This window comes from Delphinus delphis, chromosome X, assembly GCF_949987515.2.
Source record: "Delphinus delphis chromosome X, mDelDel1.2, whole genome shotgun sequence".
NCBI lineage: Eukaryota > Metazoa > Chordata > Mammalia > Artiodactyla > Delphinidae > Delphinus > Delphinus delphis.
Window position 1 is genome coordinate 83,215,313 of NC_082704.1, and position 72,089 is coordinate 83,287,401.

At 39.4% G+C, this 72,089-nt stretch overlaps 1 protein-coding gene and 1 long non-coding RNA gene across 3 annotated transcripts in view; one reads left to right on the forward strand and one right to left on the reverse strand.

The window, feature by feature from the left end:
* Positions 1-18,761: 18,761 nt before the first annotated feature.
* On the reverse strand, positions 18,762-57,255 carry LOC132418553 (uncharacterized). Its single transcript, XR_009518017.1, has 3 exons — positions 57,178-57,255; positions 30,599-30,645; positions 18,762-19,223 (listed from the first exon to the last, which is right to left on the reverse strand). It is a non-coding gene; the product is annotated as an uncharacterized lncRNA (long non-coding RNA).
* Positions 57,256-68,643: 11,388 nt separating this feature from the next.
* The window catches only part of LOC132418945 (diphosphoinositol polyphosphate phosphohydrolase 3-beta), a 6,374-nt gene continuing 2,928 nt past the window's right edge, over positions 68,644-72,089 (forward strand). Inside the window, exon 1 of one of the 2 annotated variants that reach the window (XM_060003034.1) lies at positions 68,644-69,164. In XM_060003034.1, coding sequence (XP_059859017.1) covers positions 68,671-69,164 — 494 coding nt within the window. In that variant the 5' untranslated portion in view covers positions 68,644-68,670. Of the gene's footprint in view, positions 69,166-72,089 lie in introns of those variants that run through there. The other variant, XM_069540384.1, reaches the window with a different exon arrangement.

The following is a 72,089-nucleotide window of genomic DNA, read 5'->3' on the forward strand; positions in this document are numbered from 1 at the left end:
TCTGGTTGTCTATGGTTACAGTGCTAATTCCAAAGAGCAAGGTACAGAACAGTGTGTACAATGTGCTACACTTAGGTAAAAATGGATGGAGAATCTATTGATCAATACACTTAATTCCCTTGGAAAATTACTAAATTCTTTACCAAGTGAATATTATAAACTATTTGTGAAAATCCATAAAAATTCAAATGAAGAGTCATTTATTCCCACATGAGCATAGTAAAACAGAAATAACCTATAATGCCAGTTACACAGAGAAGCCCATCCCCTTCAACCCTCCCACCCTCCTCTGCCTCCCAAAGTTCCTGCCTGCCACCCAAAGAATAAAAAAAAAACAAAACAGGGTCTCCAACCTGTCCCTTTGCTGTAACTCCATGTCCAGTACCCTGTAACCTCCTGTACTTTTTCTTCACGAATCACCTGTCATCACAAATCACCACCCCGGGAGTGGCAGCCCTCTACTGTGCAGACACTGTCCAGTGCTAAGGGACCTAGTATTTTTGGAATCCAAAGAAGTAGTGATGTATTTTGTGTGGGGTAGAAACAATTAAGCCCTCACACAGAGATGCCCACCTTCCCTTTATGTCTGCCCCCCACGCTCTACCCTCCATCCCTGCTCCTTTATCCATCCCTGCCTTAAGAATGAATTTAGGATCCATTTTCCCTAATACACCCTTTGCAGGTTATCTGACAACCAAGACATTTTGTTTTCAGGAGAAACTGCTATAGTCAATCACTTCCACTTTCTGGAGAGCCTCCAAGGGCTACAGCTCCTTTAACATGCCAAAAGGACTCTTTGTCTCTGGTATTAACCGTGTCTCTCCCAGAGTATCCATTTATTTTGAGGTTGTAGTCAAAGAATGTCAAAGGAGCACTTGAATTTAGAAGTGTGCAATATCACATAGCATGGATTTGATGGACTGTGGCAGCAAAGGGGAGGGAAAGAGAATGGTTTAATAAGAGAAAGTGTTATGTTCTTACTATGTCTGTATTTCTGTATTAAAATGTCTTTCAGTTTCTTCTTTTCACAAATAAGAAGGAAATAGTGTCCTGTAGTAAGGCTAAGATTGTGGATATGGGGACCAGACTAGTGCTTGGATTCATATCTCAGCACCACCATTTGCTGGCTGTGTAAATTGACTAAGGTCCCCCATGTACCCATGTGTGATATTTAAAAAGTAATAGTGCCCACATTGAAGTACGGATTAAGTCAGTCCCTGAACATGAAGTACTTAAAGCAGTGCTGGCACATCCTAAGTAGTCAATAAGTATTAGTATCAATATTTCTGTGAAAATCAGTTCAGAGGTAATTGGTTTAAAATCAGTGTTCAGAGGTTTCCAACATCCCTGTTTGCTTAACACAGCATCTTCCATAAACAAACATTCCCAACGTAGAATTTATATGAGATTCTTTTGCTGTAATGCACATGCGTGTGTGTGTGTCCATCCATGCTGTCTGGAATGAATGAACAGACAATGTTAAATTTTTAAAAATTATTTCTGTGCCTCCGGCCCAAGTCTGTCCTGGAGCTACACATTTTGTCAGTAAAATTTCTATGCTCCAGCATAATATTTAGGAAAAATAGTGGAACCTTGGATTCCAAGTTTGGTGAAGTGAAATGGATACTGGGAAACAGAACTATATTGTTCTTTAAAAGTATATTTTATGCTTAGCCACTGATTTCCATTTGCATCTTGCCCTTGGATACAAGAGATTATTTTGTTTAAAAAGAAAGTTTTGATGACTAACTGTAGATAGCGTGTTCCAGAAAGAGAGAAAAAGATAAAGATTTTAAATTACAATATATCCAAAAGTAGTGACCATCAGGATTATTCTCAAAGAGGCTATTGTAGAGAGTGCGGGTGGGGGAGAGGTTACATAGTTTAAATTCTAGCTCAAGGACTTAGGCATGAGGAGGAGATATCTGCTGTAGACTCATGTAAGGGGATATTTTTCCAAATTAGCTTTTAATATTGAGGAAATTAAAAATATATATTTAGTTATTTAAAAATGGAAACAGATTTTATTATACTGCTAGATACAATTTTTTTGTCATGCAGTTAAGAACCTGAGTGTAATGGACCATTTTCCATTTCACAGCATGTAGATAAACATTCAGTTTTGGATGATAAAAGCAATTCAGTTATATTAGAATTGCTGAGATACAGATGTCTTTGTTCCTAAGATAGTCATCCATTTCCAATACTATTTTTCCTGAAAAATATAGGCACCTCACAGGGCATAGCATCCCTATAAAGTATTCTTGACCAAAACTAAAAGGCTCTTCTGTGAAACCAACAAGATTGGGTTCTATCTTTCTAAATTTCCACTGGTGAAGATGGAGCATGTGACCTAAACAACAAAAGTAAAAGACAGTACAAGATGGATGGGTACCTTACAGAGTTTAAAGGACTTGGGAAACAGAGCCACTTCTTCTGTTCTGCCCTTCAAATAGGGTCCATTCTTCAAAGACAGCAGCTTCTCAATAACAGCTGTTATCTGGGAAAGAAGAGGTCATGTCTTACCTGAAAGCCCTGTGCCACTCACAGCTAAAGAGAATTGTCATCCACAGAATTCCCCTGTGGTGGCATGGGTAATTAAAAACCCAAGAGAACCTCTATCTTTCTGGACAGAAGATTAGTTACAGGGGTCTTTGGAAGCCATAGAATATGGAGAGGGGAATCTTGGAGAGGACAGTGTGCAAGAAGGGAATATCCTAATTCTGTGAATGAAATTTCTATACATTTCAGGCTTATTGTTAAGTTGCACATGCACAGCATAGACCCAAAGCAGCATAGTAAGATACTTTGAACTTAACTATGCCATAAACCACCACTCAAGTCTCAGACTAAATCCTGAGAGGTGCATGTGTGAGACAGTCAAAACAGCATAGCAATTTCTTTGCAAATTGAACTTAAAATGGAATAATCATCCAAAGGTGAGATAGGATTTTTACTTTAAACCTAACCAGGGTGATTTCTAGCTAAACCAACCAACCAAACAAAAAAGTATTCTCCAGAGGATATTAATAGGACCCAAAGTCAAACAATATAATATTCAGAATACAATACAACTATACAGTCAAGAATACAATCCAAAAATATACTACATATCAAGAACAAGGAAAGTTTGAAAAGAAGTGTAAGGGAAAATTCAACATGTGCCAACCTCAAGGTGACCCAGATATTGGAGTTGTCAGACAAAGATTTTAAAGAAGGTATTACAACCATCTTCCATGGGTGAAGGTGAAGTGAAGGTAGATGCTGTTGAAATGAAAGGAAAGACAGATGTTTTAAGCAGAGAAATATAAATTATTTTAAAGACCAAATGGAAATTTCATAAATCAAAAATACAATATCAGATATTTAAAAGTTCACTAGATGGGCTCAGTAGAAGAACAGAAATGATAAAGACAGACTGAGTAACATCCAACCACATAAGCAAAGAGAAAAAAAGATGGAAATAAAATAAGCAGAGACTCATAAATTGTGGTATTCATTGGACTCTAAAAAGGAGAGGGAAAAGATACTAGTGCAGAACATACATTTCAAGAAATAATTTCTGAAAATTCCCCAAATAAGTGAAATACATAAATATACAGATTCAGGAAGCTCAGTGAACCACAAAGATTATAAACTCAAAGAAAATCATGCCCAGAACAATCAAAATCAAACTTCTAAAAACCAAAGATTAAAAAAATAAAAACCTTGAAAATGGCCAATAAAAAATAATGCAACAGATATAAGGGGATAATGATTCACATAACAGTGCACTGCTCCTAGGAAACCATTGGGTCCAGAATAGAATGTAGCAATACCTTGAAAATTCTGAAAGAAAATAATTGTCAACCTGGAATTCTACATTCAGCAAAAAATACCCTTAAACGAATGACATTTAAATAATGACCTTCTCAGATAAAGAGAACACTAATAGAGTTTGCTGCTAGAAAAACAAGTCTAAAGTAAATGCTAATAAAGTTTTTAGACTGAAAGAAAATGATAGGGGTAGAAAACTTTGAACTTCAGAATGAATAAAAATAGAAATGGTAAATTTCTGGATGAATATAGTAGACTATTTTTCTCTTCTTAAATTTTTCAAAATATGTATGGCTATAAAAAGCAAAAACATGTAACATTAACTGGTGGGGTTACCACAGTATGTAGATGTAAGACTTACAACAACTATAAAGGGGAGGTGATTTTACCTGAAATGGTAAAACATTAACTGAAGTAGATTTTTTAAAGTAAGGTATATACATTTGAATCCCTAGAACAACCACTAAAAATCTTAATATAAGGAGATAGTTAAAAAAAACAAAAGATAAATAAAATGTCATATGAAAACTATTCAAATAACATAAAATAAGGGAGGAAATGAACAGAAAAGTTTAAAACGCAGGGGAAAATCAACAACAAAAATACAATAAAATAGTAGAGCTAAATCCAATATAACAATAATTATATTAAATATATATGTTCAAAACAAATTAATTACAAATAGATGTCAGATTAGGTAAAGGAAAAAATATTAAACTATATGCCTTTTATAAGAAACACTCCTTAAATAAAATTACATGGGTGGCTAAAAGTAAAAGATAGAAAAAAGATGCCATGCAAAGTCTAATCAAAAGAGGGCTTCCCTGGTGGCACAGTGGTTGAGAGTCCGCCTGCCGATGCAGGGGACACGGGTTCGTGCCCCGGTCCGGGAAGACCCACATGCCCCGGAGCGGCTGGGCCTGTGAGCCATGGCCACTGAGCCTGCGCGTCCGGAGCCTGTGCTCCACAACGGGAGAGGCCACAACAGTGAGAGGCCCGCATACCGCAAAAAAAAAAAAAAAGTCTAATCAAAAGAGAGCTGGAAGAGTTAAAATAATATCAGTGAAAGCGAATTTCAGAACAAGAAAAAGTATCAGACATAAAGAGGAACAGTAGCTAATGATAAAAGGGTTAATTCACAAAGAAGGAATGACAATCTTAAATATGTGTGCACTAAGAACAAAATTTCAAAGTGCATGAAGCAAAATCTGATAGAACATGAAGCAGAACTACAGAAATTCATAATTAAACTTTCAGTATTGGCACTCTTCTCTCAGCAATCAATAAAACAAGTGGTTTGAAAATCAGCAAGACTGTAAAAGACCCAAACAATATCACTGACCAACTTGGCCTAATTGATATTTGTAGAACGCTCCACCTAATAACAGTATAATAAACAGTCTTTTTAGGTACACATTGAACATTTAAAGAAGATAGGCCTTCATCTGAGCCATAAAAGAGAAAAGCTTAACAAATTTAAAAGAATAGAAAGAATATAAGATATATTCCTCAACCACAGCACAATTAAACCAGAAATTAATAACAGAAAGGTATCTGGGAAAATCTCTAACTATATTCAAACAAAAGCACACATTTATAAATGACCCATGAGTCAAAGAGGAAGTTTAAAGACAAATTTTAAAATATCTGGAACTGAATAAAAATGAAAATATAATGTTTTCAAAATTTGTGATATATGCAAGATGGAGCAGCCCCACTGCTTTAAGGTTCTCCTTCTTATAAGTAAAAATATCTAGACATAACACTGTGAATATGAAAACACCTGAAAGGTGGAAAAAAATCAGGCTGCCTAGGGACATTGAGACTCAAGGAACAACACAGGTAGTGATTTCCCGAGTTTCCTTATTGCCTCCATTATATTCCAGACAGACGGAGCTCTGCAGAAGCCTCCAACCCAGAACTGCTAACAGGCATAGACAAAAAGCTTCAAGAAAAAAGCTGTTCCTCTTATCCAAAGGACCAGAAAAGTGTGCCCTAACAATAGAAAACCTTTTTGGCAATATCGGCACTACTCCAGCCAAGCATCAAAGAAAAAACTGCACCCACCTCCCCCTACAATGACAGTCCTGTAATTCTCTAACCCAGCGGTATTGGTGAAGCTGAGCAGAGAGCTAATGTTACATTTCCCACCTGGAAGAAGCAGGTAGTGCTCTTATTGCCCCACTGAATAGTTTCAGTGTGCCAAGAAGTAAAATGATCCTCCACTTCTATTTGAAGGGAGCAGGCTGTGATGCTCTAATGATTCCCATGCAGGGCTTGTACTTCTGGATGGTGTGAAGGGGAGCTGATCTGCCACCCCTCACTTGGTGGAAGGAGGCAATGCAGACTCTCCTTCCAGGATGTTCTCAGTGGGGTCCAGTAGTGAGCTGGATGTCCAACCACATACAGAAGCAAAGAGACTTACCAAGGGAGTTCAAGGTAGAGCTAGTCACCACTATGCTTCACCTGCCATTCCTGCCAGTGTCAGCAGGGCTGGCTGAGGAGCTGAAGCCTCCACCTCCCCACCCAGCATCAATGAGACAGAATGATATTGTGATGTGAAGGTAGTTGGCACTCCACTTTCCTGCTACCCATAACATTGTGTCAAAAAGGCCAAACTGGGATCTGGGTTTACACCAGCACTCAGAGGAAACAGATACAGTGAAAGTTGGTACCCTATTACCATCATGAAGAAGTTAGTGGGATCAAAGGAGGAAGCTGAATTTCCACTCCAGCAGTTTGCAATGAGGCAGTGTTAGTGAGTACTTACTTTTGCCAGGGTATTATAAGTAGGGCCCAGCAGGAGCTGAACATACACACTCACCTGGCCCTTGTGCTATACCTTGACAGAAGCTACACTAGGTTTAAAAGGAGGAGGATTAAATAAATAAGATCTAGTGCCTCACAATATAATATCTAATATGTTCCGTATACAATAGAAAATCAAATGTCATACCAAGAGCCAGAAAAATCACAACACAAATAAGAAAAGACAATCAACAGACAACAAGACTGAGATGAGCCAGATTTTGTAACTTTCTAATAAGAATTTTAAATCAGCCATCACAAAGATGCTTCAACAACAAAAAAATAAATTCTCTTAAAACAAATGAAAAAATAGAAAATCTCAGCAAAAAAATAGAATCTATGAAAAGGAAATAAATAGAAATTATAGAAATGAAAGACACAATAAACAAATTTTTAAAAAACCTCTCACATTCAGTGAGTCCCTCCAGGGCTCAAAATTAGAGTGGAGATGACAGAAGATAGAATTAGTGAAATTGAAAACAGATCAATAGAATTTACCCAAACTGAACAACAGAGAGACATTGGGCTGACAAAATGGAGAGTTTCAGTGGCCTATGAGACAATAAAACAAGAGCTAGCATTTGTATCATCAGAGTCCCAAAAGGAGAGGAGAGAGAGAGAGGGACTGGAAAGTATTCAAAGAAATAATGGCTGAAAACTCCCCAAATTTGGCAAAAGATATAGAGATTCAATAAGCTTAGTGAACCCAGAATAGGATAAACCTAAGTGCATATGAAACATTCTCCAGAATATACAATATGTTAGATCAAAAAACAAGTCTGAATTAATTTTAAAAGGTTGAAATCATACAAAGTACTCTCTCTGACCATAATGGAATGAAATGAGAAACTAATACAAGAAAAATTGGAAAATATATAAATATCTGAAAATGAAACAACACACTTTAAATAGCGAGTGAGTAAAAGGAAAAAATCACAAGTGAAATTTTAAAATACTTTGAAATGTATGAAAATGAAAACACAACATACCAAAAATTATAGTGATGCAGTGGATGCAGTGCTCGGAGAGGAAACTTATTGCTGTAACTACCTATACTAGAAAATAATAAAGATCTCAAGTCAATAGCATAACTTTCCACCTTAAGTAATTAGAAAAAGAAGAGAAAACTAAACTCAAAGCTAGCAGAAGTTAGGAAATGATAAAGATTGACTAGCCATAAACAAAAGAGAAAACAGGAAAGCAAAGGAGAATCAATGAAATCAAAACCGGTTCTTTGAAAAGATAAACAACCTTGAAAAACTTACATTGACTAAGATAAAAAAGAAAGACTTAGATATGAAACTAGAAATCAACTACAGAAAGAAAAATGGGAAATGAGCAAACACATTGAGACCAAACAACATGTTACTAAAAAAACAATGGGTCAATGATGAAATCAAAGGGGAAATCAGAAAACACCTTGAGACAAATGAAAATGGAAATACAACTTTGCAAAATCTATGGGATGCAGCAAAAGCAGTTTTAAGGGTGAAGTTTAGAGTGACACAGGCCTTCCTCAAGAAACAAGAAAAATCTCAAATAAACAACCTACCCTATCACCTAAAAGAAGAACAAGCAAAGCCCAAAGTCAGCAGAAGAAAGGAAATAATAAAGATCAGAAAGGAAATAAATAAAGCTAAAAAACAATAGAAAAGATCAATAAAACCAAGAAGTGGTTTTTTGAAAAGATAAATAAAATTTATAAACCTTTAGTCAGGCTTATCAAGAGAGGACCTAAATAAACAAAATAAGAAATGAAAAAGGAGAAATAACAACTGATACCACAGAGATACAAAAAAATCATAAGAGAATACTATGAATAGTTATATGCCGACAAACTTCACAACCTAGAAGAAATGAACAAATTTCTAGAAACATACTATCTGACAAGACTGAATCAAGAAGAAACAGACAACTTGAACATACCAATTACTAGAATTGAAATTGAATTTGTAATTTTAAAATGCCCAGCAAACACAAGTCCAGGACGAGGTGGCTTCACAGGGGAATTTTACCAAACTTATAAAGAAGTACTAATATCTATCCTTCTCAAACTATTCCAAAAAATTGAAGAGGAGGGAACACTCCCAACTTCATTCTACTAGGCCACCATTACCCTGACACAAAAATTCAAGTAGCCCTTTTTACAGAAAATGGCAATCTGATTCAAAATACAGAAAACAAGAGATCTAAAATTGGCAAAACGATACTGAAAAAAAAGAAAAAAGTTGGAGGATTTATATCACTCAGTTTAAAAGGTTTTTATAAATCTACAGTCATCAAACACTTTTACTGGCATAAAGACATATAGTTCAATGGAATAATTTTGAAAGTTCAGAAATAATCTCTTACATTTATAATTAATTTTTAACAAAGATGCTAAAGCAATTCAACGGGGAAAGGATAGTTTTCTCAACAAATGGTGCTGGGAAGAGTGACATCAGCAAAATGCCCGAATAAGATGTCCCTTGCTCATATCCCCCCCTCAATAACAACAATTTGGCATCCACCCACAGACAAGAGTGCTTCTGTGGGAGCTGTAGAATCCAACACCATACACCACGGGACCTGAGAGTGTATTTGCCCATTTGTGCATTTGGGTAATAGGCATATAGACCTTGGTCCTGATTGTGGACCCTACAGTGGCCCATGAACTGGCACAAGTCCCTCTCAGCCATAGTTTATAGGCCCTTGGAATACACTGTGTTAGACAATCAGGCATAGAAAGGGAGCCTTCATGGAAGTCCATGAGTGCAGGAGTCCAGCAGAGAAGTTCCAACACACTGTTAGAGAAATATATATATATATATATATATATATATATATATGAGTTTGGATGCACTGGAGAGATTAAGAGGAACAGTTTGACTTTAACTGTGTCCCTTCTCTCCTAAGGCAGCACAATTTAGTGCCAAGAGAGACTTTCTCAGCTTGTGATTTCTCCCATGGGGGAATGTGAGACCATGTGAGTAACTGTCCAGCTTCTCCAGCTGTGTTGGATGCTGCCAAAGAGGCCCATTTCTCTCTTGCTGCATCCAGAGCACTGAGATGTTAATTTGATGACTGCAGGGGAGTGGGAAGGAGGAAGCTGGGAGAGCAGCAGATAGGACTCTCAGAGGGCATTAAACAGGAACAGATTCTACTAACTACATTACAGACTCCATTAAGAAGTCTGGGTATGAAACACTGGTGAAACCTCACTTGCTGATCTCCCCCCATGAAACACAGGCACCTCCAGCACTCCACACGCCTCACGTACACAATCCCCCACCCTGTGGCCAGCTCCCTGTGTGCACGCCTGAATGTGGCAAGAGCAAGCCTGGCAGATGGCTAGTGAACACATACAGAAAGATGGCCCAAATGTGTGAACCAGGGAGAGACCACAAACTTCAGATTTAGCACTGCCCTTGAGAAAGCAAAGGGAGGATGTCAGCACTCAGCCTGGTATGTTGCAGAATTAAAAGAAAGCATATATGCTCAATATTCTGTGACAGAGGGAGCAAGAAGTGTGGAGCAGGCATATCCATAGAAGGTCTGAGAAAAATTCACAATCACTAGCAGAGCAGATGGAAGGTATTTCTCTCCCAAAGACAGTCAGAAAGACTGGAGGAGGTGACAGCTACTTCCTATGTGAAGACAGAAATGCAAGACTTCAAGGAGCATGAAAAATAAAGGTAACAAGACACCACCAAAGGATCACAATTATCTTCCAGTAACTGACATAAAAGACATGGAGATTTGTGATTTATTTGATAAAGAATTCAAAATAGCTGCTTTATGAGCTACAAGAAAACACAGAGAGACATTTCAATGAAATCAGGAAAACAAAATGAACAAAATGAGAAGTTTAACAGAGATAGAAATAATAAAACAGAACCAAACAGAAATTCTCGAGCTGAATAGTACAATGAATGAAATGAAAAATGCAATAAAGAGAATCAACAGCAGAATGGATCAAATAAGAAAGAATCTGTAAGTTGGAAGACAGGACCTTTGAAATTATCCAGTCAGAGAATAAAGAAAAAACAATGGAAAGAGTAAAGAAACACTATGTGATTGATACAAAATCATTTTTAAAAATCTGTGTATTATTGGAGTCATGGGAGAAAAGAGGGAGAATGGAGTAGAAAGCTTATTTAAAGAAATAACAGCTGAAAACTTCCCAAATCTGGGGAGAGATGTGAACATCCAACTTCATGAAGTTCAACTGTCCCCAAATAAACTCAACTGAAAGAGATCTTCTCCAAGACGTATTATAATAAAACAGTCAAAAATCAAAGACAAAGAGATAATCTTAAAAGCATCAAGAGAAAATAAGCTTGTAACTTACAAGAAAACCTTCATCAGCCTATCAGAGGATTTCTCAGTAGAACCATACAGGCCAGGAGAGAGTGGAATGATATACTCAAAGGGCTCAGAGGGAAAAAAAAAAAACTGCCAACCACGAATACTCTATCTGGCAAAGTTGTCCTTCCGAAAGGAAGGAGAGTTAAAAGATTTTCCCAGACAAACAAAAGCTGAGGGAATTCATCACCACTAGACCTGCCTTACAAAAAGTGGTGAAAGGAGTTCTTCAAACTGAAATTAAAGGACAATAATCAGTAACATGAAAACATATGCAAATACACAACACAGTGGTAAAGGTAAGTATATGCTCAAATTCAGATACCTTAATGTTTTAATATGACAGTGTGTTAACCACTTAACTCTAGTATAAAGGTTAAAGGACAAAATATTTAAAATAAACTATAGTTATAATAACTTGTTAATGACTACATAATAAAAAAGAGGTAAATTGTGAAAGCAGTAACATAAAAAGGTGGGGAGTAAACCAATAGAGTTTTTGTATGCAATTAAAGTTAAATTTTTATCAGTGTAAAATAACTATTATAAGATGTTTTATGTAAGCCTCGTGGTAACAACAAAGTAAAAACCTAAAGCAGATTCACAAAAGATAATGAGAAAGAGTCAAAGCATACCACTACATAAAATTATCAGTTCACAAAGGAAGGTGGCAAGAGAGGAAAAAAGGAACAAGGGAACTACCAAACAGCTAGGAAACAATTAATAGGACAGCAATAGTAAGTCCTTACCTATCAATAATTGCATTAAATGTAAATTGATTAAATTCTTCAATCAAAAGGCAGAGAGTGGCTGGCTGGACAAAAAAACAAGACCCAACTACATGCTACCTACAAGAGACTCAGTTTAGCTTTAAGGACACACATAGGCTCAAAGTGAAGGGATGCAAAAAGATATTCCATGCAAGTGGAAACCAAAAAAGCACAGGAATAGAATACTTATACCAGGCGAAATATACTTTAACTCAAAAGCTGTGACAAGACACAAAGAAGGTCATTATATAATGATAAAGGGGTCAATTCATCAAGGGTATATAATAAGCATAAATATATATGCACACAACATTGGAGCACCTAAATATATTAAGCAAATACTAACAGATCTAATAGGAGAAATAGACAAAAATACAGTAATAGTAGGGGACTTCCATACCCCACTTTCAACAATGGATAGATCATACAGATGAAAATCAATAAGGAAACATTGAACTTGACCAAATGAACCTAACAGACATATACAGAATATTCCATCCAAGAGCAGCAGAATAAATATTCTTCTCAAGCACACACTTGAGGATAGATCACATGATAGGTCATAAAACAAGTATTAGCAAATTTGAGAAGGCTGAAATCACACCAAATATCTTTTCCAACCACAATGGTATGAAACTAGAAATCAAGAAGGAAAACGGGAAAATTCACAAATAGGTGGAAATTAAACAACACACCCCTGAACAACCAATTGGTCAAAGAAAACAAAAGAGAAACTTGAAATCTTGAAGAAAATGAAAATGAAAACACAGCATACCAAAACCTGTGGAATGCAGCAAGAGCATTTCTAAGAAGGAAGTTTATAGCAATAAACACATACATTAGGAAGAAAGAAAGATCTCAAACAAACATCCTAACTTTTCACCTCAAGGAACTAGAAAAAGAAAAACAAACTAAACCGAAAGTTAGCAAAAGAAAAGAGATAACAAACATCAGGAAAGAAACAAATGAAATAGAGACCAGAAAAACAATAGAAAAGATCAACATACCTAAGAGTTGTTTTTTGAAAAGATAGTGAAATTTACAAACTTTTAGCTAGACTAAGAAAAAGAGAAGATGCAAATAAGTAAAATGAGAAATGAAAGAGGAGACATTACAACTTATATCACAGAGATACAAAGGATCATAAGAGAATACTATGAATAACTGTATGCCAACAAATTGGATAGCCTAGAAGAAATGGATAAATTCTCAGAAACATACAACATACCAAGAATGAATCATGAAGGAATACAAACTATAAACAGACCAGTTACAAGTAAGGACATTGAATTGGTAATCAAAAACCTCCCAAAAAGAAAAGCTCAGAACCAGATGATTTCATGGTGAATTTCACCAAACATTTAATATTTCATCCATATTCCTAGATGAATATATTTGTAAAAATTAGCAACAAAATATTAACAAACCTGACCAAAGTCATATTAATCAAAACAGTATGGTACTAGCATGAAAACAGACACATAGACCAATTGAACAGAACTGAGAGCCCAGAGATATGTTCAACAAATATTTGACAAGGGAGCCAAGAATACTCAATGGGAAAAGGGCAGTCTCTTCAATAAATGGTGTTGGGAAAACTGGATAACCACATGCAGAAGAATGAAGTTGGAACCTTATCTTATACCACTCACAAAATTTAACTCAAAATGGATTAAACACTTAAACATAAGACCTGAAACCATAAACCTGCTAGAAAAAAACATAGGGATGAAGCTACTTGATACTGATCTTGGCAAAGAATTTTTGGATACAACACTAAAAGCACAAGCAACAAAAACAAAAATAATTAAGTGGTACTACACCAAGCTAAAAAGCTTCTGCACAGCAAAAGAAACAATCAACCAAATGAAAAGGCAACTTATAGAATGGGAGAATGTCTTTGCAAACCTTATATCTGATTTGGGATTAATATCCAAAATATATAAGGAACTCATATAACTCAATAGCAAAACAAAACCAAACAAATAATGTGATTTTAGAATGAGCAGAGGAACTGAGTAGACATTTTTTCCAAAGAAGACATGCACATGGCCAATAGGTACATGAAAAGATGCTCAACATCACCAATTGTCAAGGAAATGCAAATCAAAACCACAATGAGATATCACCTCACACCTCACAATGGCTATTATCAAAAAGACAAGAGATTACAAGTGTTAGCAAGGATTTGGAGAAAAAGGAACCCTTGTGCACTGTTGGTGGGAATATAAATTGGTACAGCACCATGGAAAACAGCAAGGAGGTTCCTCAAAAAAAGTAAAAATAGAACTACCATATGATCCATCAACCCACTTCTGAGTCTATATCCAAAGAAAACTAAATTAGGATCTTGAAGAGATACCTGCACTCCTATGTTCATTGTAGCATTATGCACAACAGCTAAGATATGGAAGCAACCTAAGTGTCTTGTCTATAGATGAATGGATAAAGAAGATGTGATGTGTGTTTATATATATACATACACAATGGAATGTTATTACCATGGGAAAGAAGGAAATCATGCCATTTGTGACAACATGGATGAACCTTGATGTCATTATGCTAAATGAAATAAGTCAGACAGAGAAAGACAAATACCGTATGCTATCACTTATATGTGGAATCTAAAAAAGCTGAACTCAGAAACAAAGAACAGAATGTTGCTTGCCAGAGTTTGGGGGCAGGGGGAAATAGGGAAATGTTGGTCAAATAATATACGGTTCCAGTTATAAGATGAATAAATTCTGGAGAGCTAAATACAGCAGGGTGACTATAGTTCATGATACTATCTTATATACTAGAAAGTTGCTAAGAGAGTAGATCTTAAATGTTCTCACCATAAATAAGAAATGGTAATTATGCAAGGTGATGGATGTGTTCACTAATCCTACTGTGGTAATTATTTTCAATATATAAGTGTATCAAATCATCATGTTGTACACCTTAAACGTACACACCGTTTTATGTCAATACTACCTCAACAGAGCTGGAAAAAATGGTGCTGGGACAACTGGTAATCCACATGCAAAAAGACAAATTTAGACCCTTACTTCATACTGTACAAAAAGTTAACTCATAACAGATCTTAACGCTACATGTAATAGCTAAAACTATATATAATGTTTTTTGGGAAAAAAAACATTCATATCTTCATATCCTAGGGTTAGGCAATGATCTCTTGAATACAACACTAAAAACCCAATCCACAAAAAGAAAAAAATGATAAGTTGTACTTCATCAACATCAGTAGAGCTGCACTTCAGAAGAGTAAGAAGAAACAAGCCACACACTGGTAAAATATTTGCAAATCATATTTCTGACAAGGGTTTGTATCTTAAATATATAAAGAATTTATATGACTAAATAGCAAAAGGGCAAATAAGCCAACCAAAATTGATCAAACATTTTAATAGTTTTTCACTGATGACAATATATGAATATCCAATAGGCACATAAAAAGAAACTCATCTTTACTCATTAGGGAAATACAAATCTACACCACTTCATACCCACTAGAATATGATTATAATCAAAATGACAAACAACAAGAAGTGTTTATGAGGATGTGGAGAAATTGAAACTCTTTTACATTGTAGGTGGAAATGTAAAATGAAGCAGCCATTTTGGAAAAGAGTTTAGCAGTTTATTAAATGGCTAAACATAAATTTACCATATGACTGTACCCCTAGGAATTTACTCAAGATAAATGAAAACATATGTCCTTACAAAGACTTGACGAGTGTCTACAACAGCATTATTCTTAATAACCAAAAGCTGAAAACAGCCCAAATGCCTATCAATCTGTGAATGTTTGCAACCTGAATTATATCCAAGCAAAATGCTGTTCAGCAATAAAAAGATCTCAGGATTGTTAAATGTTACAACATAGATAAATCTCATAAACATTATGCTAGTAAAAAAAAAAACAGACACAGAAGAATACATATTGTATCATACAATTTATATGAAAGGACCTTAAAAGGCTAAAAGGCAAGACTACAGAGATTGAAAGTAGATTAATGGTTGTCTGGGGCTGGGAATGAGAATGAAGATTGAGTGCAAATGAACACATGGGATTTGGGGTGTGTGTGTGAAGAAATGTTCTAAAATTTGATTTTGGTGATGGTTGCATAACTGTAAATTTATTAAGAACCACTGATTGGACACTTAGAATCAGTGAATTTCATGGTAAGTAAATGATACCTCAAAAGTATTAAAGCAAGAAAACATAAAACTCAAAGAAGGCAAAAGGAAGGAAAAAGAGTAGAAATCATTATCATTGATAACATAATACTAAAAAATCAATAAAACTAAAAGCTGGTTCTCTGATAAGATCAATAAAATTGATAAACCTCTGGCCAGACCAAGAACAAAAGAGAGAACACACGAAATACCAATATCAGGAATAAAAGAGGGGCTATTGCTACAGACTCTATAGGGTTTATGGGATAATAAGTAAATACTGTAATCAACTCTATGCTCAGAAGTAGTATTCAATCCCATTTTTTGTTTGTGTACTCGAGACTTGCATAGCCAGCCCCCATCTTGATTATTGTCCCAACAGTTAGCCTTGATTCCCTTCTCTTTTCTAAGAAATTCCCCAAAGTTTGTAATCTAATTTCCTCTTAAGAGTTTCTACCAGCTCTTTATTTCAGAAACTTCTCAGAATCTCCAGCAACTATCTGGTTAATTTAAACTAGTTTTCAACCTGAACCATATCAGTGTTTTAGTTATATTGTGTCAGGGAAATTTGTTTTGAACTTTTGTGAGAGTGAGAAAGAATTATGTTTCCAGGTGCCTCCTATAAGAAGTAAAGATTCTGAGAAGGATCCCTTGTTGAAGACCTAGTTTGGGAAGTGATCATGCAATATGGGGCTTAGACAGAGACATAAATTGGTCATCTATTAACAGAGATGAGTGAAAAGTCCTGAAGATGCAGTGGATATAGGGAAAAGAATGAAGCTATCAGTGGATGATATTTAATATGTGGAATTAGGTGAGTGAAATCGATACAGGGTTCATCTCTAGTTTTTAGGTTCTTTGCCACAGAATTGAGAAAACAGAAGTTTCTGCTATCACCCAGAGAACAGAAAACTAGCAAACTCCATTAATCCTTTGCATTTCTGAGGCAGATGACTGATAAGGGAAAACAGAAGCCCCTGCAAAACCCATGTTTACCAAAACCAATGTATAAGCCACTGTAGCTGGGGAAAAAATGGCTGCTGCTTCCCCTACACCTTCCAAATCTCATAAGAGGTCATCTTTTTAGCTGAACACATAAAAACACTGACATTCCTGCTGACAAGGAGGTCGAGGTCTAGGAAAAATATATATTTTCCAGGTCTCCAGCCACTGAGATTCAGGGGAGAAAAATAGAAATGACTGGGAATGAATGTTCATTGCAAGGAAAACACAATACCTCTTTCAAAGCATTTTGGGAAATATATTCACATGCAAATATGGGTTCATTTTGACAAGAGCTTACCTTACACTGCGTGCACCTAGTATCTAGCTTATTTGCTTCCTTGTTTTAATACGGACTCTTTAAAATAAGTTTATTACATTGGATATTTAAAATAAGCAGAGTTTTTCTCAATTTTTTGGACATTTGAGATAAGTTAGCTAACACAAGCACAAGTTTTGATGTGTGAAAGGACTGAGTTAAACCCTAGTGTGGCACCTTCCTAGCTGTGTGACTGGGAGAAAGTTATCTTTTTTTGAATCTTAATTTCTTGACATTAGTAAAATTGTAATAAAAACACCTATGTCACAGGGGTTTAGTGATAATTAGCAGTAAGATTGCCTTCTATTCACTACTTTGCTGAGGGAGATATTCCTGCGCTTTGGTGATGGGGATGGCCAAACACATGACACTCAACACTGAACAGATGAAATCAACAGTAGTTTATCAGTCACCTATATTCACAACCTGGGGGAGAAGGACACCTCATGCCATGCAGGGCCACACAGTGGTTGCACTTGGGAGCAGAGTAGACAACTAGTGTTGTGTAAAGCAGGTTTTGTAGTATTAAGAGGCTGAGGTGCCCCTGTTTCCCATGGGAGGATTTGATTGGCTTGTTTGAATAATTCCTTAGGCATTCAGGGAAGTGAAACCTGCTACTCAGGGATAAGCAGGAACTGTGCCTGGTCATCCTGATAAGGAAGGCTGTTTGATTAAAGGACCTTATCCATGGTATAACTGGGGAGGGGAACTCATGGTTAGGTCATTCAACACCCTCCTCAGTTCACCACATGTCAAGGTAATACATAATATTGAGCCTACATTTTTGGTCTTACACCACACACATATCCATAAAGTGTCTGTCATATGATTGGAATTTTTAAATAGGCATCTTGGTAATTGCAAAAACAGACAAATTTTTTTAAGTTGAGGATGATTCCCTCTGAGATGTACGTTGATATTGAAAGCTATCAGATTAAAGCAAAAGAGAAGCTCATAAACTAAACATCTAATTGATATCTCCTACAGAGCATTACTGTAATTTGGTAAAACTAAAATACAGCTACTTATTGGAAAAAATGGTCCTGAAATACACAACCTGAAATAAAATAAAATGAAAGAAAAAGTTGTTTTCCTTCCAGACAGATTCCAAAAAATAATGCCTGAATCAGAGCCTGCAGTCATAACCTCTCTACCACTGGTGCCGGCTAATGAGGCATCACTCCAGAATAGGCTGATTGTACAGAAAGGCACTTAAAAGCTTCTACAAATGAACAGGAAATGCAAGCCATTTTACTTACTGACTGTACATTCTGAGACCAAAAAGATAGTTGTGTGAGCTTTTATTTTTTATTTTTCAATCTCAGGAATCTGTGAGATTTCTGAAGCTGCTTGGTGACCCTTGGTGCATCCTGTGTGGGGACCGGTCCCATGGAGTCTCTGTCTGATAGCATACACTATGCTACTGGTAAGGAAACAATCTTTTCTCCTAGTCTTGTTTGGTGTGTTGACTTAAAAAACTATATCCACAACGTGAGAGTTGCAAGTTAAGTTTTATTTGGGGCAAAATGAGGACTGCATCCCAGGAGACAGCATTTCCAATAGCTCTGAGAAACTGCTCCAAGGAGGCGAGGGGAGGAGCCAGGATGTATAGGAGTTTTGCAACAAAGGACAGGTAGTCGGGAATGTCAAAAGATTATTGTTAATTGAAGAAAACCAGACACCCCAAATTAAGGAATTTAGCGCTTTTCTATGTATGGGAAGATATAAGAGTCTGGGCTCACTGAAATCATTCCTTTGATATGCACCTCAGCTATCTGGGGCCAGTATCCAGACACATCTTGAGTTTCCTCAGGGCTCACCACAGGGAGTGGCTGCAGTCTGATGGTTGCTAGATGGCAGGTATTCTTTTCAGCCCTGAATTTCCTTGGCTCACTGGCTCACATTGGAGGGCTGAAATCGTTGACGACTGTGACATCCTTTGTTTGTTGATATGGCAGGAAATATTCCATTTCTCAGTGTCCCTGGGGGAAAGAAGAACATCCTCCCTAACTTCAGGGTGAAAATTACTATATCAGGGAAAGCTTCAGGGTGTGAATTATTATATGAGTCTGCAGGTACCATATATAAGTGCTTGCACTATGTACCAGACTCCGTGCCAGATGTGCCACCAAATTCTTTCACTATCCTACCAGACTTGAAGTGTAACTCATATGATGCCTGTTTAATTAGGAGCAATAACTCAGAAAGGTCAGATAACTAAGAGTTAAGGTGTGCCACACAGAATCCAGTCAGTCTACAGTTTTCTGTGCTACATGTTATAAATTATTGTTCATATGTTAATTTTTAAATTTATCTCTAGGGAAAGGCCCACACAGGAATATTCTGGTAAATATGTTAGTTATTGCTCATAAAGAGTAGATTCAATTCAGGAGTTAGTTAAGGAAAGTGGTAATGATCTTGTTTTATCGTTACAGAGAAAGCAGTTATTTTTGTCACTATTATAGTACCTGTGGGCCAATCCCAGTGTTAGGCACTCTCCCACTGTTATCCCAGTAAGCCTTCAGAGCATTCCTTCAGTGAAGTTATTCTCATTCTCAGTTTACAGTGAGGAAATTATGATGCTGACTGTTTAACTGCCTGACCCATTGTAGTGGTATGCTGGAGCTGGCTCACACTGGCTCTTGAGAGCTGATTGTATGCATCCTTCCCTTGAAATTGGTTATGGTGGATTATTTCCACCACAGAAATCAGAAAACTCTACAAAATATGTACTCCTAGGCCTCTCCTTCTTCCCTTGACGGTTTTTAAACATTTACCAGCATACCACTGACCACGTTAGGTTCCAATGTTGCAGGAAGGGGGACCCCTTCCAGGGCCTGAGAGTGGGCTCTTTGTCTAACATTTGGAAATGAATTGTCTGAGGAGACACACGTGCTGACAAAGCAAGAGACTTTGGAAGGGGCACCCGGGCAGACAGCAGGAGGGTAAGGGAACCCAGGAGAACTGCCCTGCCACGTGGCTCACAGTCTTGGGTTTTATGATAATGGGGTTAGTTTCCGGGTTGTCTCTAGCCAATCATTCTGACTCAGGGTCCTTCCTGGTGGTGTGCACAGCCACCCAGCCAAGATGGATTCCTGCGAGGAGGATTCTGGGGGGATGGTAGAACAGATGGACTGGTGTCTCCTCTCCTTTTCACCTTTCCCGTATTCTTCTGGTTGGTGGTGGCTTGTTAGTTCCATGTTCCTTACCAGGATCTCCTGTCATAAAATTACTCATGCAAATTGTTACTGTCTTTGCCTGGCCAGGGCAGGCAGTTTCAGTCAGTATTTCCCCTAACACCAACTCTAGTTTTTTCAGCTACTAACTATACGACCTTGGATAAGTTGCTTATCCTGAGCTTCACTTTCCTTATATCTAAAATCAGTAATTAATTGTCTGTATTGTCTATGTTGTTTTGTGGATTTAACAGTTTGTATTCCCTTGGATTTGGGGGTAAATTAAGCCAGTTCCTGGAATATAGTTAACATCCTATAAATAATAATGATTTTTCAACTTTCTCTAGAAAAATCTATCATCAAAAAGAGTTTGAGAAAAGACTTTGTGCATTTAGTGGATATGGCATGCTAAAGCCACGAGGAAGAGACTGTATTACAGAGGAGGAGCACCTGAAGCACTCATTTACCAAGTATCTGTCAGAACCACTGTCTTTAAAATGGATATTAATGGTATGCTACCTGCTAATCCCCTCCTTCCTGAGCCAAGGAAGTGCCCTTTTCCACAAAATATTAGAATGACTTGGAGCTGTCTGAATGATGACTGTTGAGTTAGAACAAAACAAAAATCAATTCATATTTTCTTATAGGAACAATTAATAATTTCAGACAAAATACTCCCAAAAGGATAGATCACAGTGTTACCATAGCATTTTGTGCTGTTTTCAGTAGGACTTGGTCTCTGCCATAATTCCAGAAATGTAACTCTGTGGCCTAAGTCTTAATTACGTTATACACTGGACGTTGCTTAAAGTAGCAAAAAATTAAGAATTTTTCCTCTTTTTTGAAATTTTTCTTATTTTCCATAAGTCTTATTTATTCGTTTAAGGATTTGGAAATAAATTTTATTTTTTTGAATAAAAAAATGTATAAGTATTCAGTAGGCATCTCTGATGTATCTAGATATGTTCAAATAGAATAACTAGGATGTATATATGACACATACACACATAAAAACTGACACATAAACTGAACTCTATTAGATGTTTTGCTGGCAAAGGAGTTTTATTAAAACCTTTGTAATGGGGCTTCCCTGGTGGCGCAGTGGTTGAGAGTCCGCCTGCCGATGCAGGGGACACGGGTTCATGCCCCAGTCCGGAAGATCCCACATGCCGCGGAGCGGCTGGGCCCGTGAGACATGGCCGCTGAGCCTGCGCTTCCGGAGCCTGTGCTCCGCAACAGGAGAGGCCACAACAGTGAGAGGCCTGCATACCGCAAAAAAAAAAACACCTTTGTAATGAATGAATTTATTGCAGCATTCATCATAACTATAAAAAACTGAAAACAAAAACTACTTACTGCCTACGAATTACAGACCTTTATATTTTTTAATGTGCAAATACACACATAGTTATATACAAAGTATGCTGGAATTTTTTAAATGTTCCGAAAACCAGAGCTGCTAATATCATGGTCTTAACCTGCTGTGGCAAACTCTTGTCTAATATTATCTCCATTCCCCACAAGATCCTGGCAGTAGATAAGAGCATCCACATTTTATAAAACTGAGCTTCAGAGATGTTCAGTGACATAGTATTCTTAACTGGAAAATAAATGCACAACCTAAAAGCTGAGAATTATGTTTTATTCAGCAGACATGCTGAGGACTTAAGCCTGAGAGACAGTCTCTTAGATAGCTCTGAGGGACTGTTCCAAAGAGGTAAGGGAAGAGCCAGGATATATATAGGAGTTTCTGCAAACCAAACCAAAACAAAACAAGAACAAACAAACAAAAAAAAACCAGGTAGTCGGAACATCAAAGGATTACTGTTAATTAAAGAAAAACCAGATATCTCAAGTTAATGAATTTAGCACTTTTCTATGTTTGGGAAAATGCAAGAGTCTGGGCTCACTGAAATCATTCCTTTGATATGCACCTTAGCTATCTAGGGCCAATATCCTGTTTTCTACATCCTGAATGCCCTCAGGGTGCACCATGGGGAGGGGGGGTACAGTGGCTGATGGCTTAATGGCCACAACATCCTTTGTTTACTGATCTGGCAGGTGACATTCTTTACCCACAGTGTAATCTCACTAAATCCAAAGACTACCCTAGCTGTTCTGACACATAGTCCTGACCCAAGTCAGCCTTTCCCCAAGATCTATGACTCCCCTAGAAGATTCTAGTATGAAGATAATTCTGAAAAGTGATGATTTACTAGTCTTAACTGTCACCCTGCTCTGAGTTTGACTAAAGAATAAGGACACAGCTTCTTTCCATGGTCCACTCACTCAGAGTTTCCTTCAGCTTCACCAGGTTTGGAAGCTGTGGCTTGGACCATGATTACATGAGTCTAAGGAAACTGGACACGTCCTGGGTCAGTCCTGTGGTTGCTCTAGGGTCTGTTCCAGGGAACCACACTGCTGTCTACCAAGCGTGTAGAGACGCCTTTATCAAACACACATTCCTACTCTAGAATCCAGGAGTCCTCATAAACTTTTTCTTTGGGGCACAAACAACTAGAAGTAACACCCTGAGCGCTGACATTTTCAATCTGTGTGACCTTTAACGAGACATTCAATCACTCTGAGCCTATTTCCTCATCTGTTGTGTGGGGGGCAACAACTGCCTTGCAGATTGGCTCTGAAGATTTCATGGAGTAATATACATTAATTACCTGACATGGTGGAGGAAAGGTGCCAATAAGCAACATAGTTCCCTTCCCTCTTCCTCTTACTACATATTCTATCCCTTGGCTTTAGCTACGAGCTCCAGATTCATTATTCCTTGAATCCCATCTCATCTCAAATCACTGCTGCCTCATTTCCTTGATCTGGCTACTCAGCTTCTGAAACAGAAGAAAGATTTTTGTTAACCCAAAGGCAAAGTTCCTGGTCACAGCTTCAATTTGGAAGGCAATTTCCTGATATGGTTCCCCATAATTTACCACATCTCTCTCTAGTTAAAACTTATGGACATTTACTGGGTACCCACCATGAGCCCTCCCTTGTCTCCTATATTTCCTGCAGATCAGCAGCTCACTCTCCCTTCCTCCCTCCACAGCAGCCTCTAGATCCTCCAGACTCCATCTCCTCCCCCAGTCCTTTGCACAAGGAGGACAATTTCTATCTCTCCTTCAGGCCCCTATCTGCATTCTCACTCCAAGAAACTCAATCACAAAGAGCCCTCTTCAGACGCTCACCCCTTAATAGTTCTCAGGAAGGTGTAGGTAACAATTATTTAATGTTCTCAGAAAGACTTTAAAATATTCATTTTCCTCTGTTCTAGCAAGCCTCAGTGTTGACTGTACAGGCAGTGGGCCACAGGATCTGGGGAGTGGCCTATGGGATGAGGAGCTGCTGAAAGTGTGAAGAGGAGCTGGCCTGAAAACCAGGGAAGTCTGTATCAGTGAGAAAAAGGGGAAAGGATTCAGGGGGAAGTACTTGGGAATAATAAAGTTAGTGACAGTGCACTCCATGTGGGCGTTAGCATCTAAAAACCTTGAGTTAGAGTTCAGGTTCTCCCTTATCCTAGCTGTGTGACCCTGGGCTGTTGCCTAACTTCCCTGGGTCTTAATCTCATCTGTGCTTATGGGAAGAACATTTTTCTAGAAGAGCTATTATGAGTATTGAAAAAGAGAAGATATGTAAAGTAGTTAGTATAATGCACATACTAGCTTACTATTACTTGTACAGAATCTTAATTTCATTTTAAGATATTTCATAACATTATTTTGTGTTCTTAATTTTTAGAGTTATGTTTCACTTTAAAAGATACTTTTTTATTTCAAAAAATGAAAACATTTTAATAAAAGTACAGATTGTGCACAGATAAAGCAAAAACCGTACGACTGACACTTGAATGATTGAGATTAAGGAAAAGCTGCAGTAAATCATTACATGTACTATAAATACTAGCTTCTGTGTGGACTACCAAAGATAATGAGTCAGATTTCTTTGCTCTCAAAAACTCAGCTGATTAGGAAGAATAATTTGCTTGGTACCTGTATGCAAGAGCAAAATATGTGGTGCCTACATCAATAATATCTTCTGTACAATGTCCACACTGGGAGAATGATTTTCTTATCAATGTTACTCACAAAAGGATAACTAATTCAAAATTTAGTGGTGCTTAACAGGATTTAGACAGTGAACTGGATGCTGGGTTTACAAAGCCCAACGAAATCTTGCCCTTGCCCTCAAGGATCTCATAATCTAGTGGGAGAAACAAAGACCTTCATTCAATGGATGAATATTTATTGAGTGAATACAAATGTCAGGAACTGTTCTATAATCAGTATCACACAGCTAGCTAGTGGCAAAGTCAATTTTCAATTCTGGGTCTCTTGACTCCAACCTGCAGTATGTTCTCATTTCTGTGTCCCATGGCTCTTTTGGTTCTACTTAAAATCTGTTGAACTCTCTAAAGAAACTTTTTCTGCTACCTCTCACAGGGGAACCCTGGAGGTGAAAGATCTGCCCAGCTCTGAGTGGCTGAAGGCACTGAGCCAGGCCTTTAACTGCCCCTTTCCAAAATAACAATTGTTTCTTTTTTTTTTAACATCTTTATTGGAGTATAATTGCTTTACAATGGTGTGTTAGTTTCTGCTTTATAACAAAGTGAATCCGCTATACACATACACACGTTCCCATATCTCTCCCCTCTTGCATCTCCCTCCCTCCTACCCTCCCTATCCCACCCCTCTAGGTGGTCACAAAGCACAGAGCCGATCTCCCTGTGCTATGTGGCTGCTTCCCACTAGCTATCGATTTTACGTTTGGTAGTGTATATATGTCCATGCCACTCTCTCACTTTGTCACAGCTTACCCTTCCCCCTCCCCATATCCTCAAGTCCATGCTCTAGTAGGTCTGTGTCTTTATTCCCATCCTACCCCTAGGTTCTTCATGACACTTTTCTTTTAGATTCCATATATATGTGCTAGCGTACGGTATTTGTTTTTCTCTTTCTGACTTACTTCACTCTGTGTGACAGACTCTACGTCTATCCACCTCACTACAGATAACTCAATTTCGTTTCTTTTTATGGCTGAGTAATGGGCAGAAGACCCAAATACACATTTCTCCAAAGAAGATATACAGATTGCCAACAAACACATGAAAGAATGCTCAACATCATTAATCATTAGAGAAATGCAAATCAAAACTACAATGAGATATCATCTCACACGGTCAGAATGGCCATCATCAAAAAATCTACAAACAATAAATGCTGGAGAGGGTGTGGAGAAAAGGGAGCCCTCTTGCACTGTTGGTGGGAATGTAAATTGATACAGCCACTATGGAGAACAGTATGGAGGTTCCTTAAAAAACTAAAAAGAGAACTACTGTATGACCCAGCAATCCCATTACTGGGCATATACCCTGAGAAAACCATAATTCAAAAATAGTCATGTACCAAAATGTTCATTGCAGCTCTATTTACAATAGCCAGGACATGGAAGCAACCTAAGTGTCCATCAACAGATGAATGGATAAAGAAGATGTGTCACATATATACAATGGAACAATTGTTTCTGAAGAACTGTTCTCTTAGCATTGGACCCCATTGAGATGGCAGAAACAAAGAGGCAACTGTAGCTTCACAGCCCTTTATACTGGGTAAAACCCACCTTCCACAGAAGGGCCCAATATTGTGGCTCTCACTTTCCAAGCTCTCCACTCATTCCTAATGTAAACAAAAAGAACAAAGAGTGTTGCTCATCATCTAGTTATGCAAAGGGTTAAGTTGCAACCCACTGCAGTAGCCCACTGACAGTGTGCCCTAAGGGAACTCGGGATGAGGTGGGGGTGGGGGAAGGATGGAACATTCTGTGCTTTGGATACGTGGGCCCCTAGATAGTTAACATGCATATCTAAGGAAGAATTTCAATGACCCCTGCTCCTTGCATCTTCCTATACATAGAAAAGCACTAGAATCATTAACTTGAAGTATATGTTCTTTGTAGTTAGCAGTCATTTTTTACCAAGATGTATGCTTGACTACATGTATTTCCCAGCCAAAAAAATGTGTATGTATCCTGGCTCCTCCCCTACCTCTTCAGAGAAGTTCCTCAGAGCTCTGAGAGGCTGTCTCCTGGGCTATAGTCCTCAGTAAGTCCCAGAATAAAACTTAATTCACAACTTTTACATTGTGCAATTTTCTTTAAGATGACACTAACACAAAGCACATTTCTTATCTGTGCTCTGACTGAGAGTGATCTGGTTCTTTACAGGGAAGCTAAGCCTTGCTGTATGCCTGGATTTTCCAGACATGAATCCTACTGGGAACAGGATGACTGTCTCATTGGGAATTATACCTGCTACTACATATGAAATAAGTGTTGCCATAACGAGTGGAAAGAGGATCAGCTTTAGTGTCAAAATACTTAGTGTAAGTCCCAGCTTTAGCACTATTTAGTTATTTACCCTCTCAGCAACATTGAGAAAACCCCATTGAGAAAAAAAAATTATGTATATATTATATATATACATATATAATACTTTGTAATTATATATAATAAATATATATATATATATAAATTTGCATGGCACAGAGTAGATCATCAAGAAAGGTTATGATTTATTAATCTGTTTATGTTTCTCCCCCAACTAGACTCTTAACATCTTGACGGAAGGACTTCTATATGATTCATCTCTGCACCTCCATACCTAGCACAGCTCCTAACATACTTGGTGTCAGGGTATTCTAGTTGATCAAATACATTCTTGGTCTATTCCTCTGCAAGATAATGTGATTCCATTTGAAAGTGTATCCAACACTTCTATGAAAACTACTAACCCACCAAACAGAAAATTCAAATTTTCCTGTATTATGAATTTTAACTTCGTTATTTTTACTTGAGGCTTTGATTTGGATGTTTCTAGATGTGGACCAGATTTGTTTCTTCACATTCTACACTAGGCTGGGTGATAAACACACCCAACAGTTAAGGTACAATAAAGGCAACTCGACAATATCATCGTTACCCAAAATGTCACAGAATCCCTTGTGAAGGTGAAGATTTTTATCAAAATGGTTGTATGGAGTGATGGCAAAGTAGACTATCCTCTTTTCTGAGTGACTACTTGAAGTTTTATGTATGTTGAGGGAACTGAGGCTCCAACTTTTTAAACAGTTTATCCAAGGTTACACAGCTATTAACTGCTGGGAATGTAATTGGAATGCAGATCTGTATTACGATAAAACTCAAGATTATTCATTATATCCTGCAGAAGAAGGAAACATCCAACACAGCCAACACCATCCAGGGAACTAGTGTTTTAAGCAGATGAGGAACTTATCTAAGTTGTAAACTCTATACACCACCAAAACTGAACATAACCAAAAAAACAGTACTCAGTGAAATAATTCTTTAGATTAGTCATGGTGGTGGTGTAAGGAGCACAGGATAGGGAGCACAGGATAGGGAGCCAGAAAAACTTGAATTCAAATCCCAACTCCACTCTAATCTTTGGTCTCCTTTAATATAATTAGCATCAATAGCAAAATGTTATGAGAATTAAACATGAAGTGCTTAGCACAGGACCTGGCACATAGATTGTTCTCAACCAATGTTGGATGACTTAAACCTGTCCCTTTCCTTCTACTTAGGCAATGTTAAGCATTTACCCCCCGATCATAGATTTAATTTCTACTACAAAAGCAAGTTTTGTGTTATTTTTGTCTCTCTCCCTTGTGGTGAAGCTAAAAGATGGGAGTTAAAGTTCAAAGCAGTTAGCAAATAATATTTAAGCAACATTAGCTAATTATTTAATAATTATTGCAAATTCAGACATTGGAACGCCAAGCTTTTGAAAATGATTTTACTCATCTTAAATTATGCATTCTTTCAATGTCATTCTAATAGGTGAATATTAACATGGTTATGCTGAGTTCTGAAAATAAAATTCCATTGACATTTTGATTGGGATTGTATTAAGCCTGTAAGTTATGGCCCTTGCACTCTAGAAATAAAGTTTTGTCTACCATCATCATTAGGGGACCACCTATCCCATAACTCCCCTCCTGTGTTAGCACGCCTTTCTCCTCTTTCCCCTTCCCTTTGACACAGGTCTTTGCAAAGATTGGAAGGGCATAATGCGTTGTGGAAGTGTTGAATTATTCAATTATAATGAATTATACAAAAGGACACATAGATGAGACATGGGAATCCTGCCTAATGATTACAAGGGATCCCTGTGACACGGCTAGAACCTGGGGACTTTATAATCTGAGAGGGGCATTGTGATTGCTTCCTTATCACCCCAGCTACCACCTCAATCATCCCCAGCTCTGCAAAACTGTCTCTCCATTTATCATTCAAACCTTCTTTCAAAACTCTCAATTTTATCATTTCTTTTTAACTAACTGTTGTGAATGCCATCATTTCTCTCATTATGCTTTGTATGTGGTTCCTGCTGATACATGTAAAAGTTATTGATATCTTAAATAGTCACTGCTTATTCTAGCTTTTTATAGAATTCACGTATAGCAAGGCATTTTATGTTGTTTCTAATGTGTTTTCCAAGAATACACTGCTTTCATCTTCAAGCAATGATTATTTTTTCTCTGTCCTGAAAGTTATAGGCTTTTTTTTTTTTTTTTTTTTTTTTTTTTGCGGTATGTAGGCCTCTCACTGTTGTGGCCTCTCCCGTTGCGGAGCACAGTCTCCGGATGCGCAGGCTCAGTGGCCATGGCTCACGGGCCCAGCGGCTCTGCGGCATGTGGGATCCTCCCGGACCGGGGCACGAACCTGTGTCCCCTGCATCGGCAGGCGGACTCTCAACCACTGCGCCACTAGGGAAGCCCCCTTATTTCTTTTTAACATATTTTTATGGTGGAGAGAATTTCTAAAGCAGTATTAGGTAGTAGGGATAATGAGCATATTTGTCTTGGTCCTAATTTTAATGGAATTTCCTCCAGTGGTATAAAATCATTTTGTGTCTTTTTACAGGAAAAAAACCCAAAACTTCACATCAATATAGCCTACTACATATCTACTTTTAAAATATACATTTTTAAAAAATGGGAATAGGTGTTGTATTATTATTGAGTGCATTTGGAAAATCTATTGAGTGTATAAAATAATTTATATCTGTATAATACAGTCTTCAAATCCAGTTGCACAGTAAATATTTCAGCTTGTTCAAATCACCTTTTATTCTCACTCCATTTAATATTTGTCCTCATATAGGACCCATTTCTCTTTTATATTATTCTTAAGGTATTTTGTTTTTATTACCAGTGTCAATAAGTCATTATTTATGGTATATTGGGAAATACCAATCTGGGAGGAGTTGTGCATATAGATGATTGACCAAGCACTTTGACTAAAAGACTTATTTTCACCAATAACTCTCTTTGTTTTTCTAGATATACAATCAAATTGCTTATAAATAAGGAATTATTTGTTTAACCAGTGTTATGCTTGTTAGTGTACATTTTAATTTTGTAGGGGACCCTATACAGACTGTTTACTTTTCCCCCAAATCTCTACTGTTTATGTTTTACTTTAAAAATTATTATGTTTTTAATCAGAAAAATGAACTAAAATACCCAAGACAAAAACTATATATTTCGTATTTGCTAAAAATGTAAAATATAAAAATATTTACCCATATAAATAAACAGAAAAATGACTGAACAGGAAATATGTGAAAATGTTATGAGTGGTTGCTTTCTTTTCCCCCATTTCTAAATACATTAATGACTTTCCATTCTCACAACTAAAAATGCTACTAAAATAATAATACTAAGTCAAACAAAAAGTATCTTTCGCAACTCAATAATCTGGCAGGCTGCAACAGAAAAAAAGCTAACATGTAATGTTTTAGACTACATATATTAATCACGCTAACAGACTTTATTTCCAGTGATCTTTGTTTGAAGAGGAATTAGACCTTGGTCCATTCTAGATAGTTATAATGAACCTCCATCAAGCTCCAGCCAGTGAAATTTCAAGCTTTTACTTGTATGAAAAGCGGTATGTGATGAGCAGCAAATGAAATCTGGAACAAGAAAAGGAATGTGACAAAGTCTTTATTTCTATACGTTACCTCCATCCCTCAAAATGGACTTCAGCTGTGATCGTTTTTCTCCGAACCCTGAATATATCACTTGAAATGTGTGATGGAGAAAACACAAAATCTGGAAGAGCATATATGGATTGAAATATGTACTTACCCATTTCTTAAACTCGGAGCAGTGCCTTGCTGCCTCATTTTCTTCATCTGTAAAATGGGGCCAACAATAATTATTAGAGCAACAATGTAATCAGGACCTAGGGAACATGCATGTTTATCAATACTACCCTTGACTATTCTTGAATAGAAGGAAAATATCTAGTAACACAAAACATCCATATTTAGCAAGGACATCATTTTCATACTTACAAATGAACAAGGGAGTATCTGGAAATTCACACATAAAGGACAAACCCATCCATTATTATGATCTCTCAAAGAAATACCTGTAAATAAAACCACCATCTTCTTTTTGCCTGATTGCTCCAATGATACCTTCCCTCTAGAGAGTTAAAAGGTAGAAGAAGTGAGCATACAGAGCACAAGTGGATGGATTTATCTTAGGTGGGAGAAAGAACATCTATTCCACTGTACTTGAAAGGAAGGGAAGATGGATGCTGTGATCAATTTCAAAAAAAAGTGGAATTCTCTACCCCTCCCTGGGTTACATCCCTTTCCAATGTGATTCTGAAGCTCCTCACATCAAGAGGTGTAGTCTATTTCTCTACAGCTTGAATTGGGGCTAGCCTTGTGACTTGGTTTGACTAATAAAGTGCTGAATAAATGGTATTGTGCTCATTCTGAGTATAGGCCTAAAGAAGACTTGAGTACTTCGGCTCTCACTCTTGGAACTCTGATCAGTTTCCAGGTGAATAATCCTGGGCCAGTTGGCTGAAGGATGAGAGACCACATGTAGCAGAGACAGACAACCCATCCCTTCTGGGGTCATCTTAAAAAATCCAGTTCCTGGTTTATCTGTCAGTTCACCAGAGGAATATGAATGGGTCCAACTGAGACCAGAAGAACTGATTATTTGAGCTAAGCTTTAATTGTTCACCCAGAGTAAGAAGAGCTAAATAAATGGGTATCATTTTAAGCCACTAAGTATAGGGGTTATTTGTTGTACAGCAATAACAAACTGATACAAGAGTGAATGTGGCAAAGTTTTTAGGTTTGGTTGTGAGAAAATGAGAAGAATTCTACCTGATAGAGTGAAAATTCTGGTTATGGTGGCTTGAAGAGTTTGGCTAATCCTCTCTGCCAAAATCAAGTATAAAACTGGAAAAAATTGTCAAAAGTAATGTAGTAAGTTCCAGACAATTAGCTTTGCTGATTGTAATGTAACTGCCTGACATTAAGCTTTTGATTGCTGAGGCATCTATTTCCAACATCCATCTCCAACAAGCACATTGCCCAATACACAACTAGATAAGAAGCCAGGCCACCTCACCCATTTTAGAAATCCCTGGTTGACCTAGATTACTGACAATTTGAGTGATCCTGCTTTTCCCTTCCCATGCTTTAATACCTGCTCTCCTCTTTTAAATTCACCAATAAAGAGTGAACCCCCGAAACCCTAGGTGCCTCACCCTCAACCCCAAATAAAGGCAGAACTTCAGGTTCAGGTTCTTTCTCTCTCTCTGTCTCTCCTCATGACCTCCCTTTGTGGCCCTGGGTATGCCACGTACCCTCCAGGATTTGTAAGTAATAAACCTTGTATTTTTCGAAGTTCCATGATGGTTATTGCTGAGGTGTGTCTTGCTATCATAATAAGCATCACAAGGGCGAGATTGGCTCTGGTTGGGGAAATGTCTGTGGGGGCTCCCCACAAGTAGTAGGGGTCCAGATGAGTGCCCCCAGGCATTTGTAGCTGAGAGCATCACTATTGATAGGCTGAGACCGATACAGAACAAGCAACTATTTTACATCTCTGAAAGTCTACTGAAGGCAAACAACTTACTGAGACACTGCCTTGAAAAACTACTAGAGCTGTGTATAGGAATAGGAGTCTGTGGCCTTGCATGAGGCTATTCCCATACAGCATCTACTTCATTCCCCTTCAGCTATGAAGGTGAAAAGGATAGTTTTACCAAACTATGGGCTGGCCCCCCAAAATTAGCAGCTTTACTCTGAGAGGAAGTAAATTCCATTTGGGTCAGATGGGGAAAAAACAGGTCACCGTTAGCTAACGCTTGTAAACTCATTAGGAAACAAATGGTAAAATCTGTTCATTTGGTTGATGGTGCTTCCCAGAGCAGCTGAGAGTGGAAGCCTTACAACCTCAAGATATTTGAGAACAACCTCTTCCCAAATCATTGCCTGACCACTAAACTATATAGGCACAGGGGTAACCAACAGGAAGACAGAATAAAAAATTAAAATTAAAAACTGAACAGAGATCTCAGTGGCTGCTTACCATGGAATGAGAAATTACAATGCTAAAGCTAGGCAACTCTCCAGAAAAAAAAAAACAACAACTCATAAATTTAAAACCAAATCCAGAATTGCTACAATATATTATCTAAAATATCCAGTTTACCACCCAAAGTTTTGAGACAACCAAATCGAAAGTGTGACACATACATAGGAGAAAAAAAATAGGCAAAACTTACTCTGAGTTGGCCCAGATGTTATATTTAGCAGACAGATCATTCAAAGCAGTTATTGGGTTGGCCAAAAAGTTCATTCGGCTTTTCCATAACATCTTATGGAAAACTTGAACGAACTTTTTGGCCAACCCAATATAACTACACGCATACAATGGAGATCGGGTTTGGTTCTAGAGCACTGCAGTAAAGCAAATACCACAACAAAGCAAGTCACACAAGTTTTTTGGTTTCCCAGTATATATAAAAGTTGTTTATACTATACCACACTCTGTTAAGTGTGCAATAGGCATTATGTCTAAAAAACTGTACACACCTTAATTAAAAAATAATTTATTGCTAAAAAATTCTAACCCTGACAATGCAGGGTTGCCACAAACTTACAATTTGTAAAAAATGCAGTATCTGCGAAATGCAATAAAGGGAAGCACAATAAAACAAGGTATGCACGTATGCTGAAAGAATTAAAGGAAACAATACTAAAATAATCAATGGAAAATACGATGGCAATGACAAAACAAATAGAGAGTCTCAACAGATAAAGAGAAACTATTAAAAAGGACCAAATGTAAATTCTGGAGTTGAAACGTTCAATAATAAAATTAAACATTCACTACAGGGGTGCAATGGCAGATTTGAGATGTCAGAAGAAAGAGTCAGTGGACTTGACTATATACCAAGAGAACTACTTAATCTAAAGAGCAGAGAGAATATGATTTAGCAATTCGACTTCTGAGTACTTATCTGAAGGAAATGAAAACATTAACTCAAAAAGAACATTGTAAATCAATTATACTCCAATAAAGATGTTAAAAAAACCAAAAGATACATGCACCCCATGTTCACTGCAGCATTATTTACAATAGTCAAGATACAGAAATAAACAAAATATCTATCAAAATATAAATGGATAAAGAAAATGTGATATATATATATAATGGAATATTATTCAGCCATAAATATAATGAAATCTCGAGGGCATTATGCTAAGTGAAATCAGACAAAGACAAGTACCATATGATCTCACTTATATGTGGAATCTACAAAAAAAAAACAAGCTCAGGAAAACTAAAGAGCTACATGTAAAAGAATGAAATTAGAACACTCTCTAACACCATACACAAAAATAAACTCAAAATGGATTAAAGACCTAAATGTAAGGCCAGACACTATAAAACTCTTAGAGGAAAACATAGGCAGAACACTCTACAACATAAATCACAGCAAGATCCTTTTTGACCCACCTCCTAGAGAAATGGAAATAAAACCAAAAATAAACAAATAGGACCTAATGAAACTTAAAAGCTTTTGCACAGCAAAGGAAACCATAAACAAGACAACCCTCAGAATGGGAGAAAATATTTGCAGATGGAGCAACAGTCAAAGGATTAATCTCCAAAATATACAAGCAGCTCAACATCTAAAAAACAACCCAATCCAAAAATGGGCAGAAGATCTAAATAGACATTTCTCCAAAGAAGATATACAGATTGCCAACAAACACATGAAAGGACGCTCAACATCACTAATCATTAGAGAAATGCAAATCAAAACTACAATGAGGGCTTCCCTGGTGGCACAGTGGTTGAGAGTCCGCCTGCTGATGCAGGGGACGCGGGTTCGTGCCCCAGTCTGGGAGGATCCCATATGCCGCGGAGCGGCTGGGCCCGTGGGCCATGGCCGCTGGGCCTGCGCGTCCGGAGCCTGTGCTCCTTAACAGGAGAGGCCACAGCAGTGAGAGGCCCGCGTACCGCAAAAAAAAAAAAAAACTACAATGAGATATCATCTCACACCAGTCAGAATGGCCATCATCAAAAAATCTACAAACAATAAATGCTGGAGAGGGTGTGGAGAAAAGGGAACCCTCTTGCACCGTTGGTGGGAATGTAAATTGATACAGCCACTATGGAGAACAGTATGGAGGTTCCTTAAAAAACTAAAAATAGAACTACCATACAACCTAGCAATCCCACTACTGGGCATATACCCTGAGAAAACCATAATTCAAAAAGAGTCATGTACCACAATGTTCACTGCAGCACTATTTACAATAGCCAGGACATGGAAGCAACCTAAGTGTCCATCAACGGATGAGTGGATAAAGAAGATGTGGCACATATATACAATGGAATATTACTCAGCCATAAAGAGAAACAAAATTGAGTTATTTGTAGTGAGGTGGATGGACCTAGAGACTGTCATACAGAGTGAAGTAAGTCAGAAAGAGAAAGACAAATACCATATGCTAATACATATATATGGAATCTAAAAAAAAAAAGGTTCTGAAGAACCTAGGGGCAGGACAGGAATAAAGACACAGACATAGAGAATGGACCTGAGGACACAGGGAGGGGGAAGGATAAGCTGGGACGAAGTGAGAGAGTGTCATGGACATATATACACTACCAAATGTAAAATAGATAGCTAGTGGGAAGCAGCCGCATAGCACAGGGAGATCAGCTCAGTGCTTTGTGACCACCTAGAGGGGTGGGATAGGGAGGGTGGGAGGGAGATGCAAGAGGGAGGGGATACGGGATTATATGTATATGTATAGCTGATTGACTTTGTTATAAAGCAGAAACTAACACACCATTGTAAAGCAATTATACTCCAGTAAAGATGTTTAAAAAAAAAAAGCTTATAGGTACAGAGAACAGATTGCTGGTTGTTGGGGCATGGCTTGGTTGGTGGCAAAATGAGTGAAGGGAGTCCAGTTATAAAATAAGCCCTGGGGATATAATTTATAGCATGGCAACTGTAGTTAAGAATACTGTATTCTATATTTGAAAGTTGCTAAGAAAGTAGATCTTAAAAGTTCTCATCACAAAGAAAAAAATATTCTGTAACTATATATGGTGACAGATGCTAACTAGACATTGTGGTGATCATTTCACAATATATACAAATATTGAATCATTATGCTATACATCTGAGACTAATACAATGTTGTATGTCAATTATACGTCAATAAAAAATTTAAAATAAGAGCAGAGAGAATAAAAAATGAAGAAAAATTAACAGAGCCTCAGAGAGTTGTGAACCAACATGTTATACACCTAAATATATATTTAATGGGAATGCCAGAAGGGGAGGAGAGAGAAAGGTGGAAAAACATTTGAGGAAATAATGGCCAACATTTTTGAAATTTAATAGAAACAATATATATAGATCTAAGAAGCCCAATCAACCATGAGTAGGATAAACAGAAAGGTATCCCTACCTAGACACATCATAGTCGAAGTCTAAAATACAAGGAGAAAATCTTAAAAGGAACAAGAGAAAAATGACCACTTATAGTGGAATAACAATACAATAATAGCTGACTTCACACCAGAAACCATGGAGGCCAGAAGATAGTACAATGACATGTTCAAAGTACTAAAAGGAAAAAAAAAAGTCAAGCAAAATTCTATATCCAGTGAAACTATCCTTTAAAAATAAATGGAAATAATGACATTGCCAGATAAATGAAAACTAAGAGGATTTATTGCTAGCACACCTGCCCTATATGAAATCCTAAGGGGAGTCCTATAAACTGAAAGGAAATTATATCAGGCATTAGCTTGAAAACATAAGATGCAATGAGAAGCACCAGAAATAGTAAATATATGAGTAAATACTATACACAGTATTTATACATATATTATATATTTTTTTTCTTAGTTTCTTTGAAAATATAAGACTGTTTAATGAAAAATTACAACGTTGTATTTTTGGGTTTATAACATAAAGGTAATACATATGAAATAATAGGACAAAAGGGTGCTATACTGGAGCAAACTTTCTATACACTACTGCATTTAGATTAGTATTAATCTGTAGTAGATTGGTTTAATTAAAATGCATATTGTAATCCTCAAAGCAACCACAAAGAAATAACTCAAAATATTTCAACAAGGATGAATCTCAAAATAATTATCTGAGTGAAAGAACCCAGAAAGAAATTGCATGTGTCATTCCATTTATATAAAACTAGGAAATATAAACTAATAAAAAATAATAGAAAGCAGATCAATGGTTGCATGGGGATAAGGAGTGGTGGGAGGAGTGAGAAAGAGACATGAATATATTCACTATCTTGATTGTGGTAATTGTTGCAAAAGTATATACATATGTAAAAAGATCAAATTGTATATTTGATTTGTATATGAAAATTATACCACAATAAAGCTGTTAAAAAATAAGTATGAGGGAATTTTATCCATAATGTAAGTGTTTTTGAACTGGATTGTGGGTGGTAATGTTTGTACAACTGTAAACATTTCCTATAAGTTCTCTAAATTTAGAGTTACAACGGGTAAATTTTTTGGTATATTAACTATAATGCAGTAGAACTGTTTAAAAAATTACTAGATTTTTTTCCTCCTTCCTTGATTAAGTAGTCAGGCTTATATGTTACGATTGAGGTGGAGGTGATTAGTGAAAGGAAAGGTCTGATGAGAGGTGAGAAGTTTTGAAAAGCTGTGTGCAGGATGGAAGAGAGTACTTACTACAGAAAAGCAGAAGGCCTTCCAGGCGGCATTTAGGTGAAGCGCATAAGAAGTGCTCCATGAATGCCAACTATAAGGGAAAAGGATGCACAGATTCATTTACACAACAAATACTTACTGAGCACCCAGTATATAACAGGCACTCTGTTAGAGACACTTTAATTTCAGTTACTAATTTCTGCTTCATTCACTTAGTGTACTAGATTGTTCACTTTTGTAAACCCTAAATGGCTGTTCTAGTACTAATTACTGTGTAAAGTGAATATTTGCCTTTATCTAGGTATCTGCCTATATATATACTGCATTAACATATTATATATGTTATATACTACATATAATATATAGGAAATACTTTGAGCATTTTGTTTTGTTAATACATTAATGGTTCAAATATATAATCTCATGTGTGTATTACACACATAAGTATGTTATAATAAAATAACCTAACCAGTCTCTTCCCTAGAAATCCATCATTTTGCATTCCATCAAAATGTCAATCTTTAGCTGCATCTTTTTATCCATTTTTAAATTTTTCCTGGTTGAATAGGAAAAAGATGTTGAATTATTCATATATATGCTAGCACCCACCCTCAACCAATCATTTGGTCCCAGCAGGAATAGAATTCCTCTAAGATCTATGGACCTCACATTCCTGTATAGTGAGGATTTGGGGCTTCTCGGCTGAGAAAGGCAGACATAGACTCTGCTTTTAGGGAATTCACAGTCAGCTGAGGGGAGGCAGACCACAAATAATCTTCAACTGTGATGAGTGCACTTTGTGATGAGCAGAATTCGGTGAGCTCTAGCAGCATATGGCAGGGGACTATAATGCTGCTTAAGGGTATAAGTCTCCCCAAGTGACCAGTAAGTTCAGATTTAAAGGATGAGTAGGAGGTAGCCCAGTGGAGAGTGGGTGGTGAGTTGTCCAGGCAGGGAACAGCATGAATGAGATCCTGGGGGACAGAGAGAGCACTGAAGGAGCAATCTTCTTCACTAGCCCCAGTAGCAGATGACAGAAGATATTGGTGTATGCAGCTGCACACCCCCCTTCAAAATTATCAGGGCCCCAACTGCTTAATGTGAATAAGTTAAAGAACATGGGTAATGAGCCAGACCACTTGGGTTCAAATTCCAGCTTCAGCCATTGTTGGCAGTGGGACCTTCAGCAAGTGACCTGAGATGCCTCAAGTGCCTCTGCTTCCTCTATTGTGGAATTAGGAAAATCATTGCACATACCATATGTAAGAAAATAGTTCATAATGTTCCCATGAAGATTAAGTTAGGCATCAGGCAAAAACAGAGATTTTTAGCTGTTTTGCCTTGAACGTTTTCTCCTGGTCAATTTTATACTATCCTGAGCAAATTTAGTTTTCAAATTTATAGGTAAGCAAAGCCAAGGAAATGTAGCTAGTATCTGTGCAGTAAAGGAGATGAAATGATTAAAAGAGTATTCATTCTTTAAAAAAATAAGATAAAAACCTGGTTTTGAAAATAGTAGCACTTATGGTAGCTATTAATCCAACTATATCAATAATCATTTGAAATGTCAATGGTTTAAATATACCAATAAAAAGAGTGGATAAAAAACAAGACACAACTATATATTGTCTACAAGAAACCCACTTTAAATATAGAGACACAGGTTAAAAGTAAAGTGGTGGGAAAAGGTCTACCAAACTACAACTAATCAAGAAAGCTTAAGTAGCTATATTAATAGCTATATTAATAGCTATATTAACAGCTATATTAATTTCAAAGGAAGCAGGCTTCAGATCAAGGAAAATTATCAGGGATAAAGAGGGTCATTACATAATGATAAAAGGGTCAATCCTCAAAGAAGACATAACAGTCTTTAATGTGTATGTGCCTAACAACAAAGCATCAAATATGTGAGGCAAAAACTGACAGAATTGTAAGAAGAAATAGATGAATCCACTATTATAGTTGGAGACCATATAACTGACAGATCCAACAGGCAAAAAATTAGTTAGGACTTAGTTAAACTGAACAGCACCATCAATCAACTGGAATGAACTGACATTTATATAATATTTTGTCCAACTGACAGAATTATAAGAAGAAATTGATGAATCCACTATTATAGTTGGAGACTATATAACTGACAGATCCAACAGGCAAAATATGAGTAAGGACTTAGTTAAACTGAACAGCACCATCAATCAACTGGAATGAACTGACATTTATATAATATTTTATCCAAAACCAGAATACAGAATACAAATTCTTTTCAAGTTCACATGGAACATTCACCAAGACAGACCACATTATGTACCCTAAAACACACCTTAACAAATTTTAACAAATAGAAATCATACAAAGACCACAATGGAATTAAACGAAAATGACCACAATGGTATTAAACTAAAAATTAATAACAGAAAGATACCTGGAATATCCCAAAATACTTGGAGATCACTTCTTCTAAACACACTTCTTCAACACACTTCTAAATAAATACTGAGTCAAAGAAGATATATCAAGAGAGATTTTAAATCATTTTGAACTAAATGAAATGAAAATATAACTTATCAAAATTTGTGCGATGCAGTGGAAGCAGTGCTTAGAGAGAAATTCATACTATTGAATGCATATATTAGAAAAGAAGAAAAACCTAAAATCAATAATCTAAGTCTCCACCTTAGGGAATTAGAAAAAGAAGAGCAAATTATATTCAAAATAAAAAGAAAAATAATAAAACTTAGAGTAGAAATCAGTGAAATTGAAAACAGGATATCAATACAGAAAATCAACAAAACCAAAATCTGTTATTTGAAAAGGCCAAAATAATTGACCTGGTTAAACCTCTATCCAGGTTAACTAAGAAAAAAAGAGAGAAGACACAAATCGCTAGTATCAGAAATGAAAGAGGGGCCATTACTACTGATCCCATGGACACTAAAAGGAAAATAAAGGAATATTATGAACAACTCTATGCCCACAAATTTGATAACACAGGTGAAATGGACCAATTCTTTGTAAGACACAATCTACCAAAATTCACATAAGGATAATTAGATAAACTGAATAGGCCTACATCTATTAAAGCAATTGAATAAACAATTAAGAGCTTTCCAAAACAGAAAGCACCAAACACAGACTGGTTCACTGGTGAATTTTACCAAGCATTTAAGAAAGAAATTATACCAATTCTCCATAATCTCTCACAGAAAATAGAAGCAAAGTGAACACTCCCTAACTTACTCTATGAGTCCAGCCATTACGTTAACACCAAAACCAAAGATATTATAGGAAATGGAAATACAGGTCAATATCTCTCATGAGCATAGATGCAAAAATCCTCAACAAAATATTACAAAATTGAATCCAACAAGTATAAAGAAATTACACACAACAGCCAAGTGAGACTTATTCCGGGTATGCAAAGCTGGTTCAATATTTACTAATCTGTTAATGTAATCCATCACATCAAGAAGGTAAAGAAGAAAAATAATATTGTCATATCAGTAGATAAAGAAAAAGTATTTGAAACAATCCAATACCCATTCATGATTAAAAACTTCAGCAAACAAGGAAGAGAGTGGAACTTCCTCAACTTGATAAAGAATAACTACAAAATCCTACAGTTAACATCAATGACAAGAAACTAGATGCTTTCCCCCTAAGATAGGATGTCCACTATCACCACTCTTATTCAACTTTATATTGGAAGATCTAGCTAATGGAATAAGACATAAAAGGAAATAAAAGGTATATAGATTGGGACAGAAGAAATAAAACTATCTTTGGTCACAGATGACATGATTGTCTATATAGAAAATTCCAAAGAATCAACAACAACAACAAAAAAAACTGGAACTAATAAGTAATTATAACAAAGTTTCAGGACACAATGCTAATTTACAAAATTCAACTGCTTTCTTATGTACAGACAATGAACAATTTGAACTGGAAGTTAAAAACACAGCACCATATACAGTAACATTTCCCTCAAAATGAAGTGCCTAAGTAAAAAATCTAACAAAATAAGCACAAGATCTATATGAGGAAAACTATAAAACTCTGATGAAAGATCAGAAAAGCACTAAATAAATGGAGAAATATTCCATGTACACGTATAGGAAGACTCAACATTGTCAAGATGTTAGCTATAGATCAATCAAAGTAACAGCAAGTTATTTTGTGGATATTGACAAACTGATTCTAAAGTTTATATGGAAAGACAAAATACCAAAATTGTCAACACAATACTGAAGAAGAACAAAGTTGGTAGCTGACTTTACCCAAGTTCAAGACTTACTATAAACCTACAATAATCAACACCTTGTCATATTGGCAAAATAATAAACAAATAGATCAATGGAACAGAATAGAGAGCCCAAAAACAGACCCATACAAATATAGTCAATTGATCTTTTTTTTTTTTTTTTTTTTTTGCGGTACGCAGGCCTCTCGCTGTTGTGGCCTCTCCCATTGCGGAGCACAGGCTCCGGACGCGCAGGTTCAGCGGCCATGGCTCACGGGCCTAGCCGCTCCGCGGCATGTGGGATCTTCCCAGACCGGGGCACAAACCCGTGTCCCCTGCATCAACAGGCGGACTATTAACCACTGCGCCACCAGGGACGCCCAAGTCAATTGATCTTTGACAAAAAAATCAAAGGCGATTTGATGGACAGAGGAAGTCTTCTCAACAAATGATGCTGGAACAACTGGACATCCACGTGCAAAATAAATGAGTGGAGACACAGACTTTACATCTTTCACAAAAATTAACTCAAAATGGATCACAGATCTAAATGTAAAACATGAAACTATAAAACACCTAGAAGAAACCATAGGAGAAAATCTAGGTGACCTTGGGTTTGGCGATTACATACATACATACATACATTTATTTATTTAGTTAGGCTGTGCTGGGTCTAAGTTGTGGCATGCAGGATCTTCGTTGCCACATGCAGGATCTTTAGTTGTGGCATGTGGGACCTAGTTCCCTGACCAGGGATTGAACCTGGGCCCCCTGCATTGGGAGCATGGAGTCTTAGCCACTGGACCACCAGGGAAGTCCCTGGCGATTACATTTTAGATACAATACCAAATGTATGATCCATAAAAGAAAAAACTGATAGCTTAGACTTAATTAAAATTAAAAACTGTGCTCTGCAAAATACACTCTTAAGAGAATGAAAAGATAAGCTGAAGACTGGGAAAAATATCTTTGCAAAACACATAGATCCAATAAAAGGCTGATATCCAAAATATACAAAGAAAAAACTCAACAATAAGAAAACAACCCAATTAAATATGGACAAGAGATATGAACAAATATCTCACCAAACAAGATATGCAAATGGAAAGTAGGCATGTGAAAAGATGCTCAACATCATATTTATTGAGGAAATTGCAAATTAAAACAACGGGAAACCGCTATAAATCTATTCGAATGGCTAAAATCCAAAACACTGCCAAATGCTGGCAAGGATATGGAGCAAAAGGAACTCTCATTCATTGCTGGTGGAAATGAAAAATAGTACAGCCAATTTGGAAGACAGTTTGGCAGTTTCTTACAAAACCCCTTAGTATTTACCCAAATGAATTGAAAATTATATCCACACAAAAATCTGCACACAGATGTTTATACTAGCTTTATTCATAACTGCCAAACCTTGGAAATAACCAAAATATCCTTCAAAGGTGAATGGATAGATTGTGGTACATCTATAAAATGGAATATTATTCAATGATAGAAAAGAGCTATCAAGCCATAAAAAGACATGGAGGATCCCTAATTGCTAAGTTAAAGAAGCCAATCTGAAATGACTGCATATTGTATGATCCCAACTATGTGACACTGTAGAAAAGACAAAATTATGGAGAGAGTAAAAAAATCAGTGGCAGCAAGGGGTTTGGGTTGTAGGGGGGAGGGAGGAAGGGCTAAAACAGGTGGAGCACAGAGGATTTTCAGGCAGTGAAACTACTCTGTATGATGCTGTAATGGTAGAAAAATCTAATACATTTACAAAAACCCAGAGAACGGTATAATGCAAAGAGTGAAACTTTATATAAATTAGAGACTTTAGTTATTAATAGTATATTAATATTGGCTCAACAATTGTTACAAATGTACCACATTAACTCAAGATGCTAATAACAGGGGGGAGGGGGTTGTGAGGGGTTATATGGAGACTCTGTAATTTCTGTTCATATTTCATAAACCTAAAACTGCTCTAAAAAGATTATTAATTTTTTAATATAAAAAGTTACTTCCATACAGTATCCGTCTCTGAAATGTTGGTCAAATACTTTCATGCATTCCACAGATTATGAGTGTCTGCTATCTTCCTGGCACCATTCTCTCTGTTCCTAGGTTTCCCTATCTGAACAATGGGAATGATAATAATAGCAACTATCTAATAAAGAATGAGAAGCAGTTTAGAAATTTTGAATTAGCATCACATTCTCTGTTTTTAATGTCCACTGTGCTTACTTCTGTCATGTTGTCTTGATAATAATCCAGAAATTATCTGTTTCTGTGTTTTTATGTTCATTAATCTGAGAAGTCGCTGAAAAATGGGACTCAGTCCATGTCACACGTGTTCACAGAATTTGGCACATAGCCTGGAAATGTGTCCAGCAGGTGCTCAATAAACATTCGTGGTATAAATGTGGATGACACATGATCTGATAATCACCCAATAAAACATGGCTATTTTTTATGAGCCATTTGTTCATTGGGGAAAATCCATGATAAATTACTGAATGCAGGATATCACTGTACTCAGTTTACCCTCACTTAGAGAAAGTTTATGTACTTGATCATTGCTCTGTTTTGAGAAATATCTAGTACCAGCACATTCTGAACTTCTTAACATATGATTTCACAATGTACTTGGGACAGTCTGTTATTTTCTGACCGTCTGATCTGAACTTACAGTTGGACTTGATTTGGTAATTCTCCAAAAACTTATCAAATATAAACTGATTAATTTTTAACATAGCTTCTCAAGTAGTTTTTACTTTTTGGATGGAGAAACAGTTGAACAAATACGTGTCTGATAATTAAATTATTTAATTTCACATAATAAAGACATATTTCATTCAGGTTTATACAGATAAAAACAAGGATGTGAATTCAATGAAGAAATCAATGGTCATGTAAAGGTGAAGTCTCTGACCTTAACAAGGAAGAGACAGCTCTCCTGCCCTTATCTCCTGCCCTTATTTTGGGATACTCCTTCTCTGCCCATTTCTCCGGTCCACTTTTCCTGTGTCCCTCCTTAGTATTTCCACTGTAGTATGTACAGATTTATATCTCAGAGTCTACAGTTCCTTCTTTTATCATTTGTCTGTCTGTTTCCCACACAAGATGGTGAAATCCATGATTATGATATACCATATTTCATTGGTCTTTGCATATCCAGGGTACAGAACACTTCTGGAAATATGGTGGGAATAACTGAGTATTTGCTGTCATAACAAATTAATATTTTATAGAGACCACAGATTGGAAAGATACCCACTTCCAATAGGGACTTGATACAGTAGATGTTATTTTTGCAGACACTATTTCTACGACTTCTGAGATCAGGTTCCAAGCAGACCACTCTGCAACTGTGAGCCTTTCTGGGAGAATCTCATCAACAAAAAAATTTTAGCAGCCCTACATGGTAGCTAGCAACACCAAAGGCACGATCCATGAAATAAATAACTGATAAGCTAGATTTCATTAAAATAAAAAACTTCTGCTCTGCAAAAGACAATGTCAAGAGAATGAGAACACAAGCCACAGCCTGGGGAAAATATTTGCAAAAGACACATCTGATAAAGAATTGTTATCCAAAATATACAAAGCATTCTTAAAACTCAACAAGAAGAGATCTGTTGTACAACACAGTACCTATAGTTAACAATATAATATTGTGTGCTTTAAAATATGTTAAGAGGATACATCTTATGTTAAGTGTTCTTACCCCACACAAAACAACGATAAAAAATACACAAAAGAGCACAAGGAAATTTTGGGGTGTGATGGATATGTTTAATACCTTGATTGCAGATATGATATCACAGGTGTATACGCATGACCAAACTCATCAAAATATATACATTAAACATGTGCAATATTTTGTATACAAATTATACCTCAATAAAGCTTAAAAAATAGCCTAATATAAAAAAAAAGATATGAAGAGACACCTTACCAAAGAAGATGTACAAATGGTAAATAAGCATATGAAAAGATGTTCAACAACAATGAAATACTATTACACACCTATTAGGATGGCCTAATCGAAATACTGACAACACCAAATGCTGGCGAGGATATCAAACAACAGGAACTCTCATTCATTACTGGTGGGTACGCAAAACGGTGCAGTCAGTTTGGAAAACAGTTTCGCACTTCTTAAAAAACTAAACATACTCTTACCATATGATCCAGCAATCATGCTCCTTGGTATTTACCCAACTGAATTGAAAACTTATAAACACATAAACATCTGCATACAAATGTTTATAACAACTTAATTCACAATTGTCAAAACCTGGAAGCAATAAATGGTCTTCAGTAGGTGAATGGATAAACTGTGGTCCATCCAGACAATGAAACATTATTCAGAGCTAAAAGGAAATGAACTCTCAAGATATGAAAAGACATGAAAGAATCTTAAATGTACATTACTTCATAACAATAAAATTACTGTTTTTAGATTTCAGCCTTAGACATTTCCATGCATTTTCTCAGATATTCAAATCCCCATTTTCTTGAAAAGAACACTTCATCTCAGGGAAGTTAAGTGACTCACCTTCTTGTGGATTCTGCTTTCCAATTTCCCACCTCAGTCCCCAGTCTACATCTCATTCTACCTCCAGCCATTACAAACTACTCCTACTTCCCTGAACCCAGCAAGCTCTCTCTCACCTCCACATCCACTCTCTCTCCTGCACACACACATGATGGATGATTACCTATTTGATAATCAAGCTATAACTTTTCCACCATATTAAATCTTATCTATCCCTTTCTTCACTGTCTGTCTTTTCACACTACAATGAAATATTGATGATCATAGGGGATCTGACTATTGTGCTCAGAGCTCTGTCCCCCGAGATGGAAAGGCCTATAGTAAGTGATCCATAAATATTTGTTGAATTAAATGCCTGATCCTTGAAGCAGTCTCGGATATGCAATCTGGTGCCTATGGGTCTCCCACCTGACTCTGGGAAACATGGAAACTGGACAAGTTAATCTTTCTGGGAAGGCCCATTGTCCAAAGAGGCCAATACAACTTAAGACTTCAGGCTTCTAGAGTCAGACCAGGATGGAATTCCACCTCTATCTCTTACTAGTTGTATGACCTTGGGGATGCTTCTCTACCTTTTTGAGCCTTAGTTTCCTCCTTTCCTTAGTTATCCTAATGAGATATTTGAAACTGCTCAACACTTCCATTCATTCAGTCGGCAAACATTTGTCGAATGTCTCCTATCGGACAGGTACTGTTTTAGGTGCCGAGAATAAGTCATAAACAAGTTACATCCATCAGCTCACAGTCTAATGAATGAAGCAGACAAACAACTGTTCACAGCACAGTGCTCTTAGGGCCATGATAAGGGAGGTCCTGGGTGCCAGAAGCAGGCTGTAGGACTAGCTGGTGCTCTTCACTTCATGTCCTTTGTTTCTAATACTGAAGTGGTGTCAGTCACCAAGGCCTGAGGCCTGCTTCTGCGATCATTCTTCATGTTTCTGTTTTTGCAAGCTCTGTGATGCTGTTGAGTTGGCCTTGACTTGACAAGGCTACTATTGTAAACCTGAGGGTTTTCCCAGAGGTATCTCTTATTGACAGTCAGAAGTACTTGGTAGTAACAAAAATGATGATGAAAATAGCTACCACTTATTTTCAAATGGACTTATAGATTCTTATTTTATTCACTGGGTGATAAACCATTATTATTATTATTGTTGTTATTCTTTCTGATGCCGAAATTATGCTATTTTTTAAAAACTACCTGTGTGCCAGGCACTGTACTACATGCTTCATTACTGTATCTAAACCTTACAACATACCAATAACAAAACCCCTGTTTTTAGGAATTCCCCGGCGGTCCATTGGTTAGGACTCAGCGCTTTCACTGCTGGGGCCTGGGTTTGACCCCTGGTCAGGGAACTGAGATCCCACAAGCTGCGCAACACGGCCAAAAAAAAAAAAATTCCTATTTTTATGCCAATTCCACATATTGGGTAATGAAGTTAAGGGAAATGTAGGGGGGTGTAAATTCATACTGCCAGTAAGAGAACAATAGTTAAAAGCACAGACTTGATTCTAAATACCATTCTACACAAAAGAAACCAGAGCTCCTTGGGAAATGGCTGATTCCAGGGCCGGAACAGGGAAAGTACAAGAAGAGCCAGGAATACCTTGCTGTACCAAAAGAAATTTTCAAAGAAAAATAGGGGTACACCTAAAAGGATACAGGAACAAGATTTACGGGGCTTCCATTGTTCCACTGACCAAATCTGGGCAAATTGGAGCATCAAACTGAATCGCGATGGTAATGGGTTTATATAGCCAGTGAATAAAATATATGTCCATGAGCTCATAGGATATCAATGAAGACATGAATAATTCACAAATGAGGGTCAGAGAAAAGCTCTTCATTGCAGAAGAATCCCAACTAGTAAATGGGGGGGAAATGATGGAGTTGGAAATGCATGATTTTTCAACCACCATTCATTAGTGGGTTTAGGGAAGAATCATCAATGATGGTAGAACAGGATATTTCCATAGTCTCCAAGTATCCCCCCACAATATATTTAAGTGGACAAAGGGAAAATAATCACTTTAGTTTGGGGTAACCTGGTGAATACAACCTTAACCAAGTGATCAACTTTAACCTCACCAGTACAGAATAAATAAATAGCATGTGCCGACTGATATAATGCACTGAGAAGGATATACTATCACTTTTGTCGTTTCCCTGGCAAAGATACACAAGCTGAATCTAGTCATGAGAATCGAAAATCAGGCAAACCCAAATTGAGGGGCATGGTTCATACTTTCAAAACTTTTATGGTCGTTCAAGACAGCAAGTCTGAGGACTTGTCCCAGACTGAAGAAGACTAAAGTGAAACAACAAATACATACAAGCGTCATTCTAGACTGGAGAGGAGAAGAGAAAATTATAAAACTTTCTATAAATGACATTGTTGAGATAATTGCCACATTTGAATAAGGTCTGTGATGAGATACATAATAGTACTGTATCAATGTTAGCTTCCTGGCTTTGATAATTGTACAGTGCTTACCCCAAAAGATGCCTTAGTTCTCAGGAAGTAACACTGCAGTATTTAGGGGTCAAAGGACATGTCTGCAGCTTACTCTCAAACGATTTAGAAAAAGTTTGTACGTATGTGCGCCTGCGTGTGGTGTGTGTATCGACAGGAAAACAAGACAGTGAGACAGACAGAAAGAGAAAGGTGGAGGAGAGAGAGAACAAATATGGGAACTATTACCTATTGTGGAATTTGGGTGAAGTAGAAATGGGAGTTCCTTGCACTATTTTTGAAACTTTTCTCTAAGTTTGAAATTATTTCCCCCAAAAAGTATCTCCCTCACAAAAAGTAATGTGGGTTCTAGATACCGACTGGGATCATTTCCTGTGTCCTTCATTATTAACTGTGTGATCACAGAAAAGTTACTTAATCTCTGAATTCAAGGTTTTTGACTGGTAAATAGGGGTAATCACTGAGCATACCTACCTCCTCAGGCCATGGTAAGGATTAAATGAGATGGTGCATATAATATGTTTTGAGCAATAGATTGGATGCAGGGAATACTCAACAGAACTTAAGCCTCTCTAACGTTTTTGATTCTTTAAAAAGTAAAGTACATCATTAACCTAGACGCTTCTAGTCTCAGTACTCAGATCTTACTGTGTCACTGAGGTGCCCGCTACGAGGCACACTCCCTGTGCCTGTGGGGGCTTACAGTGCACAATACAAGTTAGCTTTCACCATGAATATCATCATTAAGCCCGATATTTCTGATCTTAATGTCCAGCCTCCTACCACTCCACTTAGCTGCCTTGGTGTGTTCCTGGGGCCACAGAAATCCTCACATTAACACCTAGTAGGTACTAAAGTCACTAGGCTCGTATGTATGCCGTGTAGACTGTTCAGGGAGAACCGAAATATTGTTCACCCTTCCTTCGGAGCAGTGCAGTGGGTTACAGCAGAGAGCTACAAACTTCCACACATGGCAACCCTGGGGAGCAGGTTTTAAATCTCTCTTTAAGAAGTAAGTACACAGGCTCAGAGAGGTAGAGAGCCTCGCCCCAAATCACAAACTAGGGAGAGGCGGCACAGAGAATATCTCACCCATGGCCTTGCTGCTAACCTGAGCTGTCTTCAGCTCTGCCCAGTGCACAGCGTCGGTAAGCACCATCTTCCTACCTAGACTATAGACTCACTGGAGGTAGAGAACACCGTTTAGCTCTCATGTATACCCTGGCATTGAATTCACCCCCAAGCACATATTTGGGAAGAGGGTTTGTCCCTTTAACCTGGGAAGAGGGATTTCTTTATACATTTCAAGGAGCCTCTAGACACAAGTTACATGAGGTGGTTTTCTGAGTGTACACTAAAAACTCAAAGCAGACATGGGATGCCTGATGCCATAAGGGCTTTTTGTTTTTGTTCTTTAATGAAACTAGATAGTTTAGTGTAGTTTACATAGGTGGTAGGTGAAGCTGCAATGAGCAACAAGAAGAGATACTGGGGACTTCCCTGGTGGTGCAGTGGTTAAGAATCTGCCTGTCAAGGCAGGGGACACGGGTTTGAGCCCTGTTCCGGGAAGATCTCACACGCCGCGGAGCAACTAAGCCCGCATGCCACAACTACGGAGCCTCCGCTCTAGAGCCCGTGAGCCACAACTACTGAGCCCGCGTGCCACAATTACTGAAGCCCGTGGGCCCAGAGCCCGTGCTCCGCAACAAGAGAAGCCACCGCAATGAGAGGCCCGCGCACCGCAACGAAGAGTGGCCCCCGCTCGCCGCAACTAGAGAAAGCGCGCACGCAGCAACGAAGACCCAACGCAGCCCAAAATGAATGAATGAATGAATGAATTAAAAGAAAAGAGATACTGAACAACGATTAGGATGGCAGATTTCTCTACTGAGGAGATACACGGTTGTGGTCAGGGAGGGAAGCCTCAGGGGCTCTGGGGTTTTCATACTATCTGACTCATTGTCCTGGGTGGTGGTCACATAGGTTTTCACGTTATAATTGCTCATTATAAATCTCCGTATATATGTTTTACGCTTCTCTTGTATGCACGTATATATTATTTCAAAACTGAACCCAACAAAAGAGAATAGGAAGGTCCCAAGACAGGGAAGCCTTGAGATTTGAATAAAGGTATTAACATGGCTACGTGAAGATGTTATCAGTCAGAAGGGGTTGGTTACTCATCCATGAAATAAAACACTTTTAATGCCTATCTAAACACTGTGTGGGTAAAAGTGTCTCTACCAACTTGACTGTGAGCATTTCTGGTGCCTCTGTCAAAGCATTACCTAGTATGAGATGGACATATCAGATGATGTTAGCCTCATGCCATTAACAGACCAGGAGTTTGTATGCAAGACGTCAACTTTCCCCCATCTTCTGCCTCCTGAATTACCATAATCTGTTTCTTTACAATCTGAAACCACTGAGTACCAGAATTCCGCCCCCTATCAAGTACACACACACAACCTCTCTCTCTCTCTCTCCTCTCTCTCTCTCCCTGCCCCGCCCCCAACCTCGCTCTCATCTTATCACACCAGTGCACAGATGTGTTTCAGGGAACACTGTGATAAACTCCTCATCATCTCATGTTCATCTAAGCCGGTCACGATGCATCCAATATCCTTGACAATCTCTGATTTTAGGTTGGTCATGTGACCAGATTCAGTCTCATATGTTTGGGTCGATGCGGGTGGATATCTTCTGGAAAGTATCATGTCAGTTTTCTTTCTCTTTGAAAAGGAACACTGGAAGATATTTTCCCTTTTTGCCTAAATATTACCATGCCTAGATACGAGCCCTGAACTGCTACAGACATCTGGGGACCAGAATGATGAGGACACTGAGGTGGCTGAGAAAAAGAGAGGGAAAGTATCTGAACCCTTGATGACATCCCTGAGCTAGACTTCGCCATGTCTAGAACCCACCCTACTTTGCACTTCCAGTCTATTTGGGAAATGGACCAAACGGTAGTGACTGCCAGCTAACTGCCAGGCACTCCTGTTGACCCTGAAGATACTGTAGTCAACAAAACAGACATCTGTCTCTGCCCTCATAGAACTCATATTTTGGGGTAACTGTATAAACAATAAATAAAATAAATGATTAAATTATACTGTACGTAGGAAGATTACACTGTTATGAAAAGCAAACTAGGTCTGGAATGCTGAGAAACTGGAAATTTTGTGAAGCGGTCAGGATAGGCCTTCCTCAGAAAGTGATATTTGAGTAAAGTCTTGAAGGAGTTGACGGGGCGAGCTGTTAAATATGTGGAGGAAGAACCTTTGCAACACAGAGAACAGCCAGTGCAAGAGGCTTCAGTTAAAGTGTAACTACTAGGGTTAAGGTAGGTGTTGAGGGATCTAGTGGTAGTGTAGTTGCATTTCAGAGAAGTAACACAAGAGCAAATCTTGTAGAAAATGGTAGACCACGTAAATACTTCAAAGGTGTTGCAAGTTGTTGTTGTTCTAAGGCAATAAAGTGTAGTGGCTTAGAATCAAGTGGTAGCACGGGAGGAGGCATTAGACCATGGAAGCAACAGGATTTCTGGATGGATATAATGGCAAGACTGACCCCAATCTTTCTAAGTGAGCATCTAGAAGGATAACGTGTTTTTCTGTTTGCTTGTTTTGCTGCTGTTGCTTGTTCTCAACATCTTTATAGGAGTATAATTGCTTTACGATGGTGTGTTAGTTTCTGCTGTATAACAAAGTGAATCGGCTATACATAATACATCTATCCCCATATCTCCTCCCTCTTCCGTCTCCCTCCCATCCTCCCTATCCATCCCCTCTAGGTGGTCACAAAACACCGAGCTGATCTCCCTGTGCTATGCGGCTGCTTCCCACTAGCTATCTATTTTACATGTGGTAGTGTGTATATGTCAGTGCTACTCTCTCACTTCGTCCCAGCTTCCCCTTCCCTGTGTCCTCAAGTCCATGCTCTACGTCTGTGTCTTTATTCCTTTCTGGCCCATAGGTTCTTCAGAACCACTTGTTTTTTTTTTTTTTTTTTTGGAGATTCCATATATATGTGTTAGCCTACGGTATTTTTTTTTTCTCTTTCTGACTTACTTCACTCTGTATGACAGTCTCTAGGTCCATGCACCTCACTACAAATAACTCAGTTTCGCTTCTTTTTATGGCTAATATTCCATTGTATATATGTGCCACATCTTCTTTATCCATTCATCTGTCGATGGACACTTAGGCTGCTTCCATGTCCTGGCTATTGTAAATAGAGCTGCAATGAACATTGTGGGCCATGACTCTTTTTGAATTATGGTTTTCTCAGGGTATATGCCCAGGAGTGGGATTGCTAGGTCGTATGGTAGTTCTATTTTTAGTTTTTTAACGAACCTCCATACTGTTCTCCATAGTGGCTGTATCAGTTTACATTCCCACCAACAGTGCAAGAGGGTTCCCTTTTCTCCACACCCTTTCCAGCATTTATTTTTTGTAAATTTTTTTTTTTTTTTTTTTTTTTTTTTTTTTTTTTTGCGGTACACGGGCCTGTCACTGTTGTGGTCTCTCCCGTTGCGGAGCACAGGCTCCGGACGCACAGGCTCAGCGGCCATGGCTCACAGGCCCAGCCGCTCCGTGGCATGTGGGATCTTCCCGGACCGGGGCACGAACCCGTGTCCCCAGCATTGGCAGGTGGACTCTCAACCACTGCGCCACCAGGGAAGCCCGTCTGTAGATATTTTGATGATGGCCATTCTGACTGGTGTGAGGTGATACCTCATTGTAGTTTTCACTCACATTTCTCTAACGATTAGTGATGGTGAGCATCCTTTCATGTGTTTGTTGGCAATCTGTATGTCTTCTTTGGAGAAATGTCTATTTAGGTCTTCCTCCCATTTTTTGGATTGGGTTGTTTGTTTTTTTTGATATTGAGCTGCATGAGCTGCTTGTATGTTTTAGAGATTAATCCTTTGTCCGTTGCTTCGTTTGCAAATATTTTCTCCTATTCTGAGGGTTGTCTTTTCGTCTTGTTTATGGTTTCCTTTGCCGTGCAAAAGCTTTTAAGTTTCGTTAGGTCCCATGTGTTTATTTTTGTTTTTACTTCCATTCCTCTAGGAGGTGGGTCAAAAAGGATCCTGCTGTGATTGATGTCATAGAGTGTTCTGCCTAGGCTTTCCTCTAAGAGTTTTATAGTGTCTGGCCTTACATTTAGGTCTTCAATCCATTTTGAGTTTATTTTTGTGTATGGTCTTAGGGAGTGTTCTCATTTCATTCTTTTCCATGTAGCTGTCCAGTTTTCCCAGCACCACTTATTGAAGAGGCTGTCGTTAGAAGGATAATGTTAACTGAGATGACAAAGAACAGAAGTCGACTGTTTGAAATAAGTTCAGTTTTTACAGGGCTAAAATCTAATGTCTATTAGACATCCACGTGGACTTCCAAGTGGACAGTGGCAACAGACGCTGGAGTCTAAGTTGGATATCTAAACTGGGGAAAGAAGAGGGTCCAGATGGCATAGAAAGCCACAGTACTGGATGAGATCACGAAAGGAATGAGTGTAGGTAGAGAGGAGAAGAGGACAAGGATTCAGTTCTGAGGTTTGTTGGTATCAAGAGGTCACAGGAACAGGAGGAGAAACAGCCAAGAAGACTGAGGAGCTACAGCTGCATGACATCAGAGAACAACCAGGAAAGTACTGTCCTGGAACGCAGGTGTGTATGTGTCAACTTGACTGGATAACGGGGTGTCCAAATATTTGGCTAAACGTCATCTCTGGGTATGTCCGTAAGGCTCTTTCCAGGTGAAACTAACATTTGAATCTGTGGACTCAGGAAAGCAGTGTGCCCTTCCCAGCACGCGTGGACATCAAACAATCCCTCGAGGCCTGAACAGAACCAAAACGTGGAGGAAGGAAAAACTGAGTCTTTCCTGCCTGACTGAATGAACTGGGACATTGATCTTCTTCTGTCCTCGGCACTACAGTTTCTCAGGTCTTCAGACCCCGACTGGAATCTACATCGTTGGTTCTCTTGGTCCTCGGGCCACTGTCAAACTGAATTAGGCCACCAGCTCTTCTGGGTCTCCAGCTTGCAGGCACCAGACTGGGAGACTTCTCAGCCTCCACAACTGCGTGAGACAATTCCTTTTAATAAATCACTTCCCGTATACATATCCTATTGTTTCCACGTCTCTAGAGAATGCTGAATAATACATCAGAGGAGAAAGTAGTTCCAGGTGGAGGGAGGGATCAACTGGGTCCAAAATTACGGACGGGTCACTTAGGGAGGGGACTGTGACACAGCCATTGACTTAGAAATATCAATGTCATTCTTACGTTGACCGCAACAGTTGCAGTTTAGGTGAAGGTGTACTTGTTCGATCAGAGTGAGATTAAGACAGAATGGGAGGAGGGGAACTGGAGACAGCGAGTGTAGACGCTCCTTATGGGAGGTCTGCTACCAAGGGGAGGAGAAAAGGCCCCATAGGAGGTAAGAGGGAGTGAGGCAAAAAGAACGTCGTTTTGTGTTTGTTTTTTAATAATAATAATAATAAAAATAACAACACCAGTTTGTATGCTGACAGGAATAATCGAGCAGAGGGAGGAAAAGTGATGCTGATGTTGCAAATACTCTGAGATCATGAACTTCCTTTTGAATTGAGCCAATCTAGGAAAGAATTTTCTGCTACTTGCAACCCAAAGAATGTTCACTAACAGAGTGAGCAGTGTCTTCATACGTGTAAGTCTTTCCTGTTTTATGCCCACTGAGGTATAATTTTTAATAGTGCTCTCATGCTGGTGTGGATGACAAATTATATGGTCACACTAATTAGTTAGGGACATTGGTTCTGAAGCCATAGATTCCAATCCTGGGCCTGCCACTTACCAGCTGTCATCTTGGACAAATTACTTAACTTCTGTGCTTCAGTTTCTTCATACGGAAAGGGGACTAACAATGGCATGTATCTCATGGTGTTTTGCTGAACAAATGAGGTAAAGCATTTAAAGAGCTTACAAAAGGACTTGCTAAATATGGTAAATATTTCATAAATATTAGGTATTATTAAATCTGCATGCCACATGATGCAGAATTCTCCTATACGGTAAAGAATGTAAGCTGCTTCCTGATCCGTTTTTCCCTTTCACACATATAACCTTAAAGGTAATTAGTTTAAATGCAACGAACAAAGTGAAATTATTCACAACTCCGTCTTATAGGCGACGAAGCTGGGAAACCGAACAGTTAATTGAGATAGAATAGGAATTTTTAAATAAATGTTAAATTATGGACTGTGTCAAGGTGCCTGGAGTGATGTGTGATATTATGTGTCGACGTGACTGGCCCACGGAGGATGCCCAGATATTAGGTCGACCATTATTGTGAGCGTGTCTGTGAGGGAGTTTTAGATGAGATCACCATTTGGATAGGTAGACTGAGTAAAGCAGGTGGCCCTCTAGTGGGAGTGTCCCATGGCAATCACTCGAAAGCCTGAATAGGACAAAAAAAGCTGACCTTCCCTCAAGCAGGAGGGACTCAAGCCTGACTGCTTGAGGGGGGACACTGGTCTTTCCCTGCCTGCGGACTTGAACTCAAAAAGCGCATCTTCTTGAGACGATGCCAGCAACTTCGGGACTGGAACTTACACCACTGGCTCTCCTGGTTCTCAGGCCTTTGGACTCGGACTGGAACTACACCATCAGCTCTCCTGGGTCTCCACCTTGCCAAGTGCAGGTCTTGGGTCTTGTCAGCCTCCACAAACATGGGAGCCAATTCCTAATAAAAAAAAATCTCTCTCTCTCTCTCTCTAAATATCCTATTGGTCCTGTTCCTCTGGAACCCTGACCAATACACTTGGGAAGGCACAAGCACCTGGTGCAAGTTAAACTACATGATGACATGATGGAACTCAGTAAAGAGTGGGCAGTATGATCACAGGAATTACAGATACCCCATCAGGGTCGCAAAACAGGGTTTTAACAAATAATCATCTGATGGTTAGTAAAGGCTGTGGTAGGCAGAATTCTAAAACTGGTCTCCCAACATATCCCACCATAATCCCAGGTATTGCGAATTAGAGGAGGAATCACGTGCACATTTGCACTATGCTGCATGGCTAACAGGATTTTGCAGTTGTAATTGAGGTTATTAAACCCCTGACCTTAAAATAAGGAGATTATCCTGGATTATCCAAAAGGGCCTAATCTAACCACAGGAGCCCTTTAAAAGCAGACCGTTCTCTCTGGCTTGCAGCAGAGGGAAGCAACAGAGATCTGAAGCCCAAGGAGGATCTGACACACCACTGTTTGCTTAAAGATGGAGGGAACCACACACAGGCAGCCTCTAGGATCTGAGAGCAGCCCCGACGACATCCTGCAAGGACATAGTTCAGTCCTGCCACCACAAGAGCTGGATTCTGCCACTCACCTGGATGAATGAGCTTGGCAGCTGCTTTTTCCCCGGAGCCTCCAGGTAAGGTCCCAGGCCCACTGACACCTTGATTTCAGCCTTGTGAGACCCTAACCAGAGAACTCACTTGATGCATGCCACACGTGTTACCTGTGGAAACCGTGAAATAATAAATACGTGCTGGTTTAAGCTGCCAAATTTGCGGCAATTTGTTACGCAGCACTAGAAAGCTGACACACCGGTATTCAGGTCATTAGCATATTGAATCTGTTGTGCGTAAGGTAATTCTCTGTAGTATCCAACCTACTGGGGAGGGTGAGGAATCATTTCTGGCCCAGCCATAACCACATGAACCTCTAAGGTGCAAATTAAAATAAGCGCCACCAAAGTCGCAGGGCAGAGAATTCTAACGCTAGTGTAGTGGAAGATTAACTGCAATACAGAGGCAAGAACAGACAGCCTGCAGTGTGACAGCAACATGAGGGCACGTCCTGGTAAGATAGGGCCATACTCAGTGTGAAGGGCTTGGACACTGGAGCTGCCCACTCAGTCCCTGCACTTCAGATAAAGCAGAACACTCAGTTCCCAGGCTCCCTACAGGGCAACAGCAGGCAAGCACAGTCAGGGGAACTGCAGGTAGTGGCTCTGAATTAAATGGAAATAAAGTTTTATGAAAAAGGGTTTGGTGCCATAGACATTCTTTGAGGCTTTAGAGGTAGACAGACTGGCTCCAACACTCTGTGATCCTAGCTGTGTTTCAGAATTCTAAGTTATTAACTGTGTGTGAGCGTGTGTATGTGTGTGCGCGCGTGTGTGCGCAGGTGAGACGCCTCCTCGATAATCCTGACAAATCTTTACAGACCACTGGGTTTAAGATCTGCCTGCGTGATTTTCTGTACGAAGACAGCTGGATCAGCTTGCCTGATCCCTCTAACCCCAGAGCCTACCACGGCACGTGGAACATACGCATTTTCTGACTTTTACACCAGCTCCCTGTATTCAGCAGCTTCTAGTACCAGTGCACTGCTGACTTCCTGGCTTCGTGATCAGTGTTGGCCTTTCTAACAATCTCTCAGTTTCTGAAATGTCCTCACGGTGGGAGCCTTTTTAAAGCCCCTAGGCTTTGCAAGTGAAAAGTGACTGAAGCATAAAAATCATTTAAAGAAATTTAACTGCAGAAATTAATTAGTGAATATAAGACTGGTAATTTGATTATTTGTTTTGCTGAAAATCACAAATATTCGGGATTAAGGAATCACATCCATGAGCCCCCAAACAGTCGAATTTTCAGATAGAGGCCTTCATGTTCACAGTCACAAGGTCTCAGTTCCCCTGATCTGACTCCTGATCCTACTGCCTCTATTTTTTTTTATCACCCAAGTCTGTGTCTCCTCTTCCTCTTTTCCTCTCTTGCACTGTAAATGTACTCCGTGGATACTTCTAATTCAGAAATTACATTCTTTTTTATGTTTGTTTTCCTGTGAGATCCTTAAGGGCTGGTACCATATTTTCTTTGCTCTTTGCTTATCCTGTACGACGTACACTGCATGAAACATGGTAGGCATTGCTGAAGGTTTGCTGAAGGCATTTCTTTCATACTGAAACTCTGACAGCAAAAGCATCCACTTGCAATCTGGGAGTAGGACAGTAGATGCATTCTATATAGGTAGCATGTGTGTGGTCTTTGAGTATCATGCAAACTCTTCTAGAACCTAGGAGGTGTTGGAGGACGAGATCTGGTTCATTTGTCCATGTGCCTCTACACAGCACGTGGCACGGTCTTTAGCCCACAATATGGCTAAAAGCAACAATTCCCAGAACTTAGCCATGTGTAAGCCTTTCCATGTCTGCCACCCCCAACTCTAATGTTATAAGCTTAATGTTTTCTGTAAAGGAAGGTACTATTTGTCATGAGAAAAACTCGAAAAATAAATAGAATGATGACATAGCAACGGTGTGGAATTTTAAAATTTACATTGGTGACTCTCAAGAACACAGGAATTTTTTTCAAAAACTTTTAAAAAATGTGGAGATATGCAGACAATGGATTGTGACAGCAGTTCTCCTAAATCCCAGCTCTGCCACTTCCTAGCTCTGTGATGAGCAAGGTATCTACCCTCCTGGGCCTTGGTTTCCTCATTTGTGAAACTGGAATAATGGTACTTATGCCACAGGGATTTTATGAAAACTGTCAGTGAGATATGTAAATACCTGACACATGGTAGGCCCTCAAAGAGATTTTATCATCTCTTCTGATATGTAGTTAGGAAAAAGCAACAACAGAAAAACAGGATTCCTTTACAAGAATTTTGGGAATTACACACAGCAGAAAGTTCATCCGAAGCAACAAATCAAGGATACCTCCTTTGAGACGTAGGCTGGTACTAAAAGCTATCTGATCAAAGTTAAAGCGAAGCTCAGAAACTAAGAGTCTAATTGGTGTCCTCTCCTAGGAGATCTCGTATTTGGGGAAAACTGCTAAGAAAACCACCGATTTTCCAATGTGCCCTGAAATAATAAACACCCGAGGAGAAGATGGGGGGAAAAGAGTAAAGGAAAAGCCGTTTTCCTACTAATCTCGAATTCCAGAGGATGATGCCCGGCTCAGAACCCCTGGTCAGAGCCACCCTACCATGCTGCTCACTAATGGTGCACCTTCCCAGAACAGGTGGATTTTACTGGGGGTACCGGGAGAATGTGGCCGTTTTCCTGATCCCAATTTTGATTCTATACCTCGCTTGTGGTCTTCATCAAAGGAGCCTGCGAAATGTGCAGAACAGCTTGGTAACCCTGAGAAATCTGTAGTATTGCTTCTGAGGGAACTGGTCTCACGGTGCCTGGGCCTGTGGGTGCACAGCAGCATTGATCAGTAAACTCCTGATCTTCCCTCCTGGGCCAGTTGGATGTCTTTGTGGAAGAAAAGGGCATCCTGCCAAGAACAGGATTCTCACACAAGGAAACTAGCTCTGCAACAAAGGACCCTCCCCAGGATCCACAATCATCAAAAGTCATGAAGGAGTGTAAACAACAATTACTTTGTTCCTTCACAAGGACTCAGAATAGTCACCTTCCATCTGCAGCAGCAGGAATCAGTGTTGAATATACCAACATTTGGCCAAAGCAGCTGGGGCGAGATCTCTGGGATGAAGAGCTTCTGCAAGTGTTAGGAGATGGGATGAAAGCTTTGGAGAGCTGGATCAGTGAAAAAAGGAAGGGAACCGGACAGGACTGCTGGGAGCAAATTAAGCGGGGGTCTGCCTATGCTGCACTCTTTCTGGGGTGTTATCATCGGTGAGCCCCGAGTTTCCCTCTCATTTGGGCTATCTACTGCCAGATCGTGGGCAACTTACAGAATGTCCGTCATCTCAACAGTCTCCCTTACGAAGTGGGAATGACAATATTTCCTCTGAAGGAATTCAACTACAAATCCTGTAGTCCTAGGATTCAACTACAGAAGATCAATGAAGAGCCTAGCTTGGTGCCCATCGCTGCATGTACTATTACTTCACATTAATCTCAACTTTCATTTCAACTAGCTCATTACATTCTTTTGCGTTCACCACGTTTAACTGTATGATTACCTTTTATTCTCAAAGATACACTTTTATTTGAAGAAAATATATTATGTAAATTAGTACATGTTCTGCACAGATAAAGCAAAGTCTATTTAGGTGACGAAGGCCTGAGGTCTGGAAACGCCACCCTAAGTCATGCTGTGTAGTAAGCACAGGGCTGGCCTAGGAGGGATCCACGGAAAATGAGTCAGACATCTGGCCGCGCCGACCAGCAGAGTTTGCATGGCAGCTGATACAGACATGGTGCTCACACAGATGGCACCTACTGGAATAACTGCAGTTTGTAAACAGAATGTTTTCCCTGTTAGTATCGCTTTCACAAATTAATTAATTAACGGATTGATTAATTCAATGAATATTCCGTAGTGCCTTCCCAGTTGTATCAGAAAGTGTCCTGGATCATGGACTGACAAAGACCAATGAAACATGGCCCTTGCCCTCAAGGGTATCACAATGTACCAAGGGAGGCAGACACACTCATTACATCAACAGATATCCTCTGCATGACTACAATGTGTGCTCAGCAAAGTTCTGGGCTGCTGGAGATTGACCAGTGAGCAAGAGACAAAGATCCCTAAGACCAAGGACCTCACAGCTGGGAGCTCTGGGGGAGGACAGAGATAAGCAACAAACATAACAAAGAAGTAAATAACAGAGTCTGTTAGTTGATAAGTGTTATAACAAAAGGACAATTTAGGCCAAGGCAAAGGGGATCAGGGATAGGGTGGAGGGTGGGAAAGACGGGTGCACTTGGCAATATGCTGTTCTGTGGCCTGCTTAGCCCTCACTGAGAAGGCGAGAACTGAGCAAGGCCTCCAGGGAAATGAGGAAGTCAGCCAGGCAGATGTGGGTGAGGAGCATCCGGGCAAAGGGAAGAGCTAGAGCAAAGACCCTGAGGAGGGAGCCTGGCTGACAAGATCCAGAAACTGCAGAGTCCTGGACCTGAGTGACTGAAGCGAGGCTGGTGGGGTAAAGTCAGAGAGGAAATGGGGCCAGATCTTGTAGGGCCTCGTACACCTTTCTGAGGGTTTCGCATTTGACTCTGAGCCATGAACGGAACAGCGCTAGGAAGGGTTTAGTTGCTGAATTAGAGGTCTGTACAGAGGACAGTATCAGTGAAGAGCAGGGATACAGCAGTCAGGGGACCAGAGGGAGTGATCAAAGAAGCAGGAGAAATCAAGGAGTGCTGCCTCTTTGCGAGAGAGTGGAAACACTCACCTGGACTTGACCTCCATTGACCGTTGGGCTCACGCCCGTGACTGTGCACACGTGTGCCGTTACTCACAAAATCACAAACTTACAAGTCCTGTATTCATCCCCATGGTTCATCCATTAAGCAAAGAAAAAAAAATGGGGAGGTAGTTTTTTGTTCCAATCCCTTTGTATTTGAGAAGTTTCTACTGAACTACCTACTGTAGCCCCACTCTGAAGCCCTTGCTGTGTTTCAAGGAAAAACAGATTATCCAAGGAACATGATGAAGCCTCCCTTTTCACACACGTGAAAAGCTATGTGTGGAGTTGCCTCTCTTCACTCGTCTTTCATTTTATATTTGTAATAAACAATTATTAGGTACAATGAGAACCATCCTTTATGATCCATGTAGGCTCTGTCACACTCTTTCAGTCAATCAATGTATTTTGAATCCCTGCTGGATGCCGAGCTCAGGTCACTGTGCTGACTCAGGGGGAACAGGTATGTATCAGGCTGGACCCTAGCCTTTCAATTTCTTACAAACATGCAGACAGATCATCACAGCGCTCGATCCTTGATTAGAGCCATGACAGAATTAAAGTCAAGGGAGCCCGGTAAAATGGAGGAGGGTCATTTAATCGCAGTGTAAGGGGTGGGTGAGTACACATGGTCAGGAAAGCCTTTGGGGGAGGGTTGAAGTTAATGAGTTAGGTACTTTTACTATCCCCATTTTACAGATGAGAACTATCAAGGTCCAAGATATTCACTTGCTTAAGGCTGCACAGCTACTGAGAGAGCCAGACTTAAGTTCTAGGGCATTTGGTTTACAAAACACCAATTTTTTTCCCACTCACTGACTACTACTAAAATCACATTTCCCGACTCTGCTTCCCTTTAGTACGTCTAGAAATCCTCTCAGGTATGTGTGGTCACTCTCCTGAAAGCTGGGTGCAGCTGTGAAGACCACAAGGCTCTCAGAAGGTCTGTAACGTTCTCCTTCTGCGGTGACAGCTGTTCTGGAGAGCTCCTCCCTCTTAGAATTGCATTCCACTTAAAATTAATCACAAAAGAGGCAGCTCTAGGTTCCATGCCCATCTCACCAAGAAAGGCACCCAACTTCCCAGGACCATGCTTCTAATGTTGCTGTCACTTTCCAATCTGCCTGCTCTTTCCTAAATCAGAAAACATGTGGAAATATGTATCCCAGACTAGTTGCGCTCAGAGCAGATCCTCTCAGTTTTAGAACATTACATAGAAGCTGTGTTCTCCTGGCTGCCCAGATCTCCCAGGCAGAAAAAAACGAGAGCGGAGGAAGTCTGCGCCACAAGGAATGACATGCACTGTGTGTGTATCTCAGCAACTCTCAACACGTGTGAAATCTGTCATAGTGAAGGGAAGATTACCTTTGGTGGCAGGCAGACCAGCGTGTGACTCAGCTCCATCACTTGCTGCCTCACCTCCTTAAACCCATCTCAGCCTGTCTCTTAATCTGTTGAAAGGAGATTTTGATACTCATTTTTCAATTTTGCTGGTAAATAAATATTACATGCATAAAGCGGACCCTCGACAAATCAAAATCAATGCCCAGGATGATGACAAAATAGAACGTCTTCTTCTCTGTAACACTAATTCCATTTTATGCTTGCAGGGGAAATTGAACGTCAAGTTGTTAAGTAACGTGTCAAGGTGACATCCTTCATTGGTGGGAGTGAGATGGGCCCTCAGGTGGGCTTTTCACTATATTTCTCAGGAGAAGAACATCCAGAGCGGAAATAGCTTCCTTTGAACTCAGTGACCCTTAGCAAATGAACACCTTACCTAAGAAGTCAACTCTGAACGTCATCCAAAAATGCCACAACAGAATGTAAACTGGTGGAGCCACTGTGGAAAACGGTATGGAGGTTCCTCAAAAAAACTAAAAACAGAGTTGCCATATGATCCTGCAATCCCACTCCCAGGCATATATCTGGAGAAAAACATAACTTGAAAAGATACATGCACCCCAGTGTTCACTGCAGCACTCTTCACAACAGCCAAGACATGGAAACAACCTAAATGTCCATCGACAGAGGAATGGATAAAGATGATGTGGTTCCTATATACAATGGAACACTACTCAGCCACAAAAGAGAATGAAATAATGCCACTTGCCGCAACATGGATGGGCCTAGAGATTATCATACTAAGTGAAGGAAGTCAGACAGAGAAAGGCAAATACCATGTGATATCACTTATATGTGAAATCTAAAATATGACGCGAATGAACTTATCTACGAAACAGAAAAGGACTCACAGACATAGAGAGCAGCCTCGTGGTTGCCAAGGGGGAGGAGGCTGGGAGAGGGATGGATTGGGAGTTTGGGATTAGCAGATGCAAAGTATTATATATAGAATGGATAAACAGCAAGGTTCTACTGTACAGCGCAGGGATCTATACTCAATATCCTGTGATAAACCATAATGGAAAAGAACATGAAAAAGAATGTATACATATGTATAACTGAATCACTTTGCTATACAGTAGAAATGAATACAACGTTGTAAATCAACTACACTTCAATAAAATAATTTTTTTTAAATGCCACAACAAACCGTAGCTCTTGATAAAAAGAATCCTTTTGACAAGACATGGTGACTTTGTGAGAGCACAGCTATAGAGACATGAAGACTTGAATTCAAATACTAACTCCACTCTAAGCCTTCTCTTCTATGAAACGGAAATAATAACTGTCTCCTTAGGATTTAATGGGCTGTCAGTTAAACAGGATACAGGGCTCAACACAGGGTCTGGCACAAAGACTGACACGTACAAATATTACATGTCTTAACTTCATCCCTCTCCTTCTGACTCCAGGGAAAGTTCAATGGCAACCTCTTCAAGAAGAGGTGGAATTTCTACTGGGAAACATACTTTCTTTATTTTTGGTTGGATTTTGATGGATGGCAGTTAATGGTGGTGTCAGCTAGCTCTTGATGTATAAGAAACCACCCCAAATTTTAGTGGCTTTAAACAACAACTGATTCTTTTGCTCATAATTCTGCAGCCCAACGACTTCAGCTGGGCTCGGGTGACTGGTCCTTCTGCTCTTCTCAGAGGGCTTACTTACGCATCCGTGGTCAGTGCTCTATCGGCTAACTGGCTCTGCTGCGGGCTGTATGGTCTAGGATGGTCTCACCTACATTTCTGGCAAAGGATCCACTGTAAGGTGGGGTGAAGGCGATGCATGGACTGTGGATCTCTCATCATTCACCTAGCCCAGGCTTCTTCACATTGTTGTCATCTTGTTTCAAGAGCAGCAAGAGAGGGCAAACCCCAGTGCACAGACACTTTTCAATTCTCTGCTTGCTTCACACTTGCTATGGTCCCATGGCACAAAGCAAGCTCCGTGCCAAGGCCAAGGACAATGTGGGAGGCATGCACGTATCACAGCTGTTGCTGTAACAGTCTGCTACCACAGTGGCTCATGAAACAACCCTGTTCATCAGTGGAGAAACAATGAACTATAGATAAACCAGACAGCAGAGTGCTAGTCTCCCAAAAAAGATTTCTACTCTTCTTTAGAAAAAGTTAAAACTGTCTTGCCCTATTGTTTTAACAGGTGGAAAATAAAATTATTTTATGAAATTTGGAAAAAAACTAATTTGGAAACTTCCTTGGCATTGCACTAAACCTACAACCTGTGGATCTCTTTATCCAGGAACATGTTATGACTTTGCCAGTAGGAATTCAGTCTCTACCTCCTTCCATATTATAATGTTGCTTCTCCTCCCCCTTCCAATAAATATGCCCCACCCCCAGCACAGACACATTGCATAGGCATAATCTGATGTGGGAGTGATGCAGCAGACTATAAAACGGCACCTCTGGTGAGACAAGGACATACTACCTGGTAACTGTGAAGCAGACTGGTGATGTGGCTGGGGCCTGTTTGGTCCACACCTCCCTGCAGACACCAGTCCAATCTCCCAGCTTTGCTAAAGTTCCTCTTGATTAATTCAAATATCTTTTAGAGTTGAGTACAAGTTTTATCATTTTCTACTACAATGCCCTAACCATATTTTTTAGGATCCCTCGGTATTTTGTTTACTTTGTAGTGGTTGATATTGCTACTGTGATGTCATCGTTTCCACATTATATTTTCTACAGGGTTATTGCTGGCATACATGAAAGCTCTTGGGATTTTAAATGTTAATGTTTATTAACGTCTACCATTTAAAGAAATTTATTTTTTATTTATTTTTATTTATTTATTTTTGCCGTACACGGGCCTCTCACCATTGTGGCCCCTCCCGCTGCGGAGCACAGGCTCCGGACGCGCAGTCTCAGCGGCCATGGCCCACGGGCCCAGCCGCTCCGCGGCATGTGGGATCCTCCCGGACCGGGTCACGAACCCGTGTCCCCTGCATCGGCAGGCGGATTCCCAACCACTGCGCCACCAGGGAAGCCCTAAAGAAATTTATTTTTACATCGTTTCTTAGGTGTTTCCCAAGAATATATTCCTACCATCTGCTAAGAATGACAATTTTGTCTTATTTATCAAAATGGTAGGCTTTTTTCTCTTTACAATCTCATTGCACGGGAGAGAAAATCTAAAATGATATGTAATAATATGGGTGATAATTGGTATATTTGCCTAGATCCTGACTATAATGGATTTTGTTTCTAGTTGTTTAACATCATTTATTTGTGAGTATGGGCACACTGAGGTATACAGCCTGTGCTGAAATCTATTTTCCTAGTGTTTTGGGGGTTTTTTTGTTGTGTTTTGTTTGTTTGTTTGTTTTGTCCACACCTCGCGGCGTGAGGCAGTTCCCCAGCCAGGGATCCAACCCGTGCCCCCTGCATTGAAGCGCAGAGTCTTAACCACTGGGCCACCAGGGAAGTCCTCCTAGTTTGTTTTTAATCACGGTATGTTGCCTTCCTCCAAATGTTCCTTGATCATCCATATATCGGTAAAATATGGTCATTAGCACTAGTATCGCTATTGGTTGAGGTCATTCTCTTCATCTCTCCATTTTACCATTTTCTTCATACAGTTTTATTATATTATGCCCATATATTTTTGTCTTATTATACTTCTAGATATTGAGGGTAGTCTTGCCACCAGGAACAGAATCAATTTTATGAGCTATTTGGATACACACGGCGTGGAACAAGCTGAACTGGCAAGCTGAACTAACTTGTTATTTAAAAACCGGACTGTATGTTTCGTAACCATTTTCCACATACCTTTCCGATTCAATTTCTCCTTGATGAATGGATTATTTCACTGGAAAAGTGAGGTGTTGTGATCCTGCTTGCCTGATGCCAGCAGACGGTCTGTGGGTAAGAGAGAGACAAAGATGCCTAAGTTGCAATAAGGCAAAAGGGAGGGGATATCAGAGGTCTTCTCCACAGGTTACTGTGAGAGCAGGGAAACAATAAGAAAAAATACGAAGGAGGGGGAAGGCTTTAGGCTGTTACATCTGGGGCTGTGGGAGGGCCACTTCTTGGCCAAGGGGACAGGATGACCAGACAGAGGGGAGAGAGCACCAAGTGGCCTTGCTGGAGTCCCTGGCCAGGAGGCTTCTAAAAATCAACATGCAAAATATGAAGGGATTGCCAGAGGCATGTTTCCCAAAGCCTCAACCAGTACTTCTCAATGAGAAAGAGAGACAAGGGTGGAGTGTGTGGAGGGGAGAGATTCCTGGGATTTAATAAAACACTGCTTTGGGTGGTTCTCCAGCTGTTGGGTGAACATGACCCAAAGTGCAAAGGTCTGAACCAAGTAGGTGAGGAGTTTACTGCTGAGCAAACCGAGGACCAGAGGTTGGGTAAGATGTCAATAGGGGTTCAAGAAAGGTGTTCACTTATGGGCTGTGCCGAGATGCCTGGCAAGGTGAAGAACCTGCTGAAGAAACAAAACTGCATGATATGACTCAGCAAAGATTAGGTACTGTTTTGTCAAGAATACCGAGGATCGTCTTGACAAAACCGAGGCCTTCCTGTAAGTAAGCCGGCACTCTACCTTATGGGTGATGACGAGGACCACACGCACTTGACCGTCCGTCCTGTGTGTAAAACGATTGCGTGTGTGTTTCCTGCAACCTGGTGGGGAGGGTGAGGAGAAACGTCCGGCCGCGCCACAGCCACGTCTGGCTCGAAGGCACACGTGGAAGCAAGCTTGGCCCAGGTCACAAGGCGGTGCATTTCACCCCGGGGGCTGCAGATTCCCAGCCCCGAGGTGCGGGGCGCCTGCGCAGTGCGCCCCAGGCGCCGCGCGCTGCGGGAGCCACGAGACCCCCGCCCCCCGCCCTCCGACGGGAACGCGCACGTGCCCGGGGACGCGGACGCGCCCGCGAATGCGCCTCACCTCGCTCAACCCCGGCCCCGTCGGCTGAGGAGGGAGGGACGCGGACGCGCACCGGAGACGCGGGTGGGCTCCGCGCAGAGTGGCGGGCTCCGGGGCGGAGGCGGGGATGGGGGCGGGGGCGGTGGCGCCTCCTCCACTCAGGCGTCTGCGCCCGGGACCCCCCGGCCGCGCGGGGGGACGGACCGACTGACGTACCTCGCGCGCCCCCGCCTCCGTCCCCGCCCCCGCCTCATCTTCCCCGAGCGCCCGGGGCTCGCGGGCTGAGGCGCTTCACTCTCTCGCCGCCTCTCGCCGCCCCTCGCCGCGGCCCTTTCTCTCGGCAGCACCTCGGAGTCCCTCGTCCCGGTGGCGGCGGCAGCGGGGACCCGAGCAGCGGCGAGCGGCCTCGAGGATGAAGTGCAAGCCGAACCAGACGCGGACCTACGACCCGGAGGGGTTCAAGAAGCGGGCGGCGTGCCTGTGCTTCCGGAGCGAGCGCGAAGACGAGGTGCTGTTAGTGAGTAGCAGTCGGTACCCGGACCGCTGGATCGTGCCGGGCGGGGGCATGGAGCCCGAGGAGGAGCCGGGCGGTGCTGCAGTCCGCGAGGTGTACGAAGAGGCGGGAGTCAAGGGGAAGTTGGGCCGGCTCCTGGGCATTTTCGAGCAGAACCAAGATCGCAAGCACAGAACGTACGTGTATGTACTGACTGTCACTGAGATTCTGGAGGATTGGGAAGATTCGGTTAGCATTGGGAGGAAGCGAGAGTGGTTCAAAGTCGAAGATGCGATCAAGGTTCTCCAGTGCCACAAGCCCGTGCATGCCGAATATCTGCAAAAACTAAAGCTGGGCGGTTCCCCAACCAGTGGAAACTCCATGGCCCCGTCCCCGCCAGAGAGCGATCCCTAGTATGTACCGCTCCTGCACAGACTCTTGCTTTCCACCTACCTGACAGTAAATAGTGCCCGGAGCGCCCCTGGTGCCGTGTGAGGTCTCACCGGGAGGAGGGAGGCTTCTTTTGTTTCCTTGGCAGACCTCTGAATCACGCTTGCAAACTGTCTCAGTTGCCAGGCACTGTTTTCAGACATTTTGCACGTTTTCAGATGCTTTCAGAATCGCTTCTTGGTAGCACTGTAACACATTTCGGAAAGCCAAAGCCACATGGGATTTTTTGGTTTGTTTGTTTGTTTGTTTGTTTTTTATAAAGGTGCCTTAACTGCTGACCCAGTCTTTGGGGGGCGGGTGTGTGTGTGTGTGTGTGTACACGTGTATACGTGTTGTGGTTTTGTTTTTTCTTTACAGTTCACACGTGTGTGTGTGTCCGTATGTGTCTGCGTGTGTCTGTGTGCGTATGTGCACTTTTGGTACCAGTCTTGTGGGTTTTTTGTAGTGAAGGCCTTTAAAATCTGATCACCTTGGTTGTATGGCAACTTCATTAATTTTTTCTCTTAAGTTGTTTTCTCATTCACAGCATTAGCTCTTGTCAGCAAGCCCTTCTGTGATGGGGATTGGTTTGAAGGACCAGTATTGAATTTCAAAGAACTATTTAAGGAATTTTACATCATGTGCTCTTTCCACACTGAACAATAATTTTATCTTCAGATATGTGATCTAATTTGCCTTTTTCAGAAATTGCTTAATTCATATGTTGATAATTCAATTTTCAGAACATTTTCACAACTGGTAGTTTTTTACTTCTTACTTGAAATGGCCATTTTCCATTGAGCCTGAATGTAGCTTAGCAAAATATTATTTTATAGAATAAAGACCCTCTCGGGAAGGTATTGTTATGTACATATCCTGATATGTACATACTATGAAAACTGTATTCTGAGTGTGATTTAGCGTGCTCAACTTTCAACTGCCATTGCTCCTTTCTCAGTGCCCTGGGACAACATGGTTCTCTCATTATAAACTAGTCTTTGAAAGAAAGTTAGTTCACATATTTGAATTCATGATAGTCCACTTAAACTTGTCGGAATACCAGTAGCCAAAAGAATGGAATATTATATGGTAATTACATCCCAGTTCAGTGAGTTAGCCTTCTTGATATTCAGCTGCTACAGAATCCTCAAACTGTCAGGACGCCTGAACAATCTCTCGTGAAGATTTAGGATAAAGGTTTTGTGTCACATGACAGACTTAAAAGCTACCAAATTAAAAGCTCTTACATTTGCATCAGTACTTGTTTGAAATCAGGGATCCTATCTAAGGTGCATAGGTCTGTCTTCTGGAACTACCTTTATTCCTCTAGCCATGTCGGGAGTTAGGTAGTAGGAAAATCTACTTTCTGAAGAGGACATCAGGGCGGAAAGGTCATTGCTTATATACGCTTAAGCATTTTTAAAACATCCTTCTAGTAAATAAATAAGGTAGAAAATAATGGTTGTTTAAAACATTTTGTTAGTCCTCAAAGTAACCTGTTTCTAAACACAATTACTGCTGAAGATTTAATGGAAGTTACCTTTCTTAAATTAATTCATAGCTTACTGTTGTGCAGCATACATACAGAACAGTTGACAAATCTTTACAGCTTAATGAATCTTTATATAGTGAGCACATACATGTAACCAGAGTTCAGATCCAGAAATTAATATTACCTGTAACTCAAAAGCCCATTGCATTCCTCTTCCTAATCAGTACTACCCCTCCTATCTTTTAAGTTCTGCTTTTGAACTTTATATTGAATTTTAGAACAGATACTCTTTTGTGCTGCCCCCTTGTGTGCTATATGTATTTTGTTCCTCAAAATACTCATATTTTTCTCTATTTGGTTGCATTTTAATTCTACAAATTGGTAACATGCTTATATGATTGCTTCTAAAAAGTGGGTTCTGTTCCACTTTATAAAGAAATTCAGTACCACTCTTTTGAAAACAAATCGTATTACACATTCAAGCACAGATAAACAATGTACAAGTTTCAGTTCACAAAACATTTTCGGTAGTAATGGCTGTCAAAGTAAACTAAAAAATGAGTGGGTTTTTAAAACCAATGACAGTTTTATTATCTGTATTATATCATTTGATTAATTATGGTTATTGTGTATTTTTCTGTTTTTCTCTGCAAAAGTGATATATATCGAATATATATTTGAGTACATATTTTTAATTCCAAACAATCTGACTTTTACTATTCATTCAATCTCAAATAGACCCAAAGATATTTTCCCCCAATAACCTAGTTATTCAAGAAGATTCTTAAATTCTACATTAACATTAACACAGCAGATATACTGGGTTCTTATTTTACAGATATTTTTGCAGATAAAAACCCCTTCCACCTGAAATGCTGTCACAAATACTTTGGAGCCATAACTTGTTATTCTTAGAGGTAATAATGCATCTTATTTGGTTCTTAAATTAAGTATCTGACAAAGGCAAAAATGTACAATATTCATATTAACCCGTTATAAAGAATTTAGCCTATAAATATGTTGTGGGTTTGTTTTTTTGGTTGTTTTTTTTTTTTTTGTCGTTGTTTTTTGCCAGAAACATTTAGAATATATCATGCTATTTTTTTTTTTTTTTTTGCGGTACGTGGGCCTCTCACTCTTGTGGCCTCTCCCGTTGTGGAGCACAGGCACCAGACGCGCAGGCTCAGCGGCCATGGCTCACGGGCCCAGCCGCTCCGCAGCAAGTGGGATCTTCCCGGACCGGGGCAAGAGCCTGTGTCCCCTGCATCGGCAGGCGGACTCTCAACCACTGCGCCACCAGGGAAGCCCTGTCATGCTATTTTTAAGGATTGACCGTTAGGTTCATTTAAGTAGTTTTTGTGAAATATTCTCTGGAACCTAGCCTAAAATAGTTTAAAGCTCCAAGGAGATTTCGTTT